The following is a 68,825-nucleotide window of genomic DNA, read 5'->3' as shown; positions in this document are numbered from 1 at the left end:
GGAAAGCAAGCCGGGGCCTTGCTGGGACTGCCAGGCCGGCCCTCAGCAACGCCAAGGTCAGCGGGAACAGCAGGCCAGCTCCTCTCTCTTCCTCAAAGGTCAAGCTCAGCCCCAGCCACATGGTGGGGGACGCTGGGAGGCTGGGCAGGGTCTGCGAAGTTCACGGCTGCGCCCTGGCCTGCTCAGGGCCAGGCACACGCGCTGTTACAAGGTGGCCGGGACACCACAGGCTCAGGGGAAGGGCCCGTGGCTCAGGCCGGCTCTGCAGGCCCCGAGCATGGCTCAGATTTCTTTCTGGGAAGGAACAGTGACTCCAGTTGGGGGCTGGAGGGCATACCACCCCCTGCACCTCAGCCTTAAGCAAGGAGGGCTGGGATTGGGCGTGGGGACGAAAAAGTCTCTCGGGGTGCTGTGTGCAGGCAGGCCTGGGGCAGCAGGGGCTGGGGTCCAGGTGAGAGGTGGGGTTCCTTGTGGAGGGGGCTGTGGGCTGGGAAGGATCGGTGGGCTCAGGGGATATTTGGTGGCGGTTGGGACGTGGGTGGAGGTGTGTGGAGGGAAAGAGGAAGCATGGCACTCCGGTCTCTGTGGCCGAGTGGCCGTGGCAGGCGGGGTGGGATGTGGAGAACGAGATGTGGGGTGATGCTGTGGTCAGTGTGGGACTTGCTGGCGTGAGGGGCTTATGGGTGCACAGGGACACGTCCAGGTGGCAGCTGGAGGCTGGTCAGGATGGGGGAGGGGAGAGGCAGTGAAGAGGAGGCCAGGCGAGTCGTGGGGGTGGACAAGCCCCCAGGACAGTGGGCTCAGCATGAGCAAAGGGAGTTGGGACAGGCAGCTGGGCCCTGGGTTGGTGCCATAGCTGCAACCAAGACGATAAAAACCCCTGCCCTGGTGCAGTTCGCACTCCGTTGAGAGTAAGTAGCCAACCAGCTAATGCAACAAGACATACCGGTGCACTCGATAGTGTTAGAAGCCAAGGAGAAAAATCAGACGCAGGAGACAGGGTGGGAAGGGCGGGGAGGTCCCAGGAGAAGATGATGTTTGAGTAACCCTGAGGAGGAGGGAGGCAGGGGCCCAGCGGGTGTCTGGAGAGGGAACGGCCAGTGCAAAGGGCCTGAGGCGGGGTGTGCTGCAGCTTTAAGGAACAGGAAGCAGATAGTGGTTGGAAAGGAGTGAACGAGGCAGAACGAGTAATGGGAGTTTAAATCAAGAGGAAGTATTTTGCAAAAGGCAATCAGTAGGTATCATTCATCATTAGGAAAAAGCAAAAACAAAATTACAGTGAAATGCCACTTCCCATCCAGTAGAAGGACTATAATAACTTTGAAAAGCAAAACAAAAGTGTTGGCAAGAATGCGGAGAATTTTGTGCATCATTGGTGGTAAAATGGCACAACCACTGTGGAAAACAGTGTTTTAACTTCTCACAATGTCAGCCACAGCCCTAGTTCCGTGGTTGGCAAACTGCCTCGTGAGCCACATGCGGCTCTTTGGCTCCTTGAGTGTGGCTCTTCCACAAAATACCACGGCCTGGGCGAGACTATTTTGAAGAAGTGGCGTTAGAAGTTTAAGTTTTAAAAATTTGGCTCTCAAAAGAAATTTCAATCGTTGTACTGTTGATAGTTGGCTTTTTAACTAATGAGTTTGCCGACCACTGTACTATATGAATGTGCTACAGTGATTTTTCAGTTACCTGTTAGTGGCCACTTGGGTTTCTAGTTTGGGACTCTTATAATAAAGCTTCTGTGAATTTTTTTCCTCCTTGATACTATTTATATTCTTTGGATAACAGCATGGAATGTGGAGGTAGAATGTCAAGGTCAAGCATTTTTGTGGTGTAGCCAAAATAATGGTATGTAAGAAACATTTTTATAAAAAATTAGTAACTTAATTTTTACAATATTATGTTGTACATAATGGTTAATAATGAACTATAATGTTCACTAATGACTGATTATTATAATCATGTTGCATTCATTTCCCTTGTGCACCTTACACACAGGCACACCATTTCTCTCCACTAATACTAGCAGCAAATATTTTAGCAGTTGATGGCCACGTCATTAGTCTTGGACTAAATTGTTTAGCGTGTGCAACAGGAAATATTTTGCTTTTGGAGAACAAGAAAAATAAGTTTATTTTATGTTACACTTATTAATGTGTGCAGTTATTCAGTGTCTGATAAGTTATTGTTCAAGAAAAAATATCAACAGGGAAACCAAGATGGCAGCCTAGGTAAACACCTAAGCTGCTGCCTCGCACAACAATTTCAAAACAGCAACTAAAAGACAGAACTGACATCATCCAAAGCCACAGGAAAGCTGGTGGAGTGGGAAATCTACAACTAGAAAGAAGGAGAGAGGCTCACGGATCAGGGGAGTCGCACAGCGCTAGAGAGGGAGACACACACATGCAGAGAGGAAGGGCGGCCGAGTGCCTGGCTGGTGGGAGGGGAAAGGAAGCCCCGACTGCACTGGACCCCACCCTCCAAATCCCCGGGGACCCAGGCTCATCTGGGTGGAGTCCGGACTGTAGAGAAAGGCATCCGGAGACGCAGAGACTGGGAGCCTCGGGGGAACCGGCAGCCAAAGCGGGCAGGGTCAGAGGTGCTCGGGCGCATACAAGTGAGTGCGCGCAGAAAGGTCTGACTGTGGAGGTTGCCGCGGCCTCTCCATAGTGGAAGGAGTTGGAAGTTCCTGACTGCACTAAATCTTAGTTCTGACTGCACTGTGATTAAAAATATTATACAGAGACCCAACCCAGTTCTGGGAGAGCCCTCGGAGCACCCACGCTCTTACAAGGGAAATCTGGACTGTCAGGTGGAAACTCAGGGGAGCCTCGGCAGGCAGAGATCTGAAGCATATGCACAAGGGCAGGGCTGACGGGAAGCCAAGACTGTCAGCTCAGCCCTGAGACTCTGCCCATCCAAGCTGAGCACAGAGGCTGTTGCAATTTTGCAAGTTTGATACAGAAGGTATCCCAATACAGAAGGTATCCCAGAGTAGACACAACTGATACTCACATCCAATTGGCCTGGAGATCAATTCCTCCCAGTGATACCAACAACAATCAAGACTTAACTACAACAAGGCTGTACTCGCAGTCCACAAAGGGGAGCGCCAAAAGTGTCTATCTCAGGTAACTGGGGAGGCTGACCCACTGGGCCAGATAGGACACCAAGCATACAAAACTACCCTACCAACTCAGGGAAGCAGTGAAAATGCCAAGACAAGGAAATAGATCTCAAACAAAAGAAATGGAAGAGAATAAAAGACTGGATATAGAGTTCAAAACCACGGTTGTAAAGTTTTTCAAGAATTTCCTAGAAATGCCTATAAATTTAATGAGACCCTCAAGGATATGAAAAAAGACCAACTAGAAATTAAACATACACTGACTGAAACAAAAAATATTATACAGAGACCCAACAGCAGACTAGAGGAACGCAAGAATCATGTCGAAGCTTTGGAATACAAAGAGGCAAAGGACACTCTTCTGGAAAAGCAAGAACAGAAGAGAATCCAGAAAGTTGAAGATAGTGTAAGGAGCCTCAGGGACAACTTCAAGCAAACCAACATCAGAATTATGGGGGTGCCGGAAGAAGAGAGAGCAAGATACTGAAAACATATTTGAAGAAATAATGACCGAAAACTTCCCCACCTGGTGAAAGAAATAGACTTACAAGTCCAGGAAGTGCACAGAACCTGAAACAAAAGGAATCCAAAGAGGACCACATCAAGACACATCATAATTAAAATGCCAAGGGCAAAAGACAAAGAATCTTATAAGCAGCAAGAGAAAAACAGTTAGTTACCTATAAGAGAGCACCCATACATAGGATTTTCAGCTGATTTCTCAAAAGAAACTATGCAGGCCAGATGGGAGTGGCAAGAAATATTCAAAGTAATGAATAGCGAGAACCTACTATCAAGATTACTCCACCCAGAAAAGTTATCATTCAGAATTGAAGGGCAGATAAAGAGCTTCACAGATAAGAAAAAGCTAAACCAGTATTATATGAAATGCTGAAAGGTATTCTTTAAGAAGAGGAAGAAGAAGAAAAAAGTAAAGATAAAAATTATGATCAACAAATACATATATATCAATAGGTGAATCTAAAAATCAAGTGAATTAAAAATCTGGGGAACAGAATAAACTGGTGAGTAAAATAGAATCAGGGGCAAAGAAAGGGAGTGGATTGATAATTATCAGGGGGAAAAGAGTGTGGGGGGTGCAGGAAGACACTGGACTAAAATTGTACACCTATGGATGAGGACAATGGGGGGGAGGTAAGGGCAGAGTGTGGGGTGGGAACTGGGTGAAAGGGAGCTATGGGGGGAAAGGAGAAACAATTGTAATAATCAGAGCAATAAACATTTATTAAATTTAAAAATAAATAAATAAACAAATAAATACCTTGTAAAAAAAAGAAAAATATGAATTTTTATTAAAATGTTCTATTTTATGTTAACTATGATTTCTTTATTTCATCCCTTTGTATTAACATGTCTCTATCGAAAAAGACCTACATTTCTATGAAAATTTAAGCTTTTGTTTTTTGCGGCCGCACACACTCACACCTTGTGTATTTGGCCCATGGTAGCCTTTGGGTTGACATGCTTGCTCTAGGCCACGTCCCAGAGGCACTAATAAGTTTGAGCCCAGTTGCCTGGTCAGCCAGCTACTCGTCAATGCTCCCTGCATTGGTGTCCTCCTTTCCCTGCCCCTTCCCCCACTCCTCTGCTGGTGCTTCTTGGAATCACCTACTAGATCAACCTAGATCAATCCAAGTCCTTATCTCAGGCTCTGCTCCTGGGGAAATCCAAGTCCAGTTGCTAGGAATGTGCCTTCTCTCTCAAAATGTCCTTGGCTATTCTTATGTAATGTCTTTTCTTTTTCATATATTTTTATTGATTTCGAGGAGAAGGGAGATGGAAAGAGAGACAGAAACATCAATGATGAGAGAGAATCATTGATCAGCTGCCTCTTGTACACTTGATACTGGGGATGGAGCCTGCAACCCAGGCACGTAACCTGACCATGAATTGAACTGTGACTCCCTGGTTCACCGGTTGGTGCTCAGCCACTGAGCCACGCCAGCCGGGCCATTCTTGTGCAATGTCTTTTTAAGATTATTTTTTAAAAATTACCTCACTTAAGCTGAAACCGGTTTGGCTCAGTGGATAGAGCATCGGCCTGCAGACTGAAAGGTCCCGGGTTTGATTCCTGTCAAGGGCATGTACCTGGGTTGCGGGCACATCCCCAGTGCAAGAGGCAGCTGATGGATGATTCTCTCTCATCAATGTTTCTAACTCTCTATCCCTCTCCTTTCCTCTCTGTAAAAAACCAATAAAATATATATATTTTTTAAATTTCCTCACTTAACCTGGCCATTTGGCTCAGTTGGTTGGAGCGTCGTCCCATACACCAAAAGCTGCAGGTTTGATTCCCAGTCAGGACACATGCCTGGATGGTGGAGACATCTATGAAAGGCAGCTAATGAAAGTTGCTCTCTCACATCAATATTTTTCTCTCTCCCTTCCTCTCTAAAAATTAATGAAGACCTATCCTCAGATGAGGATTTAAAAAAAAAAAAAAAGTACCACAGCTTAAATGTTCTTGAATGAGTAATCTATGCACACAGAACCAAAACATATTAGTCTACTAGTACTATACAGAAAAAACTATAGCTCCCTCCCCATCGTCCTAGCCCAAAAGGTCACCCGCGCAGATGTGACCTCTATATCCCAAATAATCCACTTGCCAAGCTCATTTTAAAATATGACTGACAATATTTCAATAACATGTTTAAAAATCTATTTGTGACTGGGCGAGCCTTCTCTATGTGACCCTGTAATGGTGGACATGTCCTTGTCATCGGGCAGCCCCTGAGCTGGAGGGGGAGGGCTGTCCCCTCCTCAGTTCTTGTCAGTGTCATTAGAAAGTGTTCAGACCAGTGACACCAGTGCTGAAGCAAAGCAAGCACATTTATTAAGGAAGCAAAGCAAGCAAATTTATTCAGAAAGCAAGGCAAGCAAATTTATTAAAACCAGAGGCCTGATGCATGAAATTCGTGAAGGGGCTTGGCCCTCGCAGCTCCGGCTTCATCCGGAAGGTCATCCGGTCTAATTAGCATATTACGCTTTTATTATTATAGATACACTTGGCATAAAGCACAAGAGGGCACCCAGCTAATCTGAGCACACACCTGGTGGGGTCCAGTGGTTTTATACCCCTTCCTTTAGGTAGCAGGTTCGGTTTGAAAGCCCCCCTTTCGCTTTGTTGTGGCTTTCCTTGGGATGTCTGTGTGTGTGCCTGGCCATCTTGTTTGGAAAGTTCCGGGATTTCTTCGTCAGTGGTGAAGGAAAACGCCCCACCTTCCCGCTCCACGCTCCTGCCTCAGCAGTCCGGGGTGCTTTAAGCTCTGTGCCCTCTGATTAGGGAGGAGCGGTGTTAACCATGTGCTCCCAGTGGCTGGGGAACAAGGGCTCGCCATTTACAAGCTGCCTGCGAGCTGCCCGAACTGTTTGGCCTTGTTTCATTTTCTTGTCTCAGCTTCCCGGTCCCATCTGCCCGGGCTTACTGGTCTGCCTCATCATGATACGTTTGTCCAAACCCGCAGAATGGACTCCAGAGGAGAGAGCCCAGTGTAAGCTGGGGGCTCTGGGTGACGGTGACTTGGCAATGTGAGTTCACCTGGTGGGGGTGGTCGTGGGGCCTGTGTGGGCGCAGAGGGTGCATGGGAACTCCCTGTCCCTTCTACTCAATCTGGCTACGAATCTAAACCCACTTGAAAACATCAAGTTGGTTTAAATCGACCGGCCTGGCTTTCCTCACAGAACCGTTCAGTGTGGAGGCAATGAAGACACGGAAATCGCCGGGGACATCATGGCGCTGACCGCTGCAGGCCAGCTCCGCAGAGGCACTGCCGTGTGCAGGTGTGGCTTTCACAGGAGGAACGGGACCTCTGCAGAGCCTCAAAGTGTCTGGCCCTGAGAGACAGCTCTTCGTTTCCTGGCTGACTTTGTCAGACGCACTTTGTGCTCCCTGTTGGAAGGGGCTTCACCCCCGCCCCCCACATGAACAGAGCCGTGCGTCTCAGCCTCTTTCCCCATTTTCATCCCTAACCAAGTGACCTTGGTAAACATTTCCCTACTCGTCCCCTGTATTAAGAATTAAGGAATAAAATTCTGTTGGGTAGAGCTGGAGATTTTTTGCTAAACGACCTAAGCCAGCTATCACCTGATCTCACTATTATGTGAAACCTAATGAACACACTAAACTGACAAACAAAATAGGGGGCATCATATTCTCAACAATAAAAAAAATAAATTAAATATGCTCAAAAGAAAAATGCAGCTGAAGTTCTGCCGGGGCTGGCCAGCAGCCCCCGAATGGGGGATGGACAGATTACTCAGACACAGTGTCACTCGGGGCGAGGGCTAAGGGATGGCCTGGCTCAGGGTCCAAGCAGCCCTGATTGTTAGCCTTTTATCACAGTGTTTGTCTTTAGATACCATTAGTGGGGTGCGTAATCTTGGGAGGACGCATGTTCACATTGCCCTCTAGGCAAGGGCATCCAGGGGTTAAGAATGAGGTTCCAGTAACTTCCGGGGGAGGGGGGGGGTCTGCATATGCACAGGCTTGTTTGGGAAGGTCAAGGAATGCTTAGGGGTGCCACCTCTGACACTCCCCTGAGCCACCCCTAAGTCAGAACTCTGATAAACAGGGCAGGCGGCCTTCCACACACTTCCCTTTCCTCAGTGCGTCCTCCCTAAAAACTTCCCAACCAAGTCTCCTACGCTCCCCAGCAAGTACCAAAAAGGGAAATGAAGCCTGTAGTTTAGTTAACAGTATTGTACCAATATCGATTTCCTCATTTTGACACATGTGTAAGATGTTAACATTTGAGTAATCTGAACAAAGGGTACACGGAACTCTGCTACCACTGCAATTCATCTGTAAATTTGAAATTGTTTCAAACTAAAGTGTTTGAAAAAATTCTATTTAGGATTCCAGTTACATGAGACACACAGAATAGTCACATTCTTAGAGACAGGGAGAATGGTGGGTTCTGGGAGCTGGGGGGCAGGGCGGGAGGACCTGGGACAGAGTTTCGATTCAGGGTGATGGAATAGGTATGGAAGTGGATGGTGGGGATGTCACACAATATGTACTTAATGCCACTGAACAGTGCATTTAAAATGATTAATATAGCAAATTTTATTTCTTGTGTATTTTATCACAATAAAACAACTCTATTAAAATCGTTAGGATTTTTATCATGATGGTATTGAATTTATAACTTAATCTGGGAAGAACTAAACTCTTTAAAACACCGAGTATTCTCAGTTCACTCGTGTTGTGTCTTGATTGTTGCCAGAAAGGGGACTGGCCAGGAGTGGGTCTGCCTAGGGCCAGCTGGTGCTGTGTGGGCTCTTGACTTGGTGTAGGACACATTTCACAGCAGGAGTCTGGGGACCACGAGGGACCGTTAGTAAAGCTGGAGCAGGAAACAAAGGGCTCAGCGTGGAAGCAGCAGGAGAGCCAGGCTGGGCCGTCCTCACTCTCGGGGAGTCAGGGAAAAGGGGGCCGTGGGGCCAGGCTCAGGGCTTAGCCCGGACGAGCTGCCGCTGCCCATTGCTCCCCGGGTTGCATGTCTCCTAGGGCCCCTTAGTGTTCAGGAGATGCATGTCTGTGGGGGAAGAAGAGGGAAAGGAATGGCAGGGCTGCTCCCCGAGGAAAAGTGCGGGCTAGGTCCTTTGTCTTTCCTTTCCTTTCCTTTCCTTCTTTCTTTCTTTCCTTCCTTCCTTCCTTCCTTCCTTCCTTCCTTCCTTCCTTCCTTCCTTCCTTCCTTCCTTCCTTCCTTCCTTCCTTCCTTCCTTCTTTCTTTCTTTCTTTCTTTCTTTCTTTCTTCTTTCTTTCTTCTTCTTCTTCTTCTTCTTCTTCTTCTTCTTCTTCTTCTTCTTCTTCTTCTTCTTGAATCCTCACTCAATGATATTTTTCCATTGATACTTAGAATGGAAGAGAGAGGGAAAGACAGAGAGAAACATCGAGAGGAGAGAAGTGCATTGATTGGTTGCCTCCTACACCAGGGTGGGGGCAAGGGAGGAGCCTGCAACTGAGGTAAGTGCCCGTGACTGTAATTGAACCCAGGACCCTTAGGTCCCCAGGCCGATGCTCTATCCATTGAGCCAAACCAGCTAGGGTTGTGGTCAGCAAACTGCGGCTCTCGAGTCACATGCGACTCTTTGGCCCCTTGAGTGTGGCTCTCCCACAAAATACCATGGCCTGAGTGAGTCTATTTTAAAGAAGGGGCGTTAGAAGAAGTTTAAGTTTAAAAAACTTGGCTCTCAAAAGAAATTTTAATCGTACTGTTGATATTTGGCTCTGTTGATGAATGAGTTTGCCGACCACTGGGCTAGGGCTTTTGTCTTGAGGCTTTATCTCCTTCACACAGGTGAGAATCTTAGGGGAGGTTTCAGGGGAGGGTTTCAGCAGAACGGTCATCAGTTTCTAGGCGTGCTCCTCAGTGATTGGTCAGTGTCAGGGCAGGGGGTCGTCCGTCATCCCCGCTGGTCCTAGTCGCCCACCAGGTTTTACTGCTTTTCTGGGTCTGGAGCTGAAATACAGCTGGGGCCTGGATGTAATTTCTAGGTGTGATCTGCTGTATCTGCTGTAGATTGCTCTGTCAGTTTGTCCAGCTCTCTGCCTCAGTTTCCCTATTCCACTTGTCCTGGCTTACTGGTCTGTGTCAAGATCTTAGTTGAGTTTAATAGGTTTACTCTTTTTACAATTATTCTTTTATTTTCTAGGGTTTTCTTCTGTTGGGAAGAGGATTTGCTCCTTTTCTCTCTTTTTTTAATCCTGACCCAAGAACATATTTTTATTGATTTTTAGAGAGAAAAGGAGAGAGAGAGAGAGAGAGAGAGAGAGAGAGAGAGAGAGAGAGAGAGAAAGAGAGAGAGAGAGAGAGAGAGAGAGAGAGAGAGAGCGTTTGCTTCTCGTATTCACCTCAACCTGGGATTGAACCTGAAACTTTTTGGTGTATGGATGCTCCAACCGAGCCACCCAGCCAGCGCTGTTCCTTCTCTCATTTTCAAGTGCTCATTTTGAGAAAGCTGGTCCCTAATCTCGCTGCATCCATTCATTAGTCCAAAAGGGAAGCCTTCAGTCCCCAGGCCAATGCTCTATCCCGGCCAAACCGGCCAGGGCAACATTAGCACTCTTGATGGCCTCTTTATGTTTTAAAATTGTGCTAATGGCTCATTTCACCAGCAGCAAACACACACACACACACACACACACACACACACACACACGATCTAAGTAGATGATCGTGGCTTTGAAATACTCTCAACTTTGACTCTTTCTTTCCAATCATTTTTAGGTCTTATTTCTTTTTCTTATTGCATTGTCAAAATAACCAGATGGGCATCTTTAATTTGTTCTTAGTTTTACCAAAATTGGTTCTCAGAATTCATTATTCATCAACATGTTTGCAGTTTCCTGGAAATGACCACTTATCAAATAAGGAAGTTTTATCCTGGTTTTTGTTTACTAAGCATTTTTTCTTGTGTTTATCTTTTCTCAATACTCATGAAGAATGAGTATTGGGCATTCATATTTCATACCTAACATGGAGGAACTAAAACGAATTGTGTGAGGACATGGGCCACGTGGTATCATTTGTATAAAGCCTCCAGATATGCAACGCAGCCCAATATATTGTCTATGGATACATAGTTCCAGGATGCTTTAATATGATAAACATCAAGTTTGGGGGAGGGCAGTTATCTTGGAGGATGAAGGAGACAAATAGGATCATAACGGTACATGGGACTCTCATTCTCTGTTTCTAGAGGCCCAGTGCACAAAATCATGTGCCAGTAGGGTCCCTAGGCCTAGCCTGCAATCAGGGCCATCTTGTGCTTGCTCGCCAGTCCCCAGTCCCACCCTGCTGCCACCACCCAGCCAGTTCCCCTCGTCAGTCCCACCCCACTGCTGCTTGCCATCAGATGGGGGAGGGACCCAGAGGTAGTCAGTGCACCCCATAGTGACTGGTCAATTGGTCATTCTGGTCATTATGCCATTATGGTCGCTGGGCTTTTATTATGTAGGATGGTTTATTGACTTTTAAAAGGACCTGGCCTCTGTGAAGATGTCAGAACTTGGAAGAGCTGAGTGAAAGAGGTGGCTTTTCATGGGCTTTTTTTTCTTCCTACATACATGTTTGCATGCATAATTTTTAACAGTAAAAAAGCAAATCCCAAATTAACTGCAACAACACAAGCATAACATACCCTTTGCACTGACCTGGGTCCCCTGCTGGGAGAGAACAGAAATCACAGCGTGCCCTTGGCCTCGGGGCTAAATTAATCCTGTGGCTTTTGCTTCTTCCTACATTAGTCCAAACCCCTTGTCTCCACTCTGCAAGTCCCGGTGCGACCTGGCCCCAGCTGACACCCCAGCCCCAGGTGGCTGCTCTCAGCTTCTCTGAAGAGCCCTGCCCCTCCCGATGTTTGCATGTGTTGATATCATGTTAGGAAACTCTCTCATCACCCACATATTGTGTACATCCCCACAATAAAACAATTCAGTCCAAAGTGGAGCCCCAGTTCTAGAACTTAATTCATTTCAGAAGATTGTTTGAGAAGCGATTTGTTAAATTTGTTAAATTCTCACTGCTTGTAAACTAAATGAATTTGTTGCAGACCCCCAAATGATTCCCTGTTCTAACCTTTCTTATATACAGTACACATAGAATGTACTGTTTAATCTCTGAGCAAACACCTCTTTTCTGAAATCATCGAACCACCTGCCCAGCACTGCCAGCAGCGGCCTGGCTGTCTCTCAGGACACGCAGCACCTTCCCTTTTCACGTGTCATTGCCCTGAGATGCTGTCACCAGCGAGCTGCTTCTCCTTTATTCAAATCAGCACAGTTCTTCTACCTCCGCAATGGCCTGTGGTCATTGCTTCTTTCAGACCCCTAGCAACATTAGCACTCTTTTTAAAAATATATATATATATCTTATTGATTTTCTCACAGAGAGGAAGGGAAAAGGATAGTTAGAAACACCAATGAGAGAGAAACATCCATCAGCTGCCTCCTGCACACCCCCAACTGGGGAAGTACCAGCAACCAAGGTACATGCCCTTGACGGGAATCGAACTGGGACCCTTCAGTCCCCAGGCCAATGCTCTATCCCGGCCAAACCGGCCAGGGCAACATTAGCACTCTTGATGGCCTCTTTATGTTTTAAAATTGTGCTAATGGCTCATTTCACCAGCAGCAAACACACACACACACACACTCAGCACAATTTCCTGAGATGTTGACAGCGGGAGTTTTAGTGGCAAGCTGACTCACACTGCACATTGTCTCCCTGGTTTGTGGCCTGAGAGATGCTCTTTTGTCATGCTGATGTATCAACTTGAAAGGTTGTCAGATTGAGAACTGAAGTTTCTTCAACAACCAAGACTTTTTTTCCATGAACAACTTGGTCGAGAACCAAATTTGTTTGAGATGGACTGTGTCTATAATTCTGCTTCTTCAGGCACTGCCTCCTCTAGATTTTCCAGGATGAGTTAGATGCCTCCAGGGGGCCTCACAGTTCCCTGTGCTTCCTAGACTCATCACATTGTGTTAAATTCCCAAGTCACAGGTTCCCTGCCACAATCCAAAATGGGTCTCTCTTCTCAGTTATGGGTCATGGCCAGAGGTGAGAGTGGTCTGTAGCCATCCTCATGCCTGGGACCTTCCTTCCCTTTGCAAGAGGCACAAGGCAGGCAGCTTCATTAGCTGGACAGCTCCGCCTGGCTCCCCACCATCACTGCAGGGCCTCCTTGCCTGTGCCTCCACTGTATACTCTACCTGGTAGACCCTTACGTTTCCTGTCAACAGTATACATGCCCAGATCCAAGATGGCGGCTTAGGTAAACACACCTAAACTGCTGCCAGGCACAACAATTTTAAAACTACAACTAAAAATAAAACGTCTATCACCCAGAACCACGGGAAAACTGGCTGAAAGGAAACTCTACAACTAGACTGAAAGAGAAAGGAGCATTCAGGGCACAAGAGCTGAAAAACTGAGGTACAGGGGCCCAAGTGCAACATGGGCTGGCAGCAGATCCCGGCTGGCGGAGGGCATTGTTTTCTTCAACCTGAAGAGAGACAAGCTCCCAATTTCTCTGAAATCCAGTTTCTGGGGAGAAGCTAAACTGTCTGCCATCAGGTAGAAAAGTGAGGATGGCTTGCTTTCAGAGCTGCGAGCAAGAATAATTGTTTGCTGTGCTGGGGCTCAAGACATGGGAACACCATCAGAGAGGCAGAGAAGGCTGAGTGGCAGTCATCGCTGTTTGCCATGCCCTAGCCTAGAGACACCCTAAGACTCCACCCTGAGACTCTGCCCCACACAATCTACAAACACACCCAAGCTCCAAGCAGTGGCTTTTGCATATGAATGGCCTTCCCTATTGCAGTTTAACCTAGCAAACTTGCAACCTGGTGCAGACAGCTCCAAAGCCTCCAAGCTCCTAGCAGGGAGAAGAGGACTGTGGTTCTCACTGTAGCTCCTGTGGGGTGGCCTCAGACAGTAACTGAACTGCACTCCATTGGAGATCCGGAAACTAGTGTATCTAGTGGTTGGTGTGAGACGACATCAGATTTCAATTACTCTCATAAGGGACATGTTCAAGAGACAGACTCAGTGAGTGCCAAAGCCCTTTGGGAACAAGTCCTTTCCCCATAAACATGTCTCCAGCATAGCAATTCTTCCATTATAGACACAGCAGGTCCTCACAGCCAATTGACCTGGAGGTCAATTCCTCCCAATGACACCAACAACCATCAAGACTTAACTACAACAAGGCTGTACACACAGTCCACAAAGGGGTACACCAAGAGTGTCCACATCAGGCAACTGGGAGGCTGACCTATTGAACCATATAGGATACCCAGGCCCACAAAGCTACCCTACCAACTCAGGGAAGCAGCGAAATGCCAAGAATCAAACAAAAGAAATGGAAGAGAACAAAAGACTGGATATAGAGTTCAAAACCACAGTTATAAGGTTTTTCAAGAATTTCCTATAAAAGGCCAATAAATTTAATGAGACCCTCAAGAATATGAAAAAGAAATTAAACCAACTAGAAATTAAACATACACTGACTGAAATAAAAAAATATTATACAGAGACCCAACAGCAGACTAGAAGAACACAAGAATCAAGTAAAAGATTTGGAATACAAAGAGGCAAAGGACACTCTTCTGGAAAAGCAAGAAGAGAAGAGAATCCAGAAATTTGAAGATAGTGTAAGAAGCTTCAGGGACAACTTTAAGCATACCAACATCAGAATTATGGGGGTGCCAGAAGAAGAAAGAGAGCAAGATACTGCAAACCTATTGGAAGAAATAATGACTGAAAACTTCCCCCACCTGGTGAAAGAAATAGACTTACAAGTCCAAGAAGCACACAGAACCCCAAACAAAAGGAATCCAAAGAGGGCCACACCAAGATACATCATAATTAAAATGCCAAGGGCAAAAGACAAAGAGATAATCTTACAAGCAGCAAGAGAAAAGCAGTTAGTTACATACAAAGGAGCACCCATACGATTGTCATCTGATTTCTCAACAGAAACTATGCAGGCCAGAAGGGAGTGGCAAGAAATATTCAAAGTGATGAATAGCGAGAACCTACAACCAAGATTACTCTACCCAGCAAAGTTATCATTCAGAATTGAAGGGCAGATAAAGAGCTTCACAGATCAGAAAGAGCTAAAGAAGTTCATCACCGCCAAACAGTATTATATGAAATGCTAAAAGGTATTCTTTAAAAAGAGGAAAAAGAAGAAAAAAGTAAAGATAAAAATTATGAACAACAAATACATATCTATCAACAAGTGAATCTAGAAGTCAAGTGAATTAAAAATCTGAGGAACAGAATAAAATGGTGAATATAATAGAATCAGGGGCATAGAATGGGAGGGGATTGATAATTCTCAGGGGGAAAGGGGTGTCTGTGGAAAGAGACTGGACAAAAATCATATACCTATGGATGAGGACAGCGGAGGGGGGAGGGGAGGAAGAGGAGGTAAGGGCAGAGGGTGGAGTGGGGACCAGGTGGAGGGGAGCTATGTGTGTGTTTGGGGGAGGGGGAGGAAAAACAATTGTAATAATATGAACAATAAAGATTTATTTAAAAAAAAACAACACAATATGCATGCCCTTGGTGGCCTAGTTCCAATGCTAACTCTTGAAGAAAGCCTCCCATGATCCCCAAGCACACTAATTCTTTCTCCTCCATAAGGGCTGATAAATCAATTCCATCTAGGTCCCTTCCCGAAAGCACATTCTGATGAAACTGTGAAATCCTTGTGGTTTTCTATTTCCATTTCCTCCCACTTGCTGTTCTCCAGAGCCCCAGAGGGAGGGTGTGTCCTCGCACAACCTTCTGCTCACAGCAAAGCCCTGCTGCTAAGTCAGCTGGCGGGCCAGTTGACTCCAGCTCCACTTCTGATATGAGGGCAAGATGGGTCTTGAGTCTTGGAACAAAGGGACTTTAGGAAGAGGAGCAGGACCTCCCCATTTTGTGGAAGATAACCTTTCTTAGCTCTGCATTGTTCTGTGAGCACTGCTGACCTTTAAAGTCCGATCTCTCTTCCTTTCTCTGTACAGGGGGCACCCACTAGCTGTGTGATACATGTGCTTAAGTACACAGTTATGTGGCTATGTGTGTGCGTGTGCGTGTGCGTGTGTGTGTGTGTGTGTGTGTGTGTGTGAATTTACATAAATGCCACAGTGCCATGAATCTCAAATGGTTTCTGCTTCTTGAGACCCCAAGTTACTGATATCTAGACATGCCACTGCTTATATAACAAGTTTATTACTAGTTTACTCAGAGTGGGTGCACACCAAGATTTACTTACTCATTGATAACCAATGAAAGCCCCATAAAGAGGAGAAACCAAAATGGTGGCATAAGTAAACACCTGAACTTGCTGCCTCGCACAACTACTTCAAAACTGCAGACAGAACAGCCGAAACCAGTTTGGCTCAGTGGATAGAGTGTAGGCCTGTAGACTGAAGGGTCTCAGGTTCGATTCCAGTCAAGGGCACATACCTTGGTTGTGGGCACATTCCCACTCGGGGGTGTGCAGGAGCAGCTGATAGATGTTTCTCTCTCATCAATGTTTCTAACTCTCTATCTCTCACCCTTCCTCTCTGTAAAAAAAAAAAAAAAAAAAAAAAAAAAAAGACAGACAGAACAGACATCAAGAACCAAGGGAAGGCTGGCTGAATGGAAGTTCCACAACTAGAAGGAAAGAGAAAAGCACACTGAGACTCAGAGGAAGTGCAGAAGTGTGTAGGTATGGAGGCGTTCGAGTGCAGAAAGGGCTGGCAACTGAGTACGTGGTTGTCTTTCTCAATTGTGAGGGAGACACAAGCTCTCGACTGCTCTGAACTCCAGTCTGGGCAAGACTCTGGGGACTCAGACTCATACAGGGGGAAACTGGACTGTCTGTCATTGAGCTGGAACACAAGGGAGGCTTTTACTCAGAGGTGCTTGCAGTGAGTACCACAGGACACTGAGACCCGGGGCCTCTTAGGGCAGGACTGATGGGAAGCCATTGCTGTTTGCTCCACTCTGTTGACTCCCTGAGACCCCACCCCACCCAATTTACAACCCCATCCCAGCTGTGTACAGAGGCTTTTGCATATGAATGGCCTGACCCTTTGCAATCTAAAATTACCTAACAAACTGCAACTGGGTCAAAGAGACACAGAAATTCCACAATAAGGTCTAAGGCTCTATAGCAGCTTGCATTGCTTCACAACTAGACCTCATCTGGGCATCTCCAAACCCCAAACAAAGAAGAGGAATCTGCATATCTCTCCATAGCTCCTGCTGAGTGGCCTCAGGCAGAGGCTAAATTAGCACCTCCTTGGAGATCCAAGAGCCAGTGTACCCAGGGGTCTGAGTAGGACCATCCAGATGACAACTCCTCAGATCCATAAGGAAACACTCAGGGGGCAGACTCAGTGAGCACCAAAGCCCCACTGTGGCAAGTCTTGCCCCATAAGGGTGTCTCCAGCACAGAAGTTCTCCCATCATAGACACAACTGATCTTCACAACCAATTGGCCTGGAGGTCAATTCCTCCCAGTGATACCAACAACAATCAAGGTTTAACTACAGCCGAAACAGGTTTGGCTCAGTGGATAGAGCATCACTCTATGGACTGAAAGGTCCCAGGTTCGATTCTGGTCAAGGACATGTACATTGGTTGCAGGCACATCCCCGGTGTGGGGGTGTGCAAGAGGCAGCTAGTGGATGTTTCTCTCTCATTGATGTTTCTAGCTTTCTATCCCTTTCCTTTCCTCTCTGTAAAAAAAAATAAATAAATAAAATAAAAAAAAAAAAAAAAAAAATCAATTTTATATATATATATATATATATATATATATATATATATATATATATATATATATATATATATTAAGGCTTAACTACAACAAGAATGTGCACACAGCCCACAAAGGGGTTCACCAAGAGTGTCCACCTCAGGTAACTGGCAGGCTGAGCCACTGGGCCCTATAGGACACCTAGCACACAAAACCACTCTATCAACACAGGGAAGCAGTCAAAATGCAGAGGCAAATAAAACAGGTCACAAATGACAGAAATGGAAGAAAACAAACAACTGGATATAGAGTTCAAAACCACAGTTATAAGGTTTTTCAAGAATCTTCTAGATGCCAAAACTTGTTTGGCTTAATGGATAAAGTGTTGGCCTGTGGACTGAAGGATTCCAAGTTCAATTCTGGTCAAGGGCATGTACCTTGGTTGCGGGCACATCCCCAGTGGGAGGTATGCAGGAGGCAGCTGATTGATGTTTTTAGCTCTCTATCCTTCTCCCTTCCTCTCTGTAAAAAAATCAATAACATATTTTTAAAAAAGAATCTTCTAGAAACCGCCAATAAATTTAGTGAGACCCTCTATGAAAAAGGACCAACTAGAAATTAAACATACACTGACTGAAATAAAGAATAATATACAGAGATCCATCAGCAGACTAGAGGATCACAAGAATCAAGTAAAAGATTTGAAATATGAAGAGGCAAAAAACACCCAACTGGGAAAGCAAAAAGAAAAAAGAATTCAAAAATATGAAGATAGTCTAAGGACCTCTGGGACAACTTTAAGTGTAGCAACATCCGAATTATGGGGGTGCCAGAAGAAGAGAGAGAACAAGATACTGAAAACTTACTTGAAGAAATAATGACTGAAAATTTCCCCCACCTGGTGAAAGAAATAGACTTACAAGTCCAGGAAGCACACAGAACCACAAACAAAAGGAATCCAAAGAGGACCATACCAAGATACATCATAATTAAAATGCCAAGAGCAAAAGAGCAAAAGACAAAGAGAGAATCTTACAAGCAGCAAGAGAAAAGCAGTTAGTTACATACAAAGGAGCACCCATACGATTGTCATCTGATTTCTCAACAGAAACTATGCAGGCCAGAAGGGAGTGGCAAGAAATATTCAAAGTGATGAATAGCAAGAACCTACAACCAAAATTACTCTATCCAGCAAAGTTATCATTCAGAATTGAAGGTCAGATAAAGAGCTTCACAGATAAGAAAAAGCTAAAGGAGTTTATAACTGCCAACCCAGTATTATATGAATTGCTGTAAATGTATTCTATAAGAAGAGAAAGAAGAAGAAAAAAGTAAAGATAAAAATTATGAACAACAAATACATATCTATCAACAAGTGAATCTAAAAATCAAGTGAATAAAAAAATCTGATGAACAGAATAATTTGGTGAATATAATAGAATCAGGGGCATAGAAAGGGAGTGGACTGACAATTCTCAGGGGAATTGGTTGTGGAGGGTTTGGGAAGAGACTGGACAAAAATCATACACCTATGGTTGAGGACAGTGGGGGGGGGGGATGGGTGACGGGTAAGGGCAGAGGGTGGGATGGGAACCAGGTGGATGGGGAGCTATGGGGGGAGGGGAAAGAGGAACAACTGTAATAATCTGACAATAAAGATTTATTAAACATAAAAAAGCCCCATAAAGAGCTATGGCCTGTGTTATTCAGTGGTTAGAACGTCTGCTGAACACCACAGAGTCTTGTATTCGATTCTGGTCAAGGGGCAGGTACCTGGGTTTTCAGGTTTGATCCCCAACCACCATATAGGATGTAACCAATTAATGTGTCTCTATCGGTTTCTCTCTCTCTCTCTCTCTCTCTCTCTCTCTCTCTCTCTCTCTCTCCCTTCCTTCCTTTCCACTCTTTCTAAAAAAATAATAATAATAATGAAAAATTACTCTTGAATTGAGGATTAACATCAAAAAAGGTACCATAAAGTGGGAAGCCAGCCACCACATGGGAAATGATGATTGCATCTGCATTTATAATACTTATGAAACTTCTATAAATTAATAAGACAGATTACAGGAAGAGTGAGCAGAGAGTGACTCAGCTTCTGGTGGATATTTATCATCTCAGGAGTCAAAATCTGAGAAGCAGCAAAAAGTGTTTAAAGACTTGTTTTAACTCTGGAATAAAAAGTGAGTGAGAGAATGGGGAAGGACATGGAAGCAATATATTAAAAAGGAAGAAATTAAGGATTTCACTGTATAAATTAGTTTTTAGAAAGCAAAAATAAACCAAAAGAAGGTAGTAGTAGGGATTTAAAAATAAATAAAAATAAAAGGTGAGAAATTGAAGAAAAATAGCAAAGAGCTTTTATATGTTTTAACTCATATAAATTCACAATAATCCAAAGAAGTAGGAACTAGTGTGATATTATTCCCGTTTTATAGATGGGAAACCAAGGAAGAAGGGTTGTTTTTTTATTCTCCTGGGATTATATAGCTCATAATTAGTATAGCTGGGATTTAACTCAGGAAGTTTGACCCTTAACTAGTAAGCAATACCATATCTTTAAACCAAAAATAGTTGAAAGAATGAATGAAACCTTTTTCTTTTTTAAGACAAAGTACTCACAAATGGGATATCCTTGAGATAAGCCAGGAATGAGAAAGAAAATACAGCAGCAATTAGAAATTAAGAAAACAGTTAAGTGTCCCTGCATGACAATAAACTTAAAGATCGGCTTCTTAACAAAGCATGACGCAAATCAAAATAGAAATTTTTAAAATGTGGCTTAATGTATTAATCAATTTTTGTTGTCTTCTTGATATTTTGACTAAGAAATTGTTTCTACCTAGATATTCTTCCTAACGTTTCACTTCTCAAATATTTAGATTTAGGTCCAGCTGGGCAGGGGTTGGCTGTCTTACCAAGAGGTTTAACAGAGCACATGTTAGGTGCTCTGTAAATACTGGCCAAATGAATTAGTGAGAGGCTGTAGTGGGCACTCTCTACAGCTCCCTTTTCATTATGTCCATCATTCACTGTCGGTCTGGCCCTGGCCCTGGCCCTGCCTGCCGGTGTTTGCTCCAAGGAGGGACTTTGCTCACCTGGGCACTGGTGTGGGTGCGAGCAAAGCCCACGCCATCTCTGTGTCCGGATTTCATTTCATTTTTAAGTTTTGTGCTGTGGCCAACCTCACTGTTTTCAGCAAGCATATCAAACCTAGTTGGTGATTATCTGTGCTCCTTAAAGTGGAGTCATAAATATTTTTTTAAATGTATTTTATTGATTTTTTTACAGAGAGGAGGGGAGAGGGATAGAGAGTTAGAAACATCGATGAGAGAGGAACATCAACCAGCTGCCTCTTGCACACTCCCCGCTGGGGATGTGCCCACAACCAGGGTACATGCCCTTGACCGGAATCGAACCCGGGACCTTTCAGTCCGCAGGCTAACACTCTATCCACTGAGCCAAACCGGTTTCATTGAGTCATAAATATTTTTGTTAGTAACGACAGAATGGCATGACAACCAAGATAAACACCGAATTGGTGACAGCATCGATTTAGACAACCATCCATCACAAGACCATCGGGAGACTGGCCCTGCACTCCTGCGTCCCCGTCCCTGTCCTGTCGCCATCAGCACCTCAGTTACACCATGAACAGCACGGCCGCGGGGTCTGGCAGCGGAAATAGCCTGCACAGACCCCGGGTCATCTGTCCGGCTCGGCGCCGTTCTCCGTGAGTGAGGGACGCTGCAGGGAGTTCTATCATCCTACGGCGCCGCCCGCCTTCTCCTTCGGTCTGACCTGAACTTCGCAATGCGATGGCCATCACACCCTGCCCGCCACAGGACGAGTCCGGTTCCTAGACTGATGCCAGAACCCAGGAGGCATTCGATGTCCGTGGAAAGAATGAACGGACATCTGGTGGGTTTTGAGCCTGGGGACGGTGAGGGCGTCACATCCACAGCCTCGTTTCTTTCTCTCAGCGCCCCTGGAGGAAGGTCCTCCTTCGCCCAGGGGAGAAAAACTGAGGCTTCTGGAAGCTGCTTACATAGACCCCTCCACCAGGAGCTTAGCTGGCCATCTGTTCCTCCCTTCCGAGAACTGAACTCAGGATCAGCTCCGGGAGGTGATCTGTGGGAGAGTAAGGAGTGAAGCTGAGCTGACCCAGGAGTCCAGGCCTGAGGAGGCTTTCTCAGGGGCCCAGAAGGAGGAAACCCAACCTCTGACCCATAAGAGATTAGGGACCAAAGCGAAGCCCCCAGCACCAGCCTGGAGATGTTGCTATAGCTACCAGGCAAAGGAGGTTGGTACTGACTGTGCACAGATACACACACACACACACACACACACACACACACACACCAGCAAGTGCTCACTCTCCACTGCCCATCCCCCTCCACTCCCTCTACCCCACTCACCCCCTTACTCTCCCACTTCCTTTACTCCACCTCACCCTTATCCCCTAGCTCAACCCAGAAAGGCCCAGCCCTGTGATTGGTCAATGGGTCCTTGGTACCAGCAATGGGAAGGAAAGACGTGAAAAGGAAGGAAGAGGGAGGAGTGGGGCAGGGTGCGGGAGGGGCTTTATTTACACCAATGCCCAGGCCGGGAGCCTGCTCACCATGGACACTGTGGAGTTCTGCAACGTGGGCGACAGGCTGGAGGGCGTCCCTGCAGGTATGAGAGATCATGGGGCTGCCTCTCTGGCCCCCTTGGGTCCCTCTGGTGGGGGATTTGATGAGCAAGGGAGGACCACATCCAAGAAAGGAAGCAAGTCCTGGGTGCAGGAGACAGGCCCCAGAGCCAACTGGACATAGATTCGGATTTTAACTCTGTCACCGAAAACTGCTTAACCTCTCTGAATCCCAGTTTCCTGGGACCCCAGCGTCCAGGGCTGGGTCCTCGGGGCTCAGGGCTCCAGGACTGTCCTGGTACAGGGGGGACCCATGAGTCCTTCGTTATTCAAGGGTCCTGGGGCCGCTGGGGCCCCTGGGTACGGCGAGTCCTCCTTCTGGCCCTGGCTCTCCTGGCCATCACAGTCCTGTGGACCCTCATCCTGAGCATCCTGCTTTCCAAGGGTAAGTGGTGGGTGCGATGGGAAGACCATGTCCCAGTCGCCTACCCCCTCATCCCCCCGCGCACTTTCTCCCCTCCCCTCCACCCCAGGCGGAACAGCTGGACCCCCCACCCTGCCTGTGGTGGCGTGTGGACACACGTGAACAGTGTGTGTGCATCCTGGGCTGTGTGCACCCCCTGAGGGTGCCTGCGCACGCATGGTGTGTGTGTGTGGCCTGTGTGTTCGCCTCCCCTGGGCGCCTGGGCGCGTCCTGTGCGCTGTGCCCCTGCCCACCTCTCTTTGCGCCCTAAGCGGGAGTTCCCGCAGCCCTGGGGCGAGGGGGCCCGAGTTCCCGGGCCGCGTCCCCAGGAGCCTCTCTCCGCAGCCTCCAAGCAGCAAGGGGCGTTGTTGGGCGGCCAGGACCTGCTGAGAGCGAACGGTGCGTGCAGGGGCTCCTGGGTTTGTGAGTAGGTGGGTGGGTGCCCCAAGGTCCCGGGGCCGGCCCCGGAGTGGGGAAGGGTGTCCCCGTGAGGCCCCGGAGGTGACTTGGCGTGTCTGGGTCGGGCGGGCGTCGTTCCAGCCTCGAAGCAGACGGTGATGCTGGGCGAACTGAAGGGAGAAGTCGGAGCCTGTCACAGCTGCTGTGAGCCCGGGGCCGGAGCCTGGGGCGGGGCGGAGCCTGGGAAGGGGCGGGGCCTAGGCTGGGGCGGAGCCTGGGGGCTGGGCGGAGCCTGGGTGAAGCGGAGCCTGGAGATGGGGTGGCGGAGCCTGGGGGCTGCGGCGGAGCCCGGAGCTGGGCGGAGCCTGGGTGGGGCGGAGCCTGGGTGGGGCGGAGCCTGGGGCGGGGCGGAGCCTGGGTGGAGCGGAGCCTGGGTGGGGCGGAGCCTGGGGCGGGGCGGAGCCTGGGGCGGGGCGGAGCCTGGGGGCTGGGGGCGGTCCAAGCAGCAGGATTGGAGATCTCAGGCGTCCCACCCCATCCAGGCCTGGGGACCCAGGAGCAGCTGAAGACGGCGCAGGAGAAGCTGCTGCAGCATGAGAGCGCCCTGAGAGAACTGAACGAGCGCGGTGAGGGCGGGGCCCCTCCCCATCCAGCCCCGACCTTTATTTACATCCTGATCCCTCCGTGGCCCAGACCCTAGCCTGTGATCCTGACCGCTAACCCCGATCGTGTCTCCCATCCTGACCCTGACCCTGGGGCTCTGCCCTTGACTACAACTCTTGACCCCAACCACAGGGGACCATACCTGGCGACAGCAGTCCTTGACTGTGATATTCTTGACCGTAACCTAATCATAACCTACCCCTGACACTAACCCCAGCTGTCATCTGGACCCCCTTGACCTCGCAGTGACCCAGCGCTTGGCCGAGGCGGGAAGGGACCGCGAGGGCATCCGCAGTGAGCTGTTCCGGGCGCTGGAGGCCGCCCGATTTGGAAACAGTGAGCAGGGCCGGGTGGCGGAGGGGATAAGTGGACCCTACCCGGTGGCCCTTGGTTCCCTGATCCACCCGGAACCGCCCTTTGACCTTGACCTGCACCTGCGCCCCCGAACCCCTTCCTCTGCTCCACCTGGGAGCAGTCTACCCCTGGCCCTTGCCACCCACAGGTTCCTGCGAGCCCTGCCCCGCGCAGTGGCTGCCCTTCAGGGGCTCCTGCTACCTGTTCTCGGAGCAGCAGGCCACGTGGGAGGGGTCGCAGAGCTTCTGTGCAGGCGTGGGCGCGCACTTGGTGATCGTCGGGGACCTGGAGGAGCAGGTGCGCGGCGGGGGGGGGGGGGGGGGGGGCGGGGCCGGAGGCGGAGCTCCCTGAGGGGCAGCTCCGGAGGTGCCAGTCTCCGCTTCCATCCTCCATCCAGAGCTTCCTGACTCGGAACACACGAGGCCGCGGCTTCTGGCTGGGCCTGAGGGCTGTGCGCCGCGGCCGCAAGGTGCAGGGCTACCAGTGGGTGGACGGAGTCCCGCTCAGCTTCAGGTGAGGGAAGGGCCGGGCCGGCCCTGAGGCGGTCCTGTGCAGACCGCGGGGGCTCCTTGGGGACGGGCAGCCCAGCCATTGGGAGCCGGCTGAGGGATTCATTCTGGGCGTTAGAAAGTTATATCCCCGGTGCATGCTTAAGTTAGACGCTCAGGGTGTCCAGAGAGGTCCAAGCCATAAACAGGCTACAGCCTGAAGGCTGGACCCCAGGGACACCCTCAGCCTAGACCCCACAACACCCCGCCAAACCGCTGCAGCTACTGGAACCGGGGAGAGCCCAACGACGATCGGGGGCAGGAGGACTGCGTCATGATGCTGCACACGGGGCTGTGGAACGATGCCCCTTGCAGCAGCGAGAGGGACAACTGGATCTGCGAGAAGAGGAACAACTGCTGAGCCCACCAGTGCCCCCACACCCGCCGCTGGGATTGCCACCACCATCGGATCCGCCCCGCCCCCCACCAAGAGCTGCCCACCCACTCAGCGAGGCCAGTGCATGTGCCCTGGGACCCCCTCTCCCACCTGACCACTGGCCTCCCACACGAGCCTAACGTCAGCTCCACCTCTTCCAAAACCCTGGCTCCTGGCTCTTTGGTCAGACCCACCTCCTCCCTGGCCAAGACCCGGCGACTGGGAGACGGAGCTGTCTGGTTTCCTTGCATTTTTTCTTAGACTGGGAGGCCTCAAAGACGGGTTTTATGAAGCCCTAAGGAGCATCAATAAATGTCTGAGATGTCCATCTTAGCGTCTGGCTCTTCTAAGCTTTATCCCAGAGACCCTGGCGTGATGCCCGTGAGGCACCCCAACCTCCCCAGTGACCCCATGCTCTCTGATGCTCCCAAACCCAGTGAGTAGCCTGCGCTGGGCCAGAGGGGCCATGGGGCCCTGGGGACATGAGAGTGAGTCAGACCCAGTCCTTCACCCACCCTACCCCACCCAGATGGCTCACTCCACTCCAGCCGGGCACAAGAGCCACGTGACCAGTGACTCGTGGACGAATGCATGCGTGAGTGACAGCGATGCATCTGAAGGAGTGCCTGTGTCGGGGAGAGGGTCTGTGCTGAACTGCCCAAGGGGTGGCCCCTGTCCTTGGAGATTCCGGCACCTGAGACGAGGCCCTGAGGCAGGTGTAGGTCCCTTATGTCCAGGGGGGGGGGAGGCGATCAGAAAATTGCCCCAGGGAACATGGACTTTCGAGCAATGATGAGATTCCAGCACGTGGAGCTAGGAAGGGGAAGCTTTGCAGGTGGGGAGTGTTGGAAGGTGTTGAGTTTGGCTGAACACATTTGGGGGTGCAGGGTGCCCCCCAAATGCGGGAACTTGTATCTGAATTCACTCTGTACTCCCAGGTTCCTGCCCCTATCCTGGGGGCTGGGCGCTCTCCGGGATTTCCAATGGGGACAGGTCTAAGGGTGTGATGGGCTAGCAGCCTTTACGGGTGTAGAACCGAGTTCAAGTCCAAAGCTGCTTGAGTCCTCGGATGCCCCTCCGGAGAGCATCGACTGAGCTGGAAGAAGAATAACACCCAGGGGAAGCCTTTCCATGGTGTAACCAGCCAGCCCTCCGACCCTTCTCCGGGCCCTCAGCTACAGCTCAGAGCAAGGCACTGGCCAGCCCCAGGAGCCGCCTGACTCCCAGACAGACACACACCTGGCGGACTGGCAGCCACACTGGTGGGTTTTCAGGTGGTCAGCTTGGAGGAGTGTGTGGGTTTCCGAAGGTGGCTGTAACAAATGACCACCACCTGATGGATTGAGAGCGCATTCTGGAGGTCAGAAGCCCAGAATTAGTTTCACTGAGCCACATCAGGGTCACCAGGCCAGGCTCCCTCCGAACCTCCAAGGAATCTGTGTCCTTGTCTTCGGCTTCCACAGCTGCGTCTCCCACATATTCTCGCTCGTGGCTTCCATCTCAAAGCCAATAGGGCAGCATCTTGCTTTAGTGATCCCCTTGCCTTCTCTGGGTCCCTCTTATAAGGACACTTGTGATTGCACTTTCAGGCCCAGTCTATAATCCATGATTTCCTTTCATCCTGCAATGCAACTGTGGCACTAACCACCCCAAATTAGTATAGACAGCACCCACAGATTAAGGGCGCCGTTCCTAACAAGACTGCCCTAACTACCATTTGGGGGTACTGGGCCACCCACACCTTTGACCAATTAATTCATACCTACCGGTACAAATTCAGAGGATCTAGCAATCCCCTTCAATTAGTTCTATAATTTTCTAGAATGGCTCAGAACTCAGGAAAGCCCTAGACCTACAGTTTTATTATAAGGAACACAAATTCAGACTAGCCAATGAGGAGACCATAGAGTGAGGGCTGGGAGGGTCTCAAACCTAGAGCTTCCATGTTCCCAGACAGATCACCATCCTGGCATCGGTGTCCAGAGTTTGTATGAGGCTTCATTATGAAGGTGCTTAAAGGGATCATTGGTCATGTGACTGCACTCCATCTCCACCTCCATCCCTCCCCAGAGGCTGGGTGTCTGAAAGCCCCACCCCTCATGGTTGCTCTTTCTGGCACGACCAACCCCCACCCTGAGCATCTCCTGGCTATAAACTCAGGTCTGAGCCAATGGGTCCCCATAAGATCAAAGACATTCCTATCACTTGGGAAACCCCAAGGGTTTAGTGCACCTTGCCAAAAAACGGACAAAAACCAACCAAATTCTTTAACACTTAACACCCCCCATCCCCATCTCTAAGTCCTTAGTCACATCTGCCAAGTCTCTGTTGCTATATGAAATAAACTAGCAACAAAAGGACAAGCACTGTGTTATTCCCCTTACTTGACGTACCTAGAGTGGTCAAACTCACAGAAACAAAAGGCAGAATGGTGGGTGCCAGGACCTATGGGGAGTTACTTAATGAGTATAGAGCTTCAGTTTTTCAAGATAAAAAAACTTCTAGATTGGTCGTTCAACAATGTGACTATATTTAACTCGACCAGAGATCGAACCTACAATCTGGGCGTGTTCCCTGGCTGGGAATCAAACCTACAATCCTTTGGTGTACGTGATGACACTCTAACCACTGAGCAACACAGGCCAGGGCCTGAACTGCCTACTTTAAAATGGTTAAGATGAAAATTTTATATTATGTGAATTTTACCCCACCATATAAATGTTTTCAATTTTTTTAAAAAATATATATTTTATTGGTTTTTATACAGAGAGGAAGGGAGAGAGATAGAGAGTCAGAAACATCGATGAGAGAGAGTCATTGATCAGCTGCCTCTTGCACACCCCCTACTGGGGATATGCCCGCAACAAAGGTACATGCCCTTGACCGGAATCGAACCCGGGACCCTTCAGTCCCCAAGCCGACGCTCTATCCACTGAGCCAAACCAGTCCCGGCAAATGTTTTCAATTTTAATGCACCCATTTCAAGCTCCAAGTCAGAGTTCTGAGAAGAGTATACTGCGGTGTAGTCACCATTACATTCCAGATACAAGTCATTTCCATGATTCCCTCACGTCCCTTCCCACCCCTGCCCCAGGTCACGTGATCCCAAGATCTGCTTGCACCACTGTTGCCTAGACTCGTCTTTCCTCAAATGTCCTTTAAATTGAATCACCGTATGTTGTGACTCTTTCTGTAGGCACAATGTCTGAGATTCACCGTACAGCTGTGTGTGTCCACAGCGTGCTCCTTTCACTGTGGACTCATCTTCCACTGATGTTTGCATTGTTTCCCATGTACGTTTCTATGAATTAAACTGCTGTGAACATTCTTGTACAGATCTTTTTATGGCTTTACGTTTTCACTTTTCTTGGGTAAATACCGGCAGTGAGTCAGAGAGCAGATGAGTGTTGAACTTCTATAAGAAACTGTCAGGCCGTTTTTCCAAAGTGGTTGCACTGGTTTTGGCCCATCAGCAATGTCCCAGGGCTCTGGCTGCTCAGGGAGGGCACTCTTGACCCAGGAGACATTTCAGCAGTTCTAGAGCCAGGTGCGGGGAAGGTCTGTCTAGAGAAGAGCAGGAGGGAAGGAAATAAAGCTGGAAGTTGAAGCAGGTAACGGGGAAGGTAGGAAGCCGGGGGTAATATCCCCCTGACGACATGTTGTCGTGGGAAGACTCTGGGACGTGGGGAACAAGAGGTGTGTGTGGGGGGGTGTTTCTCTGCTCTTCGGAACTATAGCCCCTGATCATGACTGAGGAGGTTGGCAAGAGAAGCTGGAGAGGAGTGAGATCAGGTCTCCTGGGAACAAGAAGCCATTTCATTCATTCATTTATGCAATGAAATCATTTACATTCAATTACTTTCTTACCCACAAACATTTTTCCAGTGCTTATTAGATTACTAGAGGCCTGTTGCACGATATTCGTGAAAGAATAGGCCTTCCCGCTGAAACCGGTTTGGCTCAGTGGATAGAGCGTTGGCCTGTGGACTGGAAGGTCCCAGGTTCGATTCCAGTCAGGGGCATGTACCTTGGTTGCGGGCACATCCCCAGTGGGGGGTGTGCAGGAGACGGCTGATTGATGTTTCTCTCTCATCGATGTTTCTAGCTCTCTATCCCTCTCTCTTCCTCTCTGTGAAAAATCAATAAAATATATTAAAAAAAAAAAAAAAAAAAAAAAAAGCATAGGCCTTCCTTCCCCTGGCTTTGGTCCCATCCGCCCAGGAGCCAGCAAGTCCTCACTTCTGTCTGGAACACCACTCTTGTAGTTCCCTCTGCCGCCCCCCTCCCCTTCCCCTCATAGCAGGCTTCACTCCACTCCACACTTGCATATGCAAATTAACCTTCATCTTTGTTGGGTTAATTTGCATACTCACTCTGATTGGCTGTGGGCATAGCGGAGTGATCGTTGATTTGCATGTTTCTCTTTTATTAGGTAAGATTATACATCAGACATGGCATGCAATGGGAGAACAAGAGGTCAGGATCTTTGGACACGGAGGATTCTGAAAATACTTAGGCTGGTCTACAGCCATACCACCCTGAACGCGCCCGATCTCGTCTGAAAATACTTAGGCTGAAAGGGAACAACCATTCACAAAATGGTGTAGACTCTAGAAGCCCATTTATATGAAGTCCTGGAACAGGCACAGGGATGCTAGCTAGGAAAAACGTGGCACCAGGGTTGTCTGGGAGCAGAGGCAGGGATTTCCCAGGAAAGGCCATGAAAGAACTTTCCGGAGCGATGGAAATGCTCTGCGATCTTGATAGACATTTGAATTACAAGGTGAATGCATTTGTAAAAGCTCAATTAGGCCCAGCCGGTGGCTCAGTGGTTGAGCGTTTACTCATGAACCAAGAGGTCATGGTTCTATTCCCAGTTGCGGGCTCAGTCCCCAGTGGGGGAGTGCGCAGGAAGCAGCCCATTGGTGTGTCTCTCTCATCAATGTCTCTCTCTCTTTCTCTCTCTCTCTCTCTCTCTCTCTCTCTAAAATTGATTTAGAAAAAGCTCAAAAAAACAAACAAAAAAAAACAGAAAAAACACACAACAACTCTTGGGCTTTGTGCTTTTATTCTATGCCATTTTACTCAAAAGGAAGAGAAGTAAGGAGAGTGGCAGGCAGACATTGGACTTCAGTTCACGTTCTGCAGGCTGGACTGTTTCAGGGAAGTGAGATGGAAGTCCACAACCAACTTTTTGTCGCTGTTGGCACTGTGGCAGACATCCTCCATTCCCCACTTTGCCACCTTCATCAGCCCCGCCACCCTCCCTCCCTTGGCCCTCACCACACCAGTGTCTGTGTCCATGCATTAGTCCTTGAGCTAATCCCTAACCTTCCTTTATCCAGCCCCCGCCCCCCCACCGCCATTAGTCAGTCTGTTCCATGCATCCAGGCCTCTGACTCTATGTTGTTCATCATTTGATTTTGTTCATTCGATTCACATATAAGTGAGGTCATATGGTATTTGCCTTTTTCTGACTGGGGTATTTAACTTAGTGTAATAATCTCTGGCCCATCCATGCTGTTGCAAAGGGTGAGAGTTCCTTCTTTTTTACAGCCATGTAGTATCCATGGTACTATAAATGTACCACAACTTTTTAATCCGCTCATCTGCTGATGGGCACTTGGGCTGTTTCCAGATCTTAGCCATTGTAAATTGTGCTGCTATGAACATAGGAGTGCATACATTCTTTCTGACTGCTGTTTCTGGTTTCTTAGGATATATTCCTAGAAGTGGGATTACTGGGTAAAATGGAAGTTCCATTTTTAGTTTTTTGAGGAAACTCCACACTGTTCTCCACAGTGGCTGCAGCAGTCTGCATTCCCACCAGCAGTGCACGGGGGCTCCCTTTTCTCCACATCTTTGCCAGCACTTGTTGTTTGTTCATATATATATACCGAATTTTTCGGACAATAAGACACACTTTTTCCCCCCCAGAAGTGGGGGGGAAAAGTCCCTGCGTCTTATGGTCCAAATATAGCCTACACATGTACTTTAAAAAAAAAGTTTTTTTACTTGCCCGGCTCTGTGTGCTTGCCCGGCTCTAAAATGGTTCTAAATGCTGCTGTTTACTTTACAGGGTTGATTACATGTGTTTATGACTGTGATGTTGGGTTTTAATGCACATAAAATATTTTAGGACACTATTTGTTTCAGAATCTTTTTTTCTTCATTTCCCTTCTCTAAAAACTGGTGCATCTTATGGTCCAGAGCGTCTTATGGTCCGAAAAATACGGTAATTTATTTTACACAGAGAGGAATTGAGAGGGATAGAGAGTTAGAAACATCGATGAGAGAGAAACATCGACCAGCTGCCTCTTGCACACCCCCCACTGGGGATGTGCCCGCAACCAAGGTACATGCCCTTGACCGGAATCGAACCCGGGACCTTTCAGTCCACAGGCAGACACTCTATCCACTGAGCCAAACCGGTCTCGGCTGTGGCTTTGTTGATGATAGCCATTCTGACAGGTGTGAGGTGATACCTCAAGGCCTTCTAAAAATATATATACTTTTATTGATTTCAGAGAGGAAGAGAGAGGAGAGAGAGATTAAAACATCAATGATGAGAGAGAATCATTGATCAGCTGCCTCCTGCACACCCCTCACTGGGGATCGAGCCTACAACCCAGGCATGTGCCCTGACCAGAAATCAAACTGGTGACGCTCAACCACTGAGCACACTGGCCGGGTATTTTTTGTTCGTTTGTTTGTTTGTTTGTTTTTAATATATTTTATTGATTTTTTTACAGAGAGAAAGGGAGAGGGATAGAAATGTCGATGAGAGACAAACATCGACCAGCTGCCTCTTGCACACCCCCTACTGGGGATGTGCCCGCAACCAGGGTACATGCCCTTGACGGGAATCGAACATGGGACCTTTCTGTCCACAGACCGACGCTCTACCACGGAGCCAAACCGGTTTCGGCCACCGGCCAGGTTTAAAACTCACCTTTTCTGTGTGCATGGCGGCTGTCATGAGTGGAATGCTGGCTGCCTCCCTGGGCTCACAGCCTGGCAGGGAGAGGAGGAGGAGTAGAAGTTCGTGTGCCCACATGGGGAGGATGGGGGTAGAACTTTCTAGAAAATCAACCTCCCCCTCCCAACTTTTGCCTGAGGAGTGAGGGGGTTGGCGGGCGGATGGCCTTGCTGGGAAGCCGGGGTGGGCAGCAGCGGTCCCTGCACTCCCTCTGCCTTCTTCCCGCGGTGTCCCAGCCTCCCCGGGGGGGCCACGTGACAGCACTTTCCGGGGCTGAGCCAGGAGCCAGGGTCTCCTGGACAAACTGGTCCTACGTCACTCCTTTCCTGGGAAATGGCCTTGAGACAGAGCAGCCTGTCCTTTCCAACCTCCCGCCTCTCGCCTCCGATTCCAGGAAAACCCCTGGGATCCCAGGCTGAGGTGCCGGGGAAGCCCCCACGGTGGGCCAGGCACCCTCTCTTCCACCCTGGGCAGCCCTCCCCCACCTGCCCCAGCGCCTCCTCAACACCCCTCCCCGCCTCTCCTTCGTCCCCAGACCCACGCTCAGACAGCGCAGGCGGATGAGGTTGGCAGATGCTGACAGAATGCCCAGGGCCCCAAATCGGTGCTTGCCGCTTGGTCTCTGGGTGAGCTGGGACAGGACTGCCTCTCTGGGACTCAGTGTGTGCATCTCTCCAGTGGGAATAAAACAGCCACAGCGCCCACCGCTAGGGTCTGCTGAGAATCCCCTCAGAGAGGCCCCATCCCAGCCCCACACTGTGACTGTGGCTCCGTGTGGCACAGGGACTTGCAGACGGGGGTGAGGATCTGGAGGTGGGAGATGCTGGGTTCCGGGGGCTCAGGGAGGGGGAGGTCAAAGGGACAATGTTGCCACAGGGGTTCTTATAAGAGGGACTGGGGTCAGAGTGAGGGGAAAAAGACGTGGCAGCAGAAGCACAGAGATGGGAGGGTGTCGCACCTCTGACGGGAGGTGGAGAAAGCGGCGTCCCAGGAAGCCACATTCTCCCCGGACGTCCAGAACAGCCCCGTCCCCGCCCAGAGACCGCACTGGACTTCTCACCCCGCAGCTGCCTGGTGGTAGCTGTGTGCGGCTTAGAGCCTCCCGGTCTCCGGCGATTTCTTACAGCGATCGCAGGACACGAATTCAGACGTGATGCCTGTAAAGCACCTACTGTGTGCCAAGCCCTGGGCGATGAGCCGAAACTTGGTGATGAGCATTGGCAAAGCAGACACATTCACACAGGGGCCAGGGGTCACAGACACCAGGGAAGGGATGCCTGGGGGCCAGGGGCCCCTTCGCTGGGGTCACTGCTCTGACAGCAGAGTCAGACAGCGGAGTCCTGGAGGACGAGGAGGGCCAGGGAAAGGGCTTAACGATCGGAAAGCCTGCGGGTGTGGCCGAAGCAGAGAGAACCACGCACACGGGCGAGTGCCAGCCCACAGTGCCCTGCTGGCTGCAGGGGGTTTGGGTTTTGTCTAAGGGCCTCTGCAGGGGATGGGACTGATGGTGGGAGGCACAGGACAGCCCTGAGCTTCGGGAAGTAGCACCAATAACCCTCCCATGTGCTCCTTCCAGCCGGCACGTGCTGAAGCCTCCACGCACAGGACAACCCATGTGTGAGGACTGTGCTTCTCCCACTTCACAGCTGAGGAGGCTGAGGCCTGGACAGGGTGGGCAGCCTGCAGCTAGGACTCCACCTTTCACTTACACCCAGCGGGGGACAGTGACTGGGAGTGTCCAGCAGGGGGCAGCACCCCTACTGTTCTGTCTCACTAATGCACTAGCCTGCAAAACAGCTTTCTCATCCGTTGGGATGGATTAGAAAACACACGATCCTAGAGAGGAGTCCCTGAGGGGCTGGGGGCCTGAGGTCCTGGACTTATGGGTCCCTGAGGAATTTCTGGATGCCTGGGCGGCTGGGAGCCATCCTCCAGCCTGGTCCCCCACAACGTTCTACCCGGCCACTGAGCCACGGCATTGACAGAGAAACCCCCAAACCCAGAGCAGGATTCCCCAGGGAGGATACCAGAAGGAAAGCTGTGGATAAGCCAGCCTCTGGGTCCCCTCCTCCTGAGCCCCCCACCTCTCTCCACCCAACACACGTGTGTGTGTGTGTGTGTGTGTGTGTGTGTGCACGCGTGTGTGTGTGTCTATGTGGTGAGAGCCCGCACGCTGAGTCCCTCCCCTCCCGAGCCCAGCAGCTGTCCCCGGGGAGCCCAGTTCTCTGGAACTGCCAGCTCCCAGCACCGGGCCCTCCTCGGGGAAAACTGAGGCCCCAGAGAACAGAGGCGGCTGACGCTGGGGGCGGGGGCGGAGTTCCCCGGCTGGAGGGGGGGCACCCGCTCCGGCCTCTGAGGCTGCACAGCCAGGGAGGGCCCGGGCCTCGGGAGGATGAACATGCAGCCACAGTCCGCTTCCCCTGAGTGGCCTGCTCAGAGGCTCCCGGGCCCAGGGCTCTTTGGGCCTCGCCGTCCCCATCCGCTTCCCCACCGGGAACCGCGGGCGGACGGGCGAGCTTTGCCGCGACATGAACCCTGAGGACATGGTGCTCAGGGAAGCAGTCCCCGCGTCCAGGACAGACCTGCGTGGCCCACTCCTGGGAGGGCCCTCGAGGGCCGAGCCAGGGCGGCAGGGCAGGGTGGGAGCGGGGCGGGGAGAGTGAGGGGTGAGTGTTTAGTGGGGACGGAGTGTCCATTTGGGAGGATGATAAAGTTCCAGAGTCCGGTGGTGAGGATGGTTGCACAAGAACGTGCCTGATGCCACTGGGAATGATTAAGATGCTAAATTGTATGTGTACTTTATGTGTATTTTACTACAGGTAAAAACAAGATTCTGCCTTCGCCCCTCAGTTTCCAGAGCCCGGCAGGCAGCAGGAGGCAGTGGTGGCTGAGGGAGTGAAAGCCGAGAGAGGTGGTCTGAGAGAGACAAATGGAAACGGAGAGACAGGGAAAGTGAAGCCCAAAGCCAGCACCTTCCCTTCCGCCTTAAACCGTGCTTCCCAGCAGTGGCTCTCCTGCAGTGGTTCTGCCCCCGGGCATTTGGTGGTACCTGGAGACTCTGGGGACGTTTTTGGTGGAAGGGAGCGGGAGAGTAAGTAACTTCCAATGCACAGGACAGCCCGCCGCCAGGAATCACCCAGCCACAATGTCAGTGCTGAGGAAGAGAAGCCGGCCTCAGAGACACCTCCTCCCGGAAGCCCTCCTGGGTTTGACACACCTACTGCCTCAGTATCCCTTTCCCTTCCCCCCTGGCATCACGGGGGGCGGGGGGGGGGAGGAGTTAAGCAGGTGCGTGAGTCCAGGGCAGTTCCAAGATGGGGCTCGGATCAGGTGCTGCGGGTCCTGCATCACGCTTGCTGAGGATCGAGTTCAGTGCCGTGGGTGGGGCTCCGCGCAGCGCCGAGCGCAGGTTAGCGCTGGAGATCCGAGCGCCGAGCACCGGTGGGGCGAGTGGGGCTGTGCAGGGCCAGGGCTGGCTGGCGTGGGGCTGGTTTGGGGACCACAGAGAGTCCTTGCAAGACCCCTGACCGACTGGCGCTGAGCCAGCGCAGCCGGTGCTCACGGATCCCAGCCCCGAAAGAAGAACCGTGACCTCAGATCGCCGTCCGCGGCCGCAGCTTCCTGTTTTCCCCTGAAGCGGGGAGGGACAGGGTTCCTGCCGAGGGGAAGGAAGGGGCGATCGCGTGACGGGAACCCCCGTTGAGATTTCACCCCCAAAGCTTCTTTATATATATATATATATTTTTTTAATTGATTTTGTTTTTTACAGAGAGGAAGGGAGAGGGATAGAGAGTTACAAACATCGATGAGAGAGAAACATCGATCAGCTGCCTCCTGCACACCTCCCACTGGGGATGTGCCCACAACCAAGGTACATGCCTTTGACCAGAATTGAACCCGGGACCCTTAGCTGCAGGCCGGGGCTCTATCCACGGATAGAGGGGCCAGAACATCGCTTCTGGAAACTGGTTGTTGGCAGGGACGGAGCCGGGAGCCGGGCCCAGCACTGTGGGTCCGGGTGTGGCTGTGGCCAGAGCCTGGGGCGGAGCAGGTCTGGAAACACCACCCTCCAACCAGCCCCACCCTTCCATGGCGCCCAGCACCACTGGCTCCAACACGTTGTCCTCATCTCCTCTGGGTCCCCATCGCTAGGGCAGCCCGCTGTCCCCCAGACACTGGGCTGACACCGTCACTTCCCACAGCGTCCTCTGAGCACCCGTTACAGGCCTGTCTCCCTCAAATCAGCCTGCTCTCCCCACCCCAGAGCCACTGCTCCGGGCCACCGCCTCTGGCCCTGGACCCAGCCACAGCCTCCCCCCCCCCCCACCGTCCCCACCCCGGCCAGGCCCTCCAAAAACAGTCCTCACAACTTCCCCCTCCTTCTCCCCTCTCCCTCCCTCCAGCCGGCCCCCCCCCCCCAGCTCCTAGGTCCCTCCAGGCCCCATGCTGTCCTCTGTCCGCCCAGCAGCCCCAGTGGCCTCTCTCTGATGCCCACTGACGCTCTGTTTAAAGTGGTCACCCTCTGTCCCTTGGCAGCCACGCAATGGGTTCAAGCCCCCACAATTAGCCCAGATCAAGGTGGGGTGCAGAATGAGTACCCAGCCCGCCAGCCATCCGTTCAGCAGACATGAGCAGAGGCCCCGACCCCCACGCTGGGGACACGGTGGCAGACAGGGCAGCGCGTGCCTGTTGTCATGGAGCGCACGCTCCCGGGACCTTCCCGCCAGACCCTCCCCCTCTGGTGGCCGCCCGCTCAGGTCTGGCTGGGGCATGGGCACAAGGGGGCTCCCTCCAGAGTGAGAGCCCGGTGTGGAGCCTGGGGAAGCAGGGTGTGGCACTGGGCAGTCCCCCGTTGAGACTGGGTCAGGAGACATGGTCTAGGGCAGCGGTCGCCAACCGGTCACCCGCAGGCCACTGGAGGTCGGTGAGGCCCAGGAGGCTGGTGACCGCTGGTCTAGGGATAATGAGTGAGGTGGTAACGTGCCAAGGAGTCCCTGTAAATACAAGGCTGGGTTGCATAATGGTTAGCGCTTTAGACTTGATGCTCACATCGCCTGAGTTCAAATCCTGCTTCTGCCACGCAAGAGCTGTGTGACCTTGGGTAAGTTACTTAACCTCTCTGTGCTTCATGTCCTCCACCCATAAGGCAATCTGGGGGACAAAGCATCTACCTTACAGGGTGATTATGAACATTAAATGTGTTACTACCTTTAGGCTGCTGAGTGTGCTTGGTACACGTACTACTAAATTAAACTGTACAACAAAATTGCCAACATCTGACCACAATTTTAACATGTTATCCCACGTGTCTTTCTTTCTCTTTTCTCCTTCCCTCTCCATTCTCTCCCCTCTCCTGCCCAGTCGCTCTGGTTCGGACCCTGACTCTACCACCCTCCTCCCTTAGCAGTCTGGGGACGAGGGGTGGCGCCTCTGAGCCTGCTTGCTCACCTGAGACGTGGAGGTAATAATAGAAGGGGCTGCCGGTTGTGGCTCACCGAGGCAGCCATGTGTGGGCGCGATCAGCTGGGTGCCCACAGTTAGGGGTGTGGAGAGCGCCCGCGGCTCTGCTTTCAGGAGAAAGTGCCTCCAGGTTCACCTCCTCGCACAGCGGCGGCCTCTGCCGACGGCCCCAGCGGACAGGACCGCAATCCCAGAGCTCGCAGTGCGGTGAGTGGGGATGTGCGATGCTGTCACTGCAAACGTGTGCCCGTGCTCGTGCCTTGGGGTGTGCCTGTGTGAGTGTGGATGTGTGTGCACGTGTGTGACTCCGTGTGTGTGCGTGTGCCGGGGCTGGTGGTGGGAAGTGGACATGGGTTTCCTAGAAGAAACGAGCTCTGGGCTGTCTCGAGGGGCAGCCGAGAGGAGAGCTGTGTGAGGAAGGGCAGTGGGCAGTGCTGGGGGGTGTCCTGCAGGCTCTCAGGTGTGCGGGGACCTGCTGGGCAAAGGGGAAGCCAGGCAAAGAGATGAGTTCGGCGTGTGCACGGGCGATGGCGGAGGCCCTGGGGAGCCGGGGAAGGCTGTAAGCGGAGGCGAGCGTTCTCGTGCTGGGGAACGGCCTGGTTTCTGCACCGTCACCTTGACGCTTGCCAGCAGACGCCCCCCAGGAGGCCATGGCCCGGGTGGCTGAGCAAACAGGCTTCAAGGTCACAGTTCCTGGGTTCAAGCACTGGGAATTGGACAAACCACGTATCCTCTCAGCTGTCAGCGCCCACAGGGGGTTACTGAGCAGCTGCTGCATGCCGGCTTCTCACACCCCATTGTGCCTCAGCCCGGGGTCAGCACTGTCACTCACCCAGGGGACAGAGAGCAACGGAGTCACTGTCGGGGAGAAGCCAGGACTCAGCTGCAGGACTGACCAGCTTGGGCTCAGGCATGTCCAGCCACACAAGGGGGACATCCAGGCCTCCCCCAAGATGGCCAGATACCTACAATAGTTCGAGCTGCCGGTAATCGGAGCCTGACAGCCCCACCTCTTCATTCCCCAAGGCTCAGAGAGGGGAAGCTACTTGCCCACAGTCACACAGCAAGAGCGGCAGCCAGCGACCCCCAGGCTTGTCTGACCCAAAGTCCACGCTCTTCGGCACATAGTAGGTGCTTTAAAGTCAGGTGACTTCACCCTGGCCAATGTGCTAGTGCTTACAGCGTCAGCCCCTCCTACCAAAGGGTCGCAGGTTCAGCTCCCGGTCCAGCGCATGTACCTGGGTTGTAGGTTGGATCCCAAGCCCAGGTCAAGGCACCTGCTGAAGGCAACCAATTGTGTCTCTCTCACATTGGCGTTTTCCTCTCTCCCCCTCTTTCCCTCCCTCCCACTCTCTAAAAATCAGTGGGAAAATCCTCAGGGAGCATTAATATCAACAAAAAAAATAATAACTTCATAAATCCTCAGGGAGCATTAACCAAAAAAGTAACTAAATAAAACCAAGCGACTTCAAAGGTGTCTGGAAAGGTTGGCAGAAGAGGTGGCCGAGGCCTGGCCAGGGTAGGTGCCTGACAAAGGCTTTGTGCCTGAAGGCCCGTGTGCTCACCTGTGCTGGCGGCCTGCGTGCAGTCTTCTCCCTGCGATCCCACCGTGCGTGGCTCACGGGTCGGGCGCTGTCACAGACCCCGTGTTAGTGCGGAAGAAACTGAGGCTCAGACGGCGTGTCCCAGGCCCCGGTGCACAGGCAGCGAGCTGACAAGTGCTGCGGGAGGACCCTGTGCCAGGCCTGTTCGAAGCGCGTTCCACACTCACAGAGCCGGCTCTGCTGCAGCAGAGGGGCTTCAGACAGTCATGTAAAGAAGGGATGGTTCTGAGGCTCAGCCACCTGCCAAGGTCTGCGTGCACCGGGCCCTTCACCCCGGCTGTCTCCTTACGGGCGCCACTGACCCCGGCCGTGAGCTAGGCAGCAGCCGCGGGTGCCCGTGGAGCTTCTCGGCCCTCGGATGCTGTCCTGGGCCAGCACCTCGGGCTGACGCCTACCTGACCCTTCTTAGAACACAGGGCCCCTCAAGTGGACGGTGTTGGCAGGTGGAGAGCACCATCGCTCAGGACCCAACCAGCACTGCCATGGAGGAGGGCGCGTACTCAGGTGAGAGGCTCTCTGGAGCTGCCGCTGGCAGAAGCCGGAGCCCTGCCCTCCTTCCGCGCGGGCTCCGGGCCCTCCCTGGGAAGAAGAGTGAATTTCTAGGAAAGGCCCATTGTGGGGGGCGGGCACAGAGCCGCTCAGAAAGGGAAGCCGGGCTACCTCCCTTCTCTGACTCAACAGCCTCCCCACAGCCAGGCGGCTCCAGCTGGGGCGCCGCAGCCCTGCAGGGTGGAGGAGCAGGCCCCTGGGACAGGGACGGGACGCAGAGCAAGTGGGGTTCAGCATGAACCCTCCCGGCCAGGATGAGGGGAGGGGGGCTGCTCCTGCAGTGGAGCCTCCAGGTAGAGTGGTGTGGGGCAGGAGCTCGGGTGAGGCTGGGGGTTCTGACGTTATGGGGGTGGCTGACCTGGGTGGGCTCGGCCATCTGCGGGGGGGCACACGGACCCCCCCACGGCCCCGTGCGTCTCTCGGGAAGGGCCTGGCCCTCAGTCAGGCTCGCTGCGGCTGTGGTTGGGCAGAAGGAGCGGCTGGATGGGCAGAGCCAGGCTGGATGCGCAGGTGGACGGAATGTAGAGAGAGGGGTGGGGTGGGCTCTGGCGGGCTCCCGGGCCTTGGGGCCCTGAGCCCTGGGGAGGGGACGGAGTGGGAGCCAGCCTCACCGCGCCCTCCCCCCTCCTGGCAGACGTCCTGCAGTTTCGCCGAGGGCGAGGGCGGCGGCCGTGCTGCAGACGCGGGACGCAGATCGTGCTGCTGGGGCTGGTGATGGCCACGCTGTGGGCTGGGCTGCTGACCCTGCTGCTCCTGTGGCGTGAGAGCACCCCCAGCCCCGGGCCACCCTCCTGTTCCCTCCGACACCCACTCCAGACCCTGGGGCCCACACTCCCTGGGAGCCAGTTCTCCTCCCGTCTCCCCCTTGGCCCCTGCAGACCCCTCTCATCTCCTGCTCCCTCTCAGGCCCCCCTCCCACGCGGCAACCCCCTCTCCCACCCTTTGGGCGCCTCGGCGTGATCTCCCCAGGCCTCCGTCCCCAGCTGGCAGGTAGGCTGTGGGCGGTGGGCAAGCTGAAACCCCTCCTCTCCTCTCCTCCCCTCTCCCCTGCCCAGACCGGGACGCAGTGCAGGGCCTGAGACAGCTGGGGGACATCGCTGCCCGGAACGGTATGAGGGGAAACCAGGCTCCTGTCCTGCTTCTGCTGCTGACCACGGTGGGATGTGGGCGGAGAACTGGGCTCCAGTGTCCCCCAGGAACTCCAGGGCCAGCCTGTGTTCCTCCCTCCCCCGTGGGGGGTAAGCCCAGTGACTCCTGGAGGGCAGGGGAGGGCCCTGAGGGGCGCCTGACGAAAGGCTGCAGAACTGCTCCGGCCTCAGCCTAGTCACCTGCAAAATGGGCCTCATCAGCGCTGAGAGGTGAGATCTGTGCAGCCCCGAGAAGGCCCCTGACCCCAGTGAGCTCTCAGAGGGGCCTGCTGCTTTACAGGTAACCCTGCAGGAGGAAAGGCACACAGTCCTTTCTACGCCGGCACTTGCCTGAGGACTGTTGCCACCAGAATTTAAAACCAAAAGCTGCAGCCACAGTGACTGTGTGGGGGTCCCTGCACTCGGGGCTGAGGAAGGGCTGGGGATTCAAGGACCTGCCTGCCTGGCTCCTGAGGACGCACCCCCCCCCCCCCCCCCCCCAGTCTCTCAGGTTTCCAAGGACGTGGAAAGACAAAAGGGTGACCAGAGGGCCCAGCAGACCCAGGGTGAGTGGCTTCAGCGGGGGCTGGGAGAGGGCGGAGGGGGGTGGTGAGCATGCGGAGACAGGGCTGCAGGCCACCCGAGCTGCACGGCCCTGAGCCCCGCCAGAGCCCAGGGCCTGTGGGGGAGGGGTGGCCTGACAGCCGTGCTCACACTGGGCCTCTGCCCTGCCAGTGGCCCAGGTGCTGCAGAGCGTGGAGGAGCTCCAGGCAGGACAGAAGCAGCTCCAATCAGGACAGGAGCAGCTCCAATCTGGACAGGAGCAGCTCCAATCAGGACAGGAGCAGCTCCAATCAGGACAGGAGCAGCTCCAGGCAGGACAGGAGCAGCTCCAGGCAGGACAGAAGAGAATGGAAATCCAGGGTGAGAGCTGGGGGTGGTAGGGGGTGGGGGTGGGGGGTGTTCTAGAGCCATGGGGGCCTCGAGACCCTCAGGCATAACTCCTGACACCCATCTTGTCCCCCCTCTCCCCCCCGTCAGACTCAGATCTCTCTCGGAACCTGGATGGACTGCTAGAAGACCTGAGCAACTTCAAGTCCCAGGGTGAGGCTTGGGAGGGGCCGGGGCTGGGCGGGACCAGGAGAGCCCACACGTTTGTCTGTGACCACTGCCCCGTCCAACCACCCAAGGCTTAAACGAGAGACGCGCGGCCTTGGATTCACTGGAAAGACTCCAGGAGGAGGTGGCCAAGCTGAGGATAGAGTTCCGGGTGTCCAATGGTGAGTGCGTGCGTTTGTGCCCACAGGAGTGTTGATATAATCATGTGACAGCACAGGTGTGTGGTGGTGGAGCATGGCTGTGAGGGAGGGTGTGTGTGTCTGACAGTGTGTGGTGGGGGACAGGGCTAACGGAGGGCACACGAGGGCGCCTGTGCTGAGTCCAGCTGCACCCTCCACACCTGAGGGCGGAGCTCCACGTTTCCCTCCGGTAAAGCCCTCACTGGGTTTTTCTTTTTCTTTTTTTTTTTAATATATTTTATTGATTTTTTACAGAGAGGAAGGGAGAGAGATAGAGAGCTAGAAACATCGATGAGAGAGAAACATCAACCAGCTGCCTCTTGCACACCCCCGACCGGGGATGTGCCCGCAACCAACGTACATGCCCTTGACCAGAATCGAACCCGGGACCTTTCAGTCCGCAGACCGACGCTCTACCGCTGAGCCAAACCGGTTTCGGCCTGTCACTGGGCTCTTTACTGACCGGTCCTCTGTCCACACGGCTCAGCAGAGGGCCATGAGTAGGAGGCCCTCAGCCACAGCCCCCCCAGAAGACGGTGCGGCCCAGCCGGAGGGCGTAGCCGGTCACCGCGGGGGCAGGGGGCATGACGAGTGTCCTGGCACAGGCCCCGCAGTGTGTCGCTGTGCCTTTAAGCTGCAGTCCCACCCACCACCCCTTGGCTTTGTCTTCCACCCCCGGGAAGCCCCTGGGGGCTGAGTGAGAGGAGGAAGGCTGTGCAGGAGGAGTGCTGTCCCCGGGGACCAGGGCGGCTGTGGGATTCCCAGCAGGAAGCCCCGGACCGGCCGGGAGGGGTCTGGGCCCGCTCACTCAGGGATGACCTCCGATGGGCGGCAGCTCCGGGGCTGTCTCTCAGGGGCGAGGTGACACGCAGCCACTCCTTTGCCAAGCTTCCCTCGAAGGCCGGCCATGCTCTCTGCTGTCTTCACGTGGCCCCCGAGGCTGCGAGCTGGGTGCCATTTCCTGAGCGAGACGTGCACCCAGCTCTGCTCCTCCCGGTTCACAGCCTCCTGTGGACCCCAGACTCTGACAGCGACCCTCCCAAAGCCCCTGGGAACCGGATAGATCCTGCGCGACGGGGCCAGTCTCAGGGCCCGGCCCTCCCCCGGAAATGCTGGGCAGACAGTGCCTGAGCGTGTCCTTGGGGTGGGAGCAGGGGAGAGACCAAGGTGGCCTTTGGTGGAGGCCAACGGGACCCAATCCTTCAGCCCCTTCCCCCTCCCACTGCCTCGCCTGGCCAAGGAGAAGAAAATCAAAGAATCCCCGAAAGTGGCCAACTGCTGGTTTGGGGGTGCTGGCGGTGCTGGCAGCGGCTGTCATCGGGCAGCTGGCGAGGACAGTGCAGGGGCCTGGTTTCAGCCCTGCCACCAGCACTGGTGGTTAAGACATGCTGGTCTGTCCTGACCGGTGTGGCTCAGTGGATAGAGCATCGGCCTGCGGACTGAAGGGTCCCAGGTTCGATTCCGGTCAAGGGCATGTACCTTGGTTGCGGGCACATCCCCAGTAGGGAGTGTGCAGGAGGCAGTTGATCGATGCTTCTCTCTCATCGATGTTTCTAACTGTCCCTCTCCCTTCCTCTCTGTAGAAAAAAAAGAAAAAGAAAAAAAGCATGGCTGTCTGGTGAGGGCAGTGCCGGCCGTGGTGCTGGTGGACAGACGTTGCTGGCCATGGTGGTGCCAGTGCTGCGGTGCAGCTAGTGGTGAAGGTGTTGCTGGCAGGGGTGGCGTCTGGGACATGGTTGGCAGATGAGATGCCATTGGCTCCGGTGGCACTGGCAGTCAGGGTGCTGGTGGCCGAGTGCCCTGCCCACGAGCGTGTCTGTGGTCCCGACGGGTGATGGAGGTGCTGCGGCCGGTGCTGGCGACATGGTGGCGGTGGGCGAGCGCCGGGCAGGGCGGCAGCTGAGCTGGCATCCTCGATGGCGGATGTGAGGTGGCCTGGGGGTCTGTGGCAGCTTGTCGGTGGTGCTGTTCGGCTCCTGAGCCTCTGTGGCGCTGGCGTTGGCGGCTGGTGCTCCTGCGTGGGGGCTGGTCTTACCCGTCAGCCTGCCAGGCCCAGGCAGCAGGGGCCGGCGCCTCCCTGTTAGGCCCCAGGAGACAGGCTGCCACCCACTCTGCCCGCTGTACCCAGGGCACCCAGCACAGTACCCACCAGGCTGCACCGCCGTGCGCCTCGGTGCCCCACAGCCCCCGTGTCTCCCGCAGGCTCCGCGTGCAGCACGTGCCCTGAGCAGTGGGTCAGCTTCCGGCGGAAGTGCTACTACTTCGGGGAGGGCCCCAAGCGGTGGTTCCAGGCGCGGGAGGCCTGCCGCGGGCTCGGGGGGCGGCTGGCCAGCATCCACAGCCCGGAGGAGCAGGTGGGCCGGCTCTGCGTGCCATGGGGAGGGGACCTGGCCCTCTGGCCGGCGGGGGACCCAGAGGGGGACCCAGAGGGGGACCCAGAGGGGGACCGGCCTCCTGGCCGGCGGGGGACCTGGGTTCAGCCCGCAGCCCTGCTCTGCCCCCCAGGACTTCCTGGCCAAACACAGCAGCAGGAAGGGCACCTGGATTGGCCTCCGGGACCTGGACAGGGAGGGAGAGTTTGTCTGGATGGACCAGAGCCCCCTGGGCTACAGGTGAGAAGGGAGCTGCCTCGGCTGACCGGCAGGGGGGCGTCTCTGTGATGGGCGTCTCTGTGATGGGCGTCTCTGTGATGGGCGTCTCTGTGATGGGCGTCTCTGTGATGGGTGTCTCTGTGATGGGCGTCTCTGTGATGGGCGTCTCTGTGATGGGCGTCTCTGTGATGGGCGTCTCTGTGATGGGCGTCTCTGTGATGGGCGTCTCTGTGATGGGAGGGGGAGACAGGTGCCCAGGCCCAGACCTGGGAAGCGTCTGGCCTGTCACGGCGGGAGATGGTCCGGGTGGGAGAAGGCGGTGCCTCTGAGCCGCACGGAGATGGGGTGGGCCCCCGGGTGGGGGAGAGGACCTGGTTCGAAGGGTGAGGAAAGGCCGAAGGCAGTGGGCCTCCCCCCACACCAACCTAAGCCTTCCCCGCAGCAACTGGGGGTCCGGGGAGCCCGACAACGGGGCCCAGGGCGAGGACTGCGTGATGCTGCTGAGCTCGGGGCAGTGGAGCGACGCCTTCTGCGGCAGCTATCTCACCAGCTGGGTGTGCGACCGGCTGGCCACCTGCTGACTGCCGCCCGCCGACTGCCGCGGTCCCCCCCAACGTGGACCCCGACAGCCCCCGCCTCCCTCACGTGCACCCCGCCTGTGACTCCCACCCAACCTGCTGTCGCCGCCTCCCCACCTTCCAGTGCTCCAAGCTCCCACCTCAGGACTCCTGCCCTTCAGCCTGAGTGCTGGGCCCCCCCAGGGGCACAGGCCTGGCAGGCCCGCTCTCCGGGGGCACAGACGCCATCAGGACCCCGTCGTCCCCGCCTCCCCTCCTGCCGGGGTCAGGATGGACCGTGCCCTTGTCTGCTCCTGATGTAGGCCCTGTGTCCTAGCTCCTCCTGCCTCCTGCCCACGTCAGGAAAATGGGGTGCAGGCAGCCCCTCACACATCCCCTCCTCGGGGCCTCAGTTCTGGTTTCCAGGCCGGAAGGTGGGGACTGGGCGGCCCAGAGCCTAAAGCCTCTGAGTCTGGGGAACAGCTGAAGTGGCATTTGCACCCCCCACCTTTTTTGTTGTTGTTAATCCTCACCTGAGGATATTTTGACTTTTTAGACAGCTTGGAAGGGAGGGAGACAGTGAGAGGGGCATCAATAGGAGAGAGAGACACATGGATCGGTTGCCTCCTGCGCAGGGATCAAACCTGCATCCCAGGCTCTTGACAGGGAATCGAACCCACGACCCTTTGGCCCATGAGCCAGTGCTCTAACCACGCCAGCCAGGGCCCTCCCACCTTTTTTCCCTGCTTCATTACAAGAAGCAGTTTCTAGTCAGGGCTGGACATGAGGACTCTGCGATCCAGGGGGGCACAGAACACCCCCAGTCCCTCTGAACATTGCGGGGTGAAGCTGGGGACCGACTGCCCTGAGCCTCGTGCCCCTGCCCAGGCTGCCGGAGAGAAGACCAGGCCCACACCGGCCCTAAGTGCTAGCCAGCCGGAGAGACCAAGGGGGAGGGGGCCTGGTCACCCGCAGCCTGCGGAGGCTAAGGTTCCAGCCCCACTCAGCGGCCCAGGCTGCACCAGGCCCAGGCGTGGCCAAGGTCAGCCCAGCACTGAAGGCTGGAGGGAGGCAGGCCAGGACACCCCTCGTAGTGCCCCGCCACCAGGTCCTGGCCTAGAGAAGAGCCAGGCACCTCCTGTGACTCTCAGGCCCCCTGGAGGAGGAAGACAATCATGGCGGTGCCCACACTGGACCACCTGGGACCCGGGGAGTCAAGGGCCAGACCAAGGGCCAGCCACGACCCAGGGGCTGGGGAGAGCACTCTACTGGCACCTGGGCGTCTGGGGGCTCAGAAGGGGAAGGGACAGAGCTAGGCCTGCTGCCCACTGGTCTCCCCAGGCCCTCCTCAGAAGGCTCCAGCTGGGAACTCATGACTCCGCTCTACCATGTCTCAGGCCAGCAGTGGGGTCACCCCGCTATCCCTTCCCGCCAAACCCAGAGGAAGGCCATGGGCTCTGCCCTCGCACCATGTTCAGAACCCGCCCACTTCTCCCCCCTCCTGAACTGGTGTGGTCTCACCTTTCACCGTCCCAAGCCTTCCAGAAGTTCCCTTCCAGCTCAGAAAAAAAGCCAAGTTCAAGGTCCTTTGCCATTGCAGAATCCCTGCCAGGTGCCTCTCCTCCTCACTGTTCCTTAAATTTAGGCTTCCTCCAGCCTCAGGGCCTCGCCGGCTGCCCCCTCCCCACTCCTCAGCTAGACCCATCCTGGGCACTCTCTCCCTCTCACTTAAAGGGACACAACTCCGGTTTTTTGCCCACTGTGCTTTCTCACCTCGGCACCCCTTCTTTTAACAAAATGTTAATTTACTGATCTGTCTGATGCCGTCTCTGCTGGCTAGAACAGGAGCTTCTGCCTTCAGAGCAGGAACCTTTGTTTTATTCCCAGCTGTGTCCCCCACACCTGGCAAATGGCAGGCACTCAATAAATACTTGTCAAACTAAGGAATGCATGACCGTGGGTAAGTGACCTCTTCCTGGGAACCTGCTCTGTGGCCTGTTAGCTGAGGGATGCTGCCTGCCCAGTGGCCAGAGGGCAGGTGCTGGGTCCCGCCCTCCGCCCTCCGGAAGCACTGGAGGCCCCTTTGGAAACAGACTTGTTCAGGTGCAGGCAGGTAAGGGGACAGCGCAAACTTGAACAAGGTTTGTGAGAACCCCTTTCACATCCTGCGTGGTTCAGGGTTCCGGTTCAGGGTTCGGGTTCTGGAGGTCACACACAAATGAAAAGGGACTAGAAAAGTATTAATTTGGGAATATTGGGGGCCAGGCGGGAGTCCTATGCCTGGCTTTGGCCTTGCCATTGCTTTCATTCAGGTTTGGGATACACCCACTGCGTTAGGCCGGTAATTCCAGTGACAGGCAATTATCTTATCAGTAAGGATTGACATGATTATTTGGTGGGGAAGTTGCCTCAGTTACCTTTCTTAATTAGGGAGTGGTTGGCTCCGGCCTTTCAGAGCTTCGGGGTGACCAGCTTTCCAGGTTCCCTGTCCACTCCTTCCTAAGGATCAGGGGACAATGATCAGCACTGGTTCCCCTCCCTTAGGGAGGAGTGACTAGGGCCCCAGGGTAGCGGGCAGAAGGGAAAGGGTTGCCTGAGGTGTATTTTTTTTTTTTTTTACAACGGATGTGTGTGTATTTAGAAATTAACTGCAAACTATTTTAAGCATCCAGATTCTGAAGAAGCCCACCTACTTCCCCTGAGAGCCAGGTGTCCAGGGCCCTAGTGCCCGAAGGGCAGCCCTGCCCCGGTGCTTCAGCCGTTCCTGGGAACTCATTAGACATGCAAATTTCCAGCCCAGCGGGAGGGGAGGGTCATGGCGCCCAGTCACCCGTTTTAATACGCTGTGCCTAGCACAGTCTCCAACTAAGGTACACAGGAACCCCCTGGGTGTCTTGCTAAAATGCAGCCTCTGTGGCAGTGGGTCTGGGGTTCCCACATGAAAGTATCTGGGAGGTGGGGTTTCTTGTGTCACCCACAAACTCCCCAGATTTGTCCATGCTGCAGGTCCTTGGACCGCACTTTGAGTAGCAAGTCTAAGGCAGTGGTCAGGCTGTTTCCCAGGTGCACAGCCATACCCAATCGCTGACCTACTACGAGGCACAAACTATTCACTACCCGGACCTTTGTGGATGTGTGCTAGCCCTGGCCCAGAGGAGTCTCTGAGCCCATCCCCGTCCTCCCCCCACCTAGCCCATCCCCGTCCTCCCCCCACCTCCACACCTCTGCAGCCTATAGCTAGCCTCCAACTGGGATTCCAAAATCCACCAGCAACTCTGCCCTCCAGCGGCTCCTTCTGCCTGGCTACCTCCCACTGTCCCTGGACCCCCCCAGCCCCATCTGAAAGCCCAAGCTGGGTCCAACCCTGCCCTCCCCCTGGTATACACAGCCTGGACCTTGGCCTCCCGCAGACTGGGGCAGGGATCTGGGTCCTGCTGAACGCATCTGGGAGGCACCCACACAAGACAAGACCCGCTGGGGAAGGGTGCGCTCACATCCTTTATTTATTTCCCGCGGGGTCAGCGGCCCTCCAGGGCCCGGTCTCGGGCAATGACGGCCTCCTCAAACTTGATCATGAGCGTGGTGCCCTTGTGCCAGTGCGCCGTGACCTTGGCGGGGAAGCCGCTGTGCGTGAGCACCGCCTCCACGATGCCCGCGGTGAAGCTGGCGCAGTTGAGCGTGCTGTTCTCCTTGGGCACCGAGATGTAGGTGTTGATGAGCGGCTCCCGCTCGATGATGTAGAAGGTGCGCGCGTCGTCGTTGGCCTGCTCCAGCTTGTCGGCCTCCTTGCCGAAGAGCGCCTTCCACACGGCGCCCTTGACGAAGAGCAGGGCGCCCAGCACCTTGGTCTCGCGCCGGGCGCCCTTCTCGCGGGCCACCAGCGCGTCCAGCACGCGCGCGCCCACCTGGCGGCCCAGCGCGGCCAGGCGCGCCTGCAGCTCGGCCACGGAGAAGACGCGGCTCTGGCAGTGCTGCACCAGCTCCGAGAAGAGCAGCGCGAAGGCGCCCAGGCTCACCTCTGTGCGGGGCCGCGCCAGCGCGCGCTCCAGCAGCGCCGACTTCCCCCGCGTGAAGCGCGCCTCCATGCCGCCGCCTGCGGAGACGGGCGGGTCAGGGCGGAGGGAGCCCCGGCCCCGGCCCCGGCCCCGGCCCCCGGCCCCCGGCCCCCGTGCTGCCGCGGACCGCCCCCCGGGGAGAGGGAGCCCCGGACCCCGGGCCCCCCCCCCCCGTGCTGCCACGGACCTCCCCCCGGGGAGAGGGAGCCCCGGACCCCGGACCCCCCCCCACCCCGTGCTGTGCGGACTTTCCCCCGGGGAGAGAGGGCCCCGGACCCCAGACCCCCCCCCCCCGTGCTGCCGCGGACCGCCCCCCGGGGAGAGGGAGCCCCGGACCCCGGGCCCCCCCCCCCCCCCGTGCTGTGATGGACTTTCCCCCGGGGAGAGAGGGCCCCGGACCCCAGACACCCCCCCCCCCCCCGTGCTGCCACGGACCGCCCCCCGGGGAGAGACGGGGAGGGAAGGAGGCGTTCGCCTGGGCGTAAATCTTGTCTCCGGGACCCTCATCCAGAGGACAAATGGGGGCAGAGAGGGCTAAGGGCATGGGTAAGGGGAGGGGATATAGGTGGGAATACAAGAAACCCCGCCTCCCAGGTAACTTCTGGTGCGTGAAAAGCTGCTCTGCACCCCTCCACGGGGAGGGCAGACCTCGGGTTGGGGGGGACCAGGAAGGGCGGGGACAGAGAGCATGCCTCCGGGGGACAAGGATGGGCCCGCATTTGTAAGAAAGTCGGGGGTGGGGGGGAGGGCAGTTGGGAGCCCTTCACCCCCATGCTCTCCAGAAAAGTGATGGGATCGGGGAGGAGGCTGACCTTAGACCCGCGGTTTAAGGGAGCCCCAGGGGGGCGCTCTGACCCTCCATCCCGGCGCTAGGAGCTCGGCCGTCGGCGGGGGAGGGGTCCTACGGGATAAAACCCCCGCGGTGGCTGTGCGGTGGGGGTGGGGGGACCCCAAGGCGCCGAGGCACCCTCTCTTCTCCTCCACCCTCGCCCACTCCGGTGGGAGCCGCCCAGGGTGAGGTCGGAAGGGAGGGCTGGGAACCCAGCCCCCACCGGCGGGACGGGCCGAGGCCGGCAGGACTGGGGTGCCGAGACGCCCGACAGGCCTGCGTGGGGGATGGGAGGCCAGCAGGGCCCACCGCTGAGGGAGGGGGAGGCCCAGCAGCAGGGCCGGGAGCCCTCACACACCCTCCCAGCGCCCTCTGGGGGGTCGGCGGCGGGCGGGGCGCGGGGGCCCGGGCCGGGACCACAGCCCGCAGGGAGGGGGGAGCCCACGGGGCCGGGGCCGGGGCGCGGGCGGGCGGGGTCTCACCGGGAACTGCGGCCCTGGCTCGGCCGAGCTGCTTTACGGCGTCGTAAACGGCCCGTGTGCGCAGGCGCGGCGGCGGGCGGCGGGCGGGCCGCGGTTCCCCAGACCCGCCGCTCGGGGGCGCGCGTGTCCCGGAGGCGGCCCGGGAGGCCCGCGGTCAGCGGAACCGCGGCACCGAGGGTCACGTGCTCTGGTGCACGTTTGGCGAAAGGCACGCGTCTCTGTCTCTGGGCACCTGTGTACCCATGTACCCCTAAGGCCACACTCCTGGGGACACGGTCCTGGGACGGGGACCCACTCCAGACGTTATTCTCACACGCCCGCCTGTCTCCCACCCCCCCACGCCCCCCCGTTTCTGGCCTATGCCCCCCTGTTCACAGTGTGGTTTTCCCCACCCCAAGTCCAAACGCTTGCAGACCCTCCCCAAAGCCCCCAGTCGCCCCAATAACAGATCTGAAAGCCACATTGTCTTCTCTTGGCCTTTACTTCCACGAATCACAAAATGTGAGTTCAGAAACAGACACACGTGTGTCCGTGCTCCAGCACCCTGGTGACAAGCAGGCGCACTCACATGGACACACGTGGTTCTTGGGGGCACAGGGAGTGACAGGGCACACACCGTGGCACCTGCATTCCCACGGTGTGCTTCCACACACTGCCACCGGGACACGTTTATACACACAACATGCTGCAGGACATTCACACAGTCACACCAACAGTGAAACATGCATGGGTAGCACGTGTTACCAACACCCACACTCACTGCGACACACTTTTGTGCTTCCCGCTGACACAGCTACCCACGGCGGTGTGCACAACACCACACACACGCTATGATGTACACAAGGATGGGCCTGGACAGTGACAGGTGCACACACACCCTCTGTGACTCCCACATTCAACATTCACCCAACACCTGCCCTCCGTGAGATGCTTACCCCACACACATCACATACACACATGCACACACGCAACTCCACAACACTCATTCACCATGACACATGACTTGATATGTGGGGATGACGAGCAGGTTCAGACAAGGCTGGCCCCATGTGTCATATATCCTGGGAGGTGCCACCCTGTCCTCCGAGCTGCACGCAGGCTGCCGTGTCGTCTTGGTCACGGAGGTGTGGGCTGGGTCGGCTCTGTGAGGAAGGGAGGTGGAGATCCAGATCAGGCAGGTGCCCCGGGGAGAAGTTGGGGTCACATCGCCCCCGGCCCCAGCTTACGTTGACTTTGTATTTTCTGCAGGATCGACACGATTTGCTGTGACTGAGTCTTGATTCGGCTTACATCTGGGGGTGGGAGGAGACAGGAGAAAACTGGGGGGGAGCCTCGGACAAGGCCCCCACCTCGCCCAAACCCCCAGGCAGGGTGCTGCAGAGCCCTGCACTTGGGTTCCCAGCAGCATTTAAATACCCACCTTACTAAAAGGTGCACCCATCAGCCCTCCGAACCCTGCGCTCTGGGAGGGAGGGCCTCTGCTGTCCCCACACCAGACCCCCCCCTCGCACCACGGTCCCGAGTGAGGTCACAGGGCACCACCTTCCGCCAGCTTCTTCAGCTTCTCGTTCCCAGCCTGGACGTTGCGGTTGGCAGAATCAATGCGCTGCTTGGCGTTGTTGATGCTTTGCTCAGCGTTGCTCCAGCCCTGCCTCTGCCCCTCCTCGCATTCCCGCGCAGAGATGGAGACTGCATCCCCACATATCAAGTCATGTTCAGAAGCTGCACTCTCCACCCCAGCCCGACCCCTTGGGCTCCCCCAGAGCTTCCCCTCACCATTCCAGATCTCCCTTTTCAAGACCAGCAGCTCCTGGGACATCTCAGAATCTGTTCAGGACGGGGGAGGGGAGGGGAAGGAAGAAGAGGGGAAGGGAGGGGAGGGGAGGGGAGGGGAGGGAAGGAAAACACTTGAATTGCCCCAGTTCTGCAGCCCTGGGAGCAGGGGTGGGGGCGGGAAAGGAACTAGGGGAAAGGGGACAGTGGGAACACTGGGGGACCCCTCCACACTGCCCCGTCCCCAGCCCCCACCAACGGAAAGCCCACTCACTCTTCACCAGAACCCAGACCAGCAGGATGATGGAAATCAGGGCAAGAAGGATGTACAGGCTTGCGAAGGCTCGGTGCAACCACCGGGGGCCCTGGGCAGAGTCCGAGGGTGGCCTGGCCCAGGCTGGGACTGGGACAGAGGCAGGGCAGGTGACCTCCAGGGTTCAACTATTGGTACTGATTCCAGCACCATAATAGCTCTGTCCCCTCACCCACTCTTCCCAATGCCATTAGCAGCTGTGACATCAACAACACTGCCACCAACATGCACCCTGACCTGCACCACCAGCACCGTCTGAGCCCACTCCCATCCCTCCTCCCATCCCTCCTCCATCTCCATCACCAACAATTGCCAGTATCAGCAGTAACTGTCAGCAGCCACCAGCATCAATGCTCACTGTTGTCAGCATTGTCCCTCATCAACTCTGGGTGAGTCCTTCCTGGTCCCCTACGTTGTCACCTATCCACCATCACCATCACCAAACCACCAGCACGTCCCCCTACACAATCAGCACCATGACCACCTACAGAGCTGCCCCTACCACTGTCCCACAAGCCCGGACGTAACCACACCCTTCCCCACTGATCCTGCCCTCCAGTGCTGCCCTCTGTCCCTGCAGCGCCTCCCACAGCCCTCCCGTGGGGTGCGGGCTGCAGGGCCGCTTACCCTTACTCTTGGGGGGTGAGTGACTGCCCTTTGGATGGTCCTGTTTCCTTAAGGTCACGGTGATATTCTCATAGTTGGGGTCATCTACAGCTGTGGGGTCAGTGGGAAGGGTTTGGAAACCTTCCTGGAGCTTTGGGGTCGGGGTAGGGCTGGGAGGGGGGCTCACCAAACCCCTGCACACAACACATTTCTGAGGATCAAAGTGAGCCAAGATTCGCTTCTTGGTTAGAGAAGAGGGTGGGTCACAGATTCACATCTTTTGGGGAGGGAAAGAAGCCCTTTGACCCCCACTCTCAGCTCCTACCATCCCATCCCAACCTCTCCCTCCTGGCTCCCGCCCCCTGCCAAGGTGCCTGACCTGTGCTATGGGCTGGTGTCCCCCGCTGCTTGTCTTTGAAGGCTGCGGCCTGCATACCGACCTCCTGGTTTATGTAGATTTCCTCAGACTCCATGGTTCCTAGTCTGCCAGTCTGTCTGCACACACCCCGCCCACCGGAAGGTGTCTCGTCAGAAGAGGAAATCTCGGGTTTGGGGTCTGGGGGTGGGAGGAGAGGCCAGCCTCCTAACTTCAGGGATCCAGAGCCTCCCACCCTGGGGCACCCTCGTACCCCCCAGGTCAAGATGGGTCTTAGGAGGCCAGAGGTCTCAGGAAGGATGGAAAAGAAGCCGTGGACCTGGAGGCAGGCCAGAATGGTCCGGAACTAGTGAAAGAGGCGTTGGCTAATGCTGCAGGCATCATTTTGAAATCTATCAAATCAACACACTGTACACTTCAAATTTGTATAACGTGGTGTGTCAATTACCCTATATAATAAAAGTGTAATATTATATTACAGATGTCCTTCCGGACAGAGCTGGGGCTGCAAGGGGCAAGGCAGAGGTGGCGGCTGCTGCCGTGGGGGCCAAGGCCCTTGCACAAATTTTGTGCACCAGACCTCTAGTATTAACTAAAATAAGGTTTTCTAAACAAACAGGAACTTTACAGAAAGCTGTGTGTGTGTGTCTATCTGGATGAACCTCATCCTCCTGTCTCCTTTCTCTCAAGACAGAAGCTATGGCCCCTCAGAGTCCCACCTTTTAGGGATAGGGGTCACGGTCTCAGCGGCAGGATTCCTGAGTCCCCACGCCTTCCTTCCTGCTTTCCTCCTGCCGCAATGCATCCCTCCACTCCTCTCTGAGAAATGCTGTTCCGTCAAGGCCCCTGGAGGAAAGAAATGGATCTGACACAACAGTGCTAACCACCGGCCGTGCTAACCACCGGCACTTCACCTCTCATCTGCAATTGAGGCAGGTCCACGCCTTGACTGTCCCTGGAACCACTTTCCCTCCACCCAGAGACCCCACTCAAAGACTCAAAGGCACACTCATTCAGACTTCTGCTCACCAGACTCACACACACACACACACACACACACACACACTTGTACACATACTCCCAAATATCCACAATCACATATACACAGAGCACACCCATTCACATGCTTCCACACGTGTTCACTCAGAGAAATATACATACGCATGCATTCACATGCCTCCACTCTGTTTAGGTGTCTTAAAACCCTCTTTGTGTCTATCTGACCTTGAAAATGGGGAATAAAAATGAGACAATGTGTGCAGAAAATTTTCTCTGTAATCTAGTGCCTTCCAAGAGAAATATAATATGAACCACATTTTTATTTAAAAGGTCCTAACAGCCATATTAAAAAGATAAAAAAGAGACAGGCTAAATTGACTTTAATAACATTTTATTTAACATAATATACTCAAAATATCTCTCCAATGTATAGGTGTTATTGTATTATTATTTATATACTAGAGGCCTGGTGCATGAAAATTCACTGCCCGGCCTGCCCCCTCTAACAGTCTGGGAATCCTCTGGGGTGGGAGGTGACCGGGTGATCAGAGGAAGGCAACACCTCATCATAACTCTGCTGCTGCCACTGCCGGCAACGCAAGCCTCAGCTGGCCCTGGTTACCTGAGCCTCAGGCGGCCCTGGCTGGCTGGACAGCTGCCATCTGAGGCTTGCCTGCCCCTTGGGCTGGCCCTGGACGGCTGGTGGGGCTGAGGAGGCTGGGGGACTCTGGAGGCAGGTGTGCAGAGCCACCATGCACCTGCTACCTCAGCAGGGCTGAGGGCACTGCCATCTTTGAGAATGGGGCAGTCAATTAGCATATTCTCTCCTTATTGGCTGTGGGCACTGCCATCTTTGCAATATCGTGAGGGTCGATTAGCATATTCCCTCTTTATTAGACTGGAGGATGTTGCCTTTTGGGAGGTACAAGTTTTCAAAATCAAATGTGTGTTTACACATAAGGTGCCTTTCCATTTAAAGGGCCACATTTCAGCTGCTTAGTGGCTGTGTGTCAGACACCACTCGTCTAGTGTGTTAGAGGTTTCTCTCTTTGGAAAAATGTAAGGCTTTCTGACAATGTGCAGCAAGTGTGATGTTCTCTGTTTAAAATACGTGATTAAATTTGAGAGAGCTTTGGAATGGTCCCCATGATCTGGTGAGGATCTCCTTCCTAAACTGCTGCCAACCTTGTCTGCTCTGGGAAGATCGACTTAGCAGAGAGCAGCCAGCCATTGAGCAATTCGCTCCCCCTTGTGATGTAACTAGTAGCCCTGTGCACAAATCTGGCGCCAGTAGTTTGCTGCCACCCTGCTGTAGCTCCTCCCGCCCCCCTCATAGCTTGCTGCTCTGCCCCCTCCTGTTGTTCTCCCCCACCCACTTGAAGCTCATTGCCCCACCCTCCTGCTGATCCATGGTTTGGTCATTACCTGGTCAGTGGTTACGCTTCATGACATAACGACCACTTGCATATTACATCTTTATTAGATAGGAAGCCACAGAGGAGACAGACAAAGGGAGAGCTGGCTGTGCCTGAAGGACAGGTGCGGGGTAGGGCCACAGACTTGCACATTTCCCTGGTGCAGGTGGCCTCAGGCTGCTCAGCCCTCTGGAAGTTGAGAAGAAGCGGCTGTGATTGGAAACCCCCCAATTATGCCACGGTGACTTGAGAGGGCTCCGTGAGGTTGCCTGGCCAGCCTCTTTCATGGGGTAACAGTTTTCTATTTCTTAAAGAAAGAAAATGTGTCATAATCAGGGATTGGTTTAAGGTGGGCACATGATCCAGGCCCAGCCAATCAGAGTCTAAGATTTGGCACAAGGACAGACAAATGAGTCTGACTCCACCAATGAAACTCAGACCTGGAACTTTGTTGGGTTATCCAAGAAATAAAGGTACCCGCTCTTTCCCCCCCCCCCCCCCCCCACCTGCTCCCCGGGGACTGTCACACTGGGAGATGTAAGCCTAAAGCTGTGCAGGGGAGGACCTGGTTGAGACCGCACTGAGGAAAGCACACACTAGAGGGAGTTGAGTGCTGGAGACGTTGTTTGAGTCCTGGGTTGACCTTACCTGAATCAGTTACTCTAACCCTGGACCTCTCGGTTACAAAATCCAGAGCCTTCCTTCTTTTGCTCAAGTTAGCTTGAAGTGTGGTCTGGGGAGCTTGCAACATGAAGGATCTTGACTACCTCAGGGGGCTAGGCCGTTGGTGGATGAAACAATAGAGGCTCAAGAATGGGGCTTGCCAGGCCAAGGTCACAGGGAGTAAGATGTGACCCCAAGTCTTCACTCTGGGGCAGGAGGGTGGATGGAATTTAGGGCTCTGAGGGGAACCTTCTTGTCCAATTACAGGGGACAGCTGGGTGGGACTTGGAGAAAAGGCATCAGGGCCCCGCCCACAAGTCAGTGAGGGCGACACAAGCACCAGATTCACTTCTCTGGTCCAGGACACACTGTTGTCTCAGTGGTCTCACCCAACCCCCGGGCCACCGTGGAGTTGGAGGAAGGACCTGAGAGGGGAATCCCTGGGTTGGGATCTAAGTGGGCTCCGTGTGACCTCAGCTCATGGCCCGCGGGATCAGACAGGGAGGTGGGGAAGTGGCAGTGGAAGGAGAATCCCAGACACCCTGAAAGCCAGGTCCCCGCCCCATCACCCGTGCTCCTGGAGCGTGCTGCTGGGGCTGTGACTTTTGAGTCTGGGGTTCCTTTAAAGACGGCACCAAGGGTCCTAAAATATGCTTCTCTCAGGGGCTGGATTATAAAACTGTAACAGGCACCTCTCACCGACACCAGAGAGGTGTCACCAGAAAGCCTCTGAGTCATTGGGAGAGGGTTGTCCCCAGCCTCGATCTTTATCTTCTTTTTAAAATATATATGTAAATATATATATTGTATATTAAAAAATATATATTTATATAATATATATATAACCTAATAATAGGGGCCCTTCCTAAATCTAAACCTGGAGCGGAGGCTTTTGGCTTAGGGAGGTGCCAGGCCCTTCCCAAGCCTACAGCCTGGGGCGGAGACTTTAGGCTTGGGAAGGGGCTGAGCCTGGGATCGGAGGGAAGGGGAGAATGTCAATGGAAACGTACCCTCAGGTGAGGATAAAAAATAAAATAAAGAAAGAAATGCATATCCTATGAAAGACACATCTTGAAAATGCCTAATGAAAGTTGTCATTTTTTCATGTTGATGAAAATACCATGGTGGCTGCAGTGGCTGGCAGTGGCTGCAGCAGCGGGGTGATAGGGCTGGTGCCTTCCCCTGATCAGCCCGGTCGCCTCAAGCAAAGGGAGGCCAGGTAGCTTAGGTCCGCTCCCAATGGACATCCCCTGGGGGCACCCAGTATATGAAAGGGAGCAGACTGGGTGGAGGGACCCCTCTCCAGTGCACGAATTTCGTGCACTGGGCTCCTAGTATATATAATTGATTTCAGAGAGGAAGGGAGAGGGAGAGAGAAATAGAAATATCAATGATGAGAGAGAATCATTGATTGGCTGCCTCTTGCACACCTCCTCACTGGGGATCAAGTCTGCAACCCAGACATGTGCCCTTGACTGGAATCAACCTTGGGACCCTTCAGTCCGCAGGCTGATGCTCTATCCACTGAGCCACACCAGCTAGGGCGATCCTTATCTTCACATATAAATGCATTTATACAAGAGACCTTGGCTGTGTTGTGAAAACCCAATCTATTAAAGCAATTAATGCAGGCACCTTATTGAAAAAGCAAAGCCAGCCCACCTATTCATCTGGCTTATGAAGCACAGACGGGCTCTCAGCTCATCTGAAGGGCGAGTTGGGTGGGTCAGAGGCGTTATACACCCTCCTGTCTAGGGTTCAAAACGCCTCTGCTGACTATTTTGGTGCAGAGGTGTTTTGAACCCTAGACAAGAGGGTGTATAAGGTCCCTTTTTTTTCTTTGTTGTGGCCTTCCCAGAATTCATGAGAAGCACCTGCAACTTCATCTTGCCCAGCCTGAGACTGCCAGCTTCTCTGCTTAAGGAGAAAACCTTTTTCCCCTCTCCCTTTCCCTCCTCCCTTTCTGCGTTCTCTCATTGGGAAGGTTTTTTAAACATTGCTCTCACGTCCTGGGCTGGGGGAGATGATGGCGTGTTGAGTATAAGCTGGCTGCAAATTGCCCACACTGTCCGCCTGGTTTTAATGTTCTTGTGCTGAGAGCCAAGATCAACAGTAATTAATATAAATGTCCACCAGAAGGCTGAACCCGGCTCTTTGATATTCACAGGGTGAATATTTGCATTTTATTACCTACTTCTGACTCAGTGGTCTAAAGCAGTGGTCGGCAAACTAAGGCTCTCATGCCACATGCAGCTCTTTGGCCCCTTGAGTTTTTAGCAAAGGCCAGCTTAGGAGTACCCTAATTAAGTTAATAGCAATGTACCTACCTATATAGTTTAAGTTTAAAAAATTAACTCTCAAAAGAAATTTCAATCATGGTACTGCTGGTATTTGGCTCTGTTGACCAATGAGTTTGTCTTCCACTGGCCTAAAGCAAACTCCCCCCTAACCTGATAATTTACTCTTTACTAAACGTTACCATTGATATGTCTGTTTGCATTCCTAAAAGGCAATCGTGTATTCTAGTAAATAAAAGCAGCTGGGAACCTAGACTCAGGGGACCTTGGCTACTACAGCTAAGCTTTCCCTGGCTTCCCCCATCATTGTCAAATGTATGTTTCTTGTCTTGTGTATTAATTTGTGCATCAGCCCTTTCTCCAAGTCTTTGAACCCGAGGCCACGCAGGCCGTGGCTTCACATCCTTGTCTCAGTTTCCCTATTCCTCCTGCCCTGTAATCCTGGACCAAATCAGTAGGTTAGGCTTCCTAAGAAACTGGACCTGACGCACCTGGATCTGTGCTCCCAGCGATGCTGGGGTTTGCCTTTTAGGGCATCGAGTCAAGAGAGGGACAAGTTCTCCAGCTGGGGGGGGGGGGGCTTAGCCCAGGGTGTATGTCTACGTGTCCCTGTGGCCCCACCCCCGTGGGCTTGTCTGTGTAGTTCAGGGGTGCCTTCCTGTGTCCCCGTGTGTCTGTGGGCACAGTGTCTCTGTGTGATGGCGGAAACTGGGTTATGTACTCTGTGGGTGCACATGTTTAAGTGTGCACGTAGTGTGTATGGGAGGTGTATTCGTGTGTATTATGTGGCTATATATCCAACAGACATTTCCTGAGTGCCTACTATGTGCCGCGGTTTCCTTTAAGTGCCAGAGACACGCCAAAGAGCAAACAAGTTCCCTGCCCTGTGTCTTCATACCTGAGTGGTCCTGGGGAGCAGGTGCCGCTGTGGGTGGCGGTGGAGAGCTATGGGGAACTGCGCCCGCCCGTGTGCAACAGCGGGGCGTGGCCTCAGAGAGCGGCTCGGCAGCCCTGGAGGCTTCTCTGTCAGCTGTGCAGCGCCTGGGGCTCCTCCAGTGGGGTGGGAGGAGGACAGGGCTCCGGGCTCCGGGCTCCGGGCTCCGGGCTCAGGCTGCGGTGGTTCGGGGTCCACTCTGAGCCGGGAGCTGCTGGAGGTCTGGAGTATGTGGGGTGGGGGCAGGGGTCTCTCATCCAGACCCAGCCCCCTGCTGAAGCCTCCTTGTGGGGTGAGAGGGAGAAGGGCCAGCAACTTCCTGGGAAACCCAGGGCCCAGGGCGGGCATCAGGGTGCCTCAGAGGCAGCACCTCCTCCTGAGGCTGTGAGCCTTGGTGTGGGTCATAGAGAACGCTGAGGCCCATTCTCGGGGCCTAAGGTGGGGTCAGCATGGGGGTCAGCATTGGGATGGGGCAGAAGGAAGTCTCAGCCGAGCTCCCCATTCCATCCCTGCTGCCCCGCCTCCCTCCAGCTAAGCACTGGCTCCTCGGGAATGCAGCTCAGGCTTCCCGGCACAGAACTCAGCACAGTGCCCACACCCTCTTCATCCTCTCCTCCGGTTTACTTCCAGCCCCACCCCTCCAAGGCCTAGACTCGCCCCTGCGCCCCTACGAGGCCTGGATACGACCCCCCCCCCCCGCCCCTTGCCCCCACGCAAGTGAGCTCAGGAGGTGGCTCCACGCCCAGCAGCGTGCTCGGGCCCAGCCCGCACGCCCCTGGCAGTGGCACCTGCCAATAGCCACAGGTCAGACAGAATCACTGTGCGGCGGTGACAGCAAAGCCTGCGGCAGTGGCAGAAGCGGAGGGAACTTGGCTTGGGGAGGTGAGAGGTGGGGAGGGGGAGAAGGAGTGGGGGGGGGGTCAGGAGGGGGAGATGTAGGGGGCTGGAGGCTCCCACACCAGGAAAGGAAAGCTAGGTCTGTGGGCTGTGAGGAGGCTGGGGGCTAGGGGCCTGGACATCCATGTCCTAAGAAAATGGATCCCACAGAGGGGCAGGGAGAAGGCTGGGCACGGGGACCAGGACTCTAGGGAAGTAGAGGCCGGGCTCCAGGGTCTTGGAGAAATGGAGGCTGGGCTTGGGGAAGGGTGCCAGGGCACTGGGCACAGAGCTGAGAGCATGGAAAACGGAGTTCGTGCTCATCTGCCGCAGGTGAGCAGGCTCCCGAGTGACACTCCTTCCTCCGGTTCAGATGTTTCTTATCCCCTCAGGCCTGCAGGAGGAGGGCTCTGAGACCCTGCCGCCTCTCCCCAATTCTCCTGTCGCCTGGGCCCTCGTGGCGTGGAGATAGGGAGGGGTCAGGAAACCCCCTAGGGAAGGCATGACGGAGAGCTCATCTGGGTCTGTGGGGGCGGGGGAGGGTTTAGAGTAGGGGTGTCGAACTCAATCAGAGAAGGGGCCAAAATCTAAAATCCAGCCTAAATCGCAGGCCGAATGGTTTACTGAACAGTCATAAACTGTTATTGTGATGGAAACGCAGCGGAGTGCAGTGATGACAGCGCGGTGCGGGCCACATTGCAAGGCCTGGAGGGACGGATTTGGCCTGCGGGCCTTGTGTTTGACACATGTGCTTTAGAGGAAGGACGGCTTGGAGCTGTGGTTAACTTTAGCTGGAGCTGGATGGGGATGGGGTTGGGGTTGGGGTTGGGTTTTAGGGTTGAGTTTGAACTTGAGGTTTAGTTGGGATTGGGCTCGAGGTTGATGTTTGGTTGGGTTTGGGTTGGGTTGGGTTTGAGGTTTGACCTTTACATGTGGTTTAGGCTCAAGGTTGAGGTTTATTTAGGGTTGAGGTTGAGATTAGGTTGGGTTAGGATTGGGGCTGGCTTGACCTTCCCTCCAGGTCAGCAATCAGAGGGGCCTGGAGGCCCCCGCTGGGGTTGCGCGTTAAAGTCCTTGCTCAGGGAGCTGACAACATCCTGCATCTCCTCATCGATGGCTTCGTCCACGGGCACAGCAGTTCGAGCCAGAGCAGCGGCCCCAGGACAGGGAGCCTTAGTCCGGGGGGGGCTGGGTCAGCCCCTGTCCTGGGAGGGTCGGGCCCCAGAACATGTCACTCTCCTTCAGCAGACCCAGTAAGCCAAATCTTGGACACAAATTCCATGCTGCTGACACCTCTCTCCTTTGAGGCTTCTGCGAGTAGGGTTTCCTGTCTTAGGTAATGTGTCCCTTGGCGCCCTAGCCCTCCCTGCCCACATCCGGGGCCAAGAGGAAGCCCTGGAGCAGATTGCAGGGACCAGGGGTGGAAGCTGTCACTCTCCTGCCACAGCCTCCCTCTTTGAGAATGCCCCCTGCCCGCCTCTGGTTGGGACTGGTCCAGGAGGTAGTGCTGGGGGATGATTCCAGAAGCCACCGTTCAAGGGACAGGTGGAGAAATGAGCGAGCGTGTAGGGGTGGGATTGCGAACAAGACCAGAGCAATGCCCCTTTGGGAGACGTGCAGGCTATGTTCGTGCCCAGTGTCCATCCGCAGAGAATGGGTAAAGAAAACTAGTTTGTTTCCTCAACAGGACAACTACAACGGCCACCATCCGTTTTCATAGGACGGCGAGGAGCTAGGGACAGTTCAGGGCAGGAGGAACGGGGAAATGGAGACAAGAAAACTAAACAGGCCAAACAGCTGGGCAGCCTGCAACCAGCTGGTAAAGAGAGAGCCCTCCTCCCCCGCCAGGGAGCCTGAGAGCAAATGGCTCTCCAAAGAGAGGAGGGGGAGGGGGAGAAGGGAAGGAACCTTAAAGCATCTAGAGCAGTGTTTCCCAACCTCCTCTCATGATGAGAATCACCTGGTGGAGTTGTTAAAACACAGATTCCTGAATCCCAACTAAGAAGTGCTAAACTAGAGTTTTTGAGAACATTTAGGTAAAATTGCATACCTAACTTAGTGCTCTGTATATAAAATCTGTCTTAGAGCACTAGTTAAGTATACAATTTTACCTATATGTTCCCAAGAACTCTAGTTTAGCACTTCTTAGTTGGGATTCAGGAATCTGTGTTTTAACAACTCCACCAGGTGATTCTCATCATGAGAGAAGGTTGGGAAACACTGATCTAGAGAAGACAGGGCTTAAACCACCGAAACTAACTGACGGGGCGGTGTGTGTGTGTGTGTGTGTGTGTGTGTGTGCGCGCGCGCAGTCTCATCCCACTGAGTGAAGTGAAGTATCAGGTGGGGACCTCAGGCCCACGGGCCAGACATAGATGGCCCTCGAAATCGTTCGGTCTGACCCAGTCAAGGCATGGGGGGGGGGGGGGGAAGTTAATTACATGTTTGACCGAATACAGAGGCGGATTTTTAAGCTGGTAATTTTGTATGGCCCGAGAATTGCTATAAATATCCAAATGGCCTTTGGCAGAGGGAAGGTTCCAGCCCTGGAACAGAGACGCCAGCAGTTTCGGGAGTTAATTGCCAGGTGCCTCTCCTAAATTCTGGATCTCCATAAGGGAGAGAGAGTTTCAGAGCACCAGGACGCCCGGTAGGGAATTTTAAAGTGTACTCTGCTTCCTGTCTCTGTGAACTTCCCTTTCATGTCATGTTTCGGATAACCATTCATCTCCTGATGGGCAGTCTGGTTGTTTCCATCTCTCAGCTATTATGAATGACGCTGCTATGAACATCAGTGTACAAACATCTCCTGGAGTCCTGCTGTTAATTCTCGTGGACATGTACCCAGGACGGTAATTGCTGGATTATATGACAATTCTATGTTGAACTTTTTCAGGAACTGCTAAACAGTTTTTCTACATTATTGAAAAAAAAAATCCTATCTAATTAGAGTAATATGCAAATTGACCATCACTCCAACACACAAGATGGCTGCCCCCATGTGGACACAAGATGGCCACCTTAAGATGGCCAGCAGTGGAGGGCAGTTGTGGGTGATCAGGCCAGCAGAGGAGGGCAGTTAGGAGGGACCAGGTCTGCAGGGGAGGGCAGTTAGGAGGGACCAGGTCTGCAGGGGAGGGCAGTTAGGGGCAATCAGGCCAGCGGGGAGCAATTAGGCCTTGATCAGGCTGACAGGGGAGTGGTTAGATGGTAATCAGGCTGGCAGGCAGAAGCAGTTAGGGGCAATCAGACAGGCAGGCAGGTGAGCGGTTGGGAGCCAGGAGTCCTGGATTGTTAAAGGGATGCCTGACTGTTCAGTGGGATCAGACCTAAATGGGCATTCAGACATCCCTCAAGAAGTCCCAGATTAGAGAGGGTGCAGGCTAGGCCGAGGGACACCCCACCCCCTCCCTGTACAGGAATTTGGTGCACCAGACCTCTAGTGTGTGTGTGTGTGTGTGTGTGTGTGTGTGTGTGTATATATATATATATATATATATATATATATATATATATATATATAAATAATACTTAGTGACAGATGAAAAGTATATAACATTCAAATCCCAGTCTGCATAAAGAAATTTTTCTTGGGACACAGCCATGCCCATTTTTTATATATTTTTACTGAATTAAGAGAGGAAAGGAGAGGAAGAAAGGTAGAAAAATCAATGATGGGAGAGAATCATCCATCAGCTGCCTCCTGCAGGTCCCACACTGGAGATCAAAACCAGGAATCAAACTGTGGCCTCCTGGTTCATAGGCTGACGCTCAACCACTGAGCAATGCTGGCGGGGCTAGGCCTACTTTTTTTTTTTTTTTTTTTTTAAGTATATTTTATTGATTTTTACAGAGAGGAAGAGAGAGATAGAGAGTTAGAATCATTGATGAGACAGAATCATCGATTAGCTGCCTCTTGCACACCCCCTACTGGGGATGTGCCCGCAACCAAGGTACATGCCCTTGACCGGACTTGAACCTGGGAGCCTTCAGTCCAAAGACCGATGCTCTATCCACTGAGCCAAACCGGTCCCGGCCTATGCCCACTTTTTAATGCATCAGCTGTGGCTGCTTTGGCATGTCAGTGGCAGAACTGAGTAGCTGTGACAAGACCCTATGGCCCACAAAATCAAACATGTTCACTATCTGGCCCTTTACAGAAAAAAACTTTTGCCCCATCCTGGTGGATCAGTGTATAGATTGCAGCTACATACAACAATCTGGATGATTCTCACCAACATAATAGCAAAAGAGCCCAGACACAAAAGAACATACCATACAAATTTATTTATAATATTTGTGCATTTTTCTTTACCCATGTTATCTTATAGTAAAAGGCTAATATGCAAATCCACCAAATGGAGGAACAGCCGGTCATTATGATAATACTGACCACCAGGGGGCAGATGCTCAACCGGGAGCTGCCCCCTGGTGGTCAGTGTGCTCCCACAGGAGGAAGGCAGGCTCATGGCTGGAGAGCATAGTGGTGGTGGTAGGAGCCTCTCCCACCTCCATGGAGGTCGGATATTCCCCGAGAGCTCGCAGACTGCGAGAGGGTACAGGCTGGGCTGAGGACCCCCTTTCCCCCAGTGCACAAATTTCATGCACTGGGTCTCTAGTTACAATATAATTGACTATGTCCCCAATGCTGTACTTATATCCCTGTGACTATTCTGTAACTATCAATCTGAACTGCTTAATCCCTTCACCTTTTTCACCAATCCCCCACAACCCTCCTCTCACCTGGCAAGCTTCAATCTGTCCTGTGCATCTGATTTGATCTTTAAATTCTACATAAAAGTGAAATCATATGGTATTTACTGTATCTTTCTCTGACTGACTTATTTCACTTAGTATAATACCCTCTAGGTCCATCCATGTTGTCACAAATGATAAGATTTCATTCATTTTCATGGAAGAGTTTTCCAGCTTTGTTGAGGTAGAATTGACATATAACATTGTGTAGGTTTAAGGTATACCATGTGGTGTGAGATGATGTACACATCACGAAAGGATTACCACATAAGGTTAGCTAACACCTCCATCACACCTCATATAATTACCAGTTCCTTTTTGTGGTGAGAACATTTAAGTTATACTCTCTTAGCAACTTTCAAGCACACAATACAGTATTGTCCTATATAATAAAAGCCTAATATGCTAATTGTCTGGTCATCAGGTCATCCATTCAACCAATCAAAGCATAATATGTTAAGACCGCTCAACTGCTCCCTATCACATGCACTGACCACCAGGGGGCAGACGCTCCAACTGGTAGGTTAGCTTGCTGCTGGAGCCCACTGGGGTCCAGGTGATCAGGACTGAACGAGATAGGCCGGACACTCCCTGAAGCCCCTCTCACCCCCGCAGTCCCTCCCTGACCCTGATCGTGCGCCCATGAGGTCCCTCGGCCTGCTCTGCACCCTCTCACAATCTGGGCTGAGGCAGCCCCCCGAAGTGCACAAATTTCGTGCACTGGGCCTCTAGTTAACTATAATCACTGTGCTGTACATTAGGTCCCAAGAGTTACTCATCTCATAACTGGAAGTTTGTACCCTTTGGCAATATCTCCCCATTTTCCCCTCCTCCATCCCTTGGTAACCACCAATCTACTCTGTTTCTGAATTCAACTTTTTTATTTTATTTTATTATTAATTTTAGAGAGAAAAAAAAGGAAGAGAAAGAAACATCCACATTAACATTGATTGGCTGCCTCTTGCACGCCCCCTGCTGGGGATCAAGCATGAAACCTGAGCAGGTACCTTGATGGGGAATCAAACTGGGACTTTTTGGTGCATGGGTAAACACTCAGCCTCTGGGCCACACTGTCAAGGCGAAAACAGGCAGTTGGACATCCCTCTTACAATCCAGGACTGCTGGCTCCCAACTGCTCACCTGTCTGCCTTCCTGATTGCCCCTAATCGCTTCTGCCTGCCAGCCTGATCATCCCCCTAACCACTCCCCTACCAGCCTGACTGCCCCTAACTGCCCTCCTCTGCTGGCCTGGTCATCCCTAACTGCCCTCCCCTGCAGGCTTGATTGTCCCCAACTGCCCTCCCTTGCAGGCCTGATCCCTCCCATCTTGTGGTGGCCATCTTGTGTCCACACGGTGGCAGGATCTTTGACCATGTGGGGGCAACTATCTTGATCTTGTGTGTTGGAGTGATGGTCAATTTGCATATTACTCTTTTATTAGATAAGATAGAGGCCTGGTACACAGGTGGGGGGCAGCTGGTTTGCCCTGAAGAGTGTCCCAGATCAGGGTGGGGGTTCCCTTGGGGAATGAGGTGGCCTGGGCGAGGGGCATGTGGTCGTTTGCAGGCCGGCCACACCCCCTGGCAATCCAAGCAGAGGCCCTGGTATCTGGGATTTATTTATCTTCTATAATTGAAACTTTGGAGCTTTGAGGGGATGCCAGGGCCAGCCAGGGCAGGGCGAGAAGCTTGGCTTCCTCCATCGCCCGGGACAACCCAAGCCTCCTGCTCTCTCTGTGGCCACACCATCTTGGTTGGGTTAATTTGCATACTCGCTCCCGATTGGCTTTTGGGTGTAGCAGAGGTACTGTCAATTTGCACATCTCTGGCCTCATTAGAGCAGAACGTTCCCACTAGCAGGGCACTTACCTCACCCCAGACGCCTTTTCACAATGTCCTTGACAGTAACTGTTGGTTAACTTGTGTTTTAAGATTTTGAGCAACTTTACAAAAAAACACACAAAAAACCAGGAAGTTTGCCTTGCTTCCTGGATGTGTGGGTTCCTCTGGGACGCCGGCCTCCCCTCTCTTCACTTCCACAAGCTTTCTTTGGCTCATTTGTGTGAGAGTGAGGTCAAGAAAAAGGCCTCTTTTCCCTTGCTGTGGCTTTGCACAATTTATGAGAAGCAAGTGCATAATTAAACCCTAAGATTGTTAGCTCCTCTAGTTCAAACAGTCCCTCAGTTCAAACTGTAAGACAAGATAAGCTACTCTCAAGGCTACATTCTTGCATACCTCTCCTCCCTGCTATTTTACAACTCAGGGATAATTCGCACCAAGGAGTCTCTAGTTAATAGAAATCTCCCCCCACCCCCCTTCAAACAAGCCTCTTTTAAACTCTTCATAATTTTTACTCTCAGCATGTTTTACAGGCTTGGGAAAAATACTGACAAGACACCTCCCTAGGACATCTGCCAGACTGTCTCAGCCCCAAACCCTCCTCCCCTCCCTGTCACCTAGCAACAGCAGCCATTACTCTTTAAAAGAGTAGGCCCCTGTTTATTACCTGCCTCTGTATTGGCTAGCAATACACTGGCCCTTTCTCTTCAGGGAAAGTAAAATAAGCTTTCTCTCTGCATCCATCTCTTCTCTCAGCTGTGAATTCCTCCACAGCCTGAGTCACTGGCCAAAACCCTAACAATGAACTCACAGTCACTTCCTTTTCCTGCCCGGGGGCCCCAAAGCTCCTCTCCCTGCAGACTTCTCGCCTGTCTTCTTCTGCCCCCTTTCCCCCAGGGTCCCTCACAGGTTTCCCCGTCCCATCACCTGGCACACCTGGCAGCTCCATCTGGCCCAGGACCCTCACATTTTTCAGGTTGAGCAGTTCAAGTCCCCAGCTCTTTCCCTCCTGTTACTTGGATATTATTCTAGACGGAGCCCCTGTGTAGACAGCACAGGTGGGGCACCCCCACTCTGGAATGTGTTCCTGACCTCCAGAACATGGATGCTCCTCCATCCCAGAAGCCTTTAGACTGCACACAGCATGGACATTAGCCTGAGAAAACCTCTCTTCTCACTTGTGGGCCTACTTCATAGCACACTGGGAATCACTGCCCAGCCCAGGGCTGCCCCCATTAGAGTGCTAAATAATCATAACATTATTATCTCGAGAATATATTGTTATAATCTACATTATTATATTATTACTATGTAGCTCCTGGGTGCTTCCTATATGCTTATAATGTGACCACTGCAGACCCGGAGATCTGCCCCTGCCCCAGGCCTCCCTGGTGAGCTCATGTGTCCAGTTGCCTCCTGGGGATCTTGAATTGTAAGAAAATAAATCATACAACTAGCGGATTTCCATACAAACCCACTAGTTGCTGAGAGGCAGCGCTTTTGAGAAGGACCTCATTTATTCCAGCAGAAGGAATGTAAGGTTGAAAGTCATCTTCAGGAGATCCTGGGCCCAGCGGCAAGAACAGATGGCTGCTAGCAGCGCCGT

General features: G+C 53.5%; 4 protein-coding genes across 7 annotated transcripts; 2 read left to right on the top strand and 2 right to left on the bottom strand.

The window, feature by feature from the left end:
• The first annotated feature begins 21,957 nt into the window (after positions 1 to 21,957).
• On the top strand, positions 21,958 to 25,175 carry CLEC4G (C-type lectin domain family 4 member G). Its single transcript, XM_036450404.2, has 9 exons — positions 21,958 to 22,084; positions 22,375 to 22,485; positions 22,849 to 22,902; positions 23,044 to 23,106; positions 23,445 to 23,528; positions 23,812 to 23,901; positions 24,068 to 24,216; positions 24,317 to 24,432; positions 24,690 to 25,175. Exons 1-9 carry the CDS (start codon positions 22,030 to 22,032, stop codon positions 24,826 to 24,828), a joined length of 861 nt encoding a protein of 286 aa, XP_036306297.1. The 5' UTR covers positions 21,958 to 22,029; the 3' UTR covers positions 24,829 to 25,175.
• Positions 25,176 to 37,809: 12,634 nt separating this feature from the next.
• On the top strand, positions 37,810 to 45,113 carry FCER2 (Fc epsilon receptor II). The gene is given in 11 exon segments (XM_036450596.2): positions 37,810 to 37,841; positions 39,296 to 39,390; positions 40,022 to 40,195; positions 40,491 to 40,544; positions 41,066 to 41,128; positions 41,298 to 41,375; positions 41,619 to 41,666; positions 41,753 to 41,842; positions 44,063 to 44,214; positions 44,366 to 44,472; positions 44,894 to 45,113. Coding segments are annotated over 11 exon segments (1,113 nt in total).
• Positions 45,114 to 48,488: 3,375 nt separating this feature from the next.
• On the bottom strand, positions 48,489 to 50,417 carry TRAPPC5 (trafficking protein particle complex subunit 5). Of its 4 annotated transcripts, XM_045585991.1 has the most exons (3): positions 50,375 to 50,390; positions 49,876 to 49,964; positions 48,489 to 49,101 (listed from the first exon to the last, which is right to left on the bottom strand). In XM_045585991.1, the coding sequence occupies exon 3, from the start codon at positions 49,091 to 49,093 to the stop codon at positions 48,527 to 48,529; it is 567 nt and encodes a 188-aa protein (XP_045441947.1). In that variant the 5' UTR covers positions 49,094 to 49,101; positions 49,876 to 49,964; positions 50,375 to 50,390; the 3' UTR covers positions 48,489 to 48,526. The 4 variants fall into 4 exon arrangements, with proteins under 4 accessions (XP_045441947.1, XP_045441948.1, XP_045441949.1 ...); XM_045585992.1 differs by lacking the exon at positions 49,876 to 49,964 and having other exon boundaries at positions 50,375 to 50,417; XM_045585993.1 differs by lacking the exon at positions 49,876 to 49,964 and having other exon boundaries at positions 50,365 to 50,383.
• Positions 50,418 to 50,836: 419 nt separating this feature from the next.
• On the bottom strand, positions 50,837 to 53,835 carry MCEMP1 (mast cell expressed membrane protein 1). The gene is made up of 7 exons (XM_045585990.1): positions 53,446 to 53,835; positions 53,088 to 53,177; positions 52,422 to 52,550; positions 52,151 to 52,201; positions 51,917 to 52,063; positions 51,601 to 51,666; positions 50,837 to 51,516 (listed from the first exon to the last, which is right to left on the bottom strand). Exons 1-7 carry the CDS (start codon positions 53,537 to 53,539, stop codon positions 51,491 to 51,493), a joined length of 603 nt encoding a protein of 200 aa, XP_045441946.1. The 5' UTR covers positions 53,540 to 53,835; the 3' UTR covers positions 50,837 to 51,490.
• Positions 53,836 to 68,825: the final 14,990 nt, after the last annotated feature.

Source organism: Pipistrellus kuhlii, unplaced genomic scaffold (genome assembly GCF_014108245.1).
Source record: "Pipistrellus kuhlii isolate mPipKuh1 unplaced genomic scaffold, mPipKuh1.p scaffold_m20_p_21, whole genome shotgun sequence".
NCBI lineage: Eukaryota > Metazoa > Chordata > Mammalia > Chiroptera > Vespertilionidae > Pipistrellus > Pipistrellus kuhlii.
Note: the sequence above shows the minus strand (reverse complement) of the source record. Positions and strands in the feature narration are given on the sequence as shown.

What these genes read in the sequence shown, in the direction of transcription:
- CLEC4G (XM_036450404.2), top strand. Translation starts at nt 22,030, where the DNA reads ATGGACACTGTGGAGTTCTGCAACGTGGGCGACAGGCTGGAGGGCGTC. An exon ending in GGCCGCCCGATTTGGAAACA is followed by an intron (nt 23,902 to 24,067) that starts GTGAGCAGGGCC and finishes TGCCACCCACAG; the next exon opens with GTTCCTGCGAGCCCTGCCCC. An exon ending in GGAGTCCCGCTCAGCTTCAG is followed by an intron (nt 24,433 to 24,689) that starts GTGAGGGAAGGG and finishes AAACCGCTGCAG; the next exon opens with CTACTGGAACCGGGGAGAGC.
- TRAPPC5 (XM_045585992.1), bottom strand. Translation starts at nt 49,093, where the DNA reads ATGGAGGCGCGCTTCACGCGGGGGAAGTCGGCGCTGCTGGAGCGCGCG.
- MCEMP1 (XM_045585990.1), bottom strand. Translation starts at nt 53,539, where the DNA reads ATGGAGTCTGAGGAAATCTACATAAACCAGGAGGTCGGTATGCAGGCC. An exon ending in GACACCAGCCCATAGCACAG is followed by an intron (nt 53,178 to 53,445) that starts GTCAGGCACCTT and finishes CTGACCCCACAG; the next exon opens with CTGTAGATGACCCCAACTAT. An exon ending in GAAAAGGGAGATCTGGAATG is followed by an intron (nt 52,064 to 52,150) that starts GTGAGGGGAAGC and finishes GTGGGGATGCAG; the next exon opens with TCTCCATCTCTGCGCGGGAA.